Here is a 72,089-nt window from a genome sequence, read left to right as displayed (position 1 = left end):
CAGCCATACCTCGATGTAACGAATTTCATGGAACCATAAAAATTAAATTGTTGTACCAGGCTTATTGTTATAATGAGGTTTTGTTATCGTGGCTCGGATTAAAATAGAAATGTAAATATTAAAAGAAACAATCTTTTTAATCTTTTAAGAAAAAAGAAACACAGGAAAATCAGTCAACTTCTCTGTACATGAAAGTAAGATATTCTACAGGTTCAGTATTAATAAATGAAGTGAACAAAATGAGTTTCATTATTTGTCTTTAAATGTTATATTTCATCAGAAAGTACTACAATAATGTACTTCTCAACCACGAAACCCTGGCTCCTTGCTCCGAGGTAAGGTAAAATAAAATGTATGTAGCCTCTTACCTGGTAAGCCTCTTACATTTTTGACACAGTGGTGTCAATTTATGTGTCCTGGCGCGTTGCTGCAGAGAAAGAAAGTTTGGCGTACTTTAGACGGCTTCCCTTCTTCACACTTCTCTCCTTTAAAGGGCATCGTCTTCTCTGACATCATTTGATAATATAATCCCGTCAGAAGACTGTATATTCTTAGCAGTTTACATATGGCGTTATTCCTCCAAAATTCTGCATCACCTCAAGGTGCTGATTTTTCTTCTCCTGTAATCACTTTAAAAATGATCCCATGCGTGTCCTTAAATATTTTCAACCACCCGTTGCTTGCCTTAAAATTAGAATCGCCAAGCAACTTAATGAAATCTAAGGATTTTTGACATAACCACGGACCATTAATTGATACATACTGCCCACACATCTCATTAAACCACCGCAGTGAAGTACTGTCCACATCGTCAGCAGCAACCGTCTTTATCCTTTTTCCTTGAAGGGTTAAATTTGCCACCTGAAAAACTTTGTTCAATTTATTTTCGTTTCTTAAGGAATGTGGCTAACGTTGGTTGTGCAAGTCCATACTTCGTCGCCACATCTACTTGTTTCATTCCGTTATCAGTGTCTTTGAAAACCTCCGTTTTCGTCTCCAACCTTATATGTTTCCGAGTTCCAGCAATTTTCCAAACCTTAGCGAAGTCCAAAGTGTTTACATGAACTAAAAACATTAACAGATTGCAAAAATCGCGGAGATAAGCTGCGTATGAGCCCAGAAAACACTTCTGTGTGCTACTGAAGTTCAACAATGGACAAAATGAACACTCGTTCAAACGAAGGAGCTCTTCGACGTTTGCCGCTCAGCACAGCTCTCTCGCGGCTGTACGCTATTCTCTTTACTGCTAGGATAAATACAGTACTGTAGAATGCAGCGAAGCTTCTGGAAGTAAAGCGCCGAAAGTCTGGTAGCTTAATAAACAATACCTACCGCTATTGTGAGCTTCTTAGAAGTAGGAAATAGTAAATTCCTCGAAATTTTGTCTTCGTTATAACAGGGTGTTGCTTAATTTATTTAATCGTTGTAATGAGGGGTAATTAACATAGTACATATAGGAAATGTACTCTAGATGACCTACGAAAAGCAAAGAACAGGCAAGCAAACATCCAGGAGATGCGCAAATAACTACTGGCTGAATTTATGTGCAAGTATACAGAAAGCGGCCGATTCTGTGGATGCTAAGCCAATGTACGATGATATTAAGAAAGCAGTTGAACCAACTGTCAGAAAAACAGCTCCTCTGAAGTCCAAGACGGGTGAAGTCATTACTGATGAAGGTAAACAAGTGGAACGCTGGGTTGAACACTGCCTCGGGTTGTATGCAGCCGAGAATGAAGTTAAGGATGCATGTGACGCCATCAAACAAATGCCAGTTATGGAAGATTCACTTGCTAACGGAAAGGCTCCAGGTGAAGATGGGATCCCTGCAGAGGTTATTAAGTATAACAAGTCTGTTCTCAAACATTTATATTCACTTATCACAACCAGCTGGGAAGAAGGCTATGTCCCAATGAGTATGCGGAATTCGAGGATAGTTACTCTATATAAACAGAAAGGGAACAGAAGTGACTGTAACAATTACCGAGGCATTTAATTACTAAGTCTAGCCGGGAAAGCTTACGCAAGACTCATCCTAATGCGATTACAGATCTCAGCTTCCAGAATCTACCCAGAATCTCAGTGTGGCCTCAGGCCTGGCCGATCAACCGTAGATATGATCTTCTCCTTAAGACAGCTACAAGAGAAATGTCGTGAACAGCAGAGGCCACTTTATATTGCTTTCATTGACCTTGTTAAAACTTCTGATTTAGTGAGCAGAAGTGGGCTTTTCAAACTGTTGCAGAAGACTGAATGCCCACCTAAACTACTACAAATAATTGTTGCTTTCCATGAGAAAACACAAGCAACAATCTGCTTCATCGGTAAAACATCAGAAGCAGTCCCTGTTAATAGCGGTGTGAAACAGGGGTGTGTGTTAGCTCCTACATGATTTGGGATTTTCTTTTCCCTTCTGCTCAGATTTGTCTTTGAAGACTGTGAGGAGGGAGTGTATCTACATACGAGTTCTGATGGAAATATTTTCAACATTGCTCGCCTCAAGGCCAAAACCAAAGTAAATACAATTGTTATCCGTGAGTTGTTATATGCGGACGATGCAGCTCTAGTAGCGAACACAGAAGATGAGCTGCAGTATATAATCAACAAATTATCTCATGCCTGTGAAAAACTTGCTCTACTCATCAGCCTTCAAAAGACTAAGATTATGGCGCAGAGCACTACCAACCTTCCATCCATCAGCATTGATGGCAATCATCTCCAGGTAGGTGATGACTTCACCTACTTGGGATCCACAATATGTAGCAACATGTTCATGGACACTGAAATTACTAACAGAATCACAAAGGCGTCATCTCTCATGGCTAGACTGAAAAACAGAGTATGGAACAACGGATTGCTTACCAGAAAAACTAAATTAAAAGTCTACAACGCTTGTGTTATAAGCACCCTTCTCTATAGCTGTGAGACATGGACAACTCTAAGCACGAATCTCGACTCAACAGCTTTCATCTCCGCTGTCTCCGGAAGATCCTTCAGATCTCTTGGAGAGATAGAGTACCCAACACCGAAGTCTTTCATCGTGCAGGCACAACCAGCATCTTTGCACTCCTGAGTCATCGACGTCTAAGATGGTTGTGACATGTCAGGCGCATGGATCCTGAACGGATACCGAAACAACTGCTGTACGGAGAAATTCAAGAGGGCGTGAGGCCAGTGGGACGATCGCATCTTCGTTTCAAGGATGTCTGCAAGAGAGACCTGACCAAGACCAGAATCAGTCCAAGTCGCTGGGAAAGCATTGCAGTTGACCGTGTCAAGTGGCGAGTAACTGTGCGCAACGGCGTCAAGCTCTCAGAGGACGAACGCACACAGGAACAAATCAGGAAGAGGACAAAGCGAAGAGAGAGAGCGGCTTCTGTTCGAAGTCCCTCAAATTTCACATGTCCAAACTGCAGTAGGGACTGCCACTCTCGAATGGGACTTTGTAGCCATAGCAGACGCTGCAGACTCTGAACCAAGCATGTTACACCATCATCCCTCAAGGATGGACAGATGCAATTACATAGGAAATCAGCCGGGGCCATATAAAATTATCGCTGCACCCAAGTTTATCGTTGTATTGGCAATCGTTATAAGGAGGTTTGACCGTATAGTTATTCCTCTCGTGATTTTTGAACAGTGTATTTGATATTACCAACTGAAATTTATTGCAAAACTCAGTTCGTATCTTTCCTGCCATTCCACTTCTTCCTTAATTACAAGAACATGAAAGCAAAACCTACACTGTTCGACAAATTTTTCCTCTTTGTCTTTCACAGAAACGAATTTCACATTAAGATGGGACCCTGATAACATTTTTAAGACTGTGCAGGGATGAAGCAGCATTTCTCTACTTGTGTAACTTTCCACCTCTCAGCACAGAGATCACAAAGAGAATTTTCATTGGTTCACAAGTAGGTCACCTATGGGAGCCACACAATTGGAATCCACTGTAACCCCTGATCAGCTGCAGCCATGTCATTGTTTTCGAAACATGATAACATTGTGCTTGGGAAACAGGAGAACTGTCAATTGTCAGGACCTGTCGATGGATTGATTGTTGCTAGTAAGATCATTTTCTGCAACAAGAACCTGAAGATGCACTTTCGTTTCTCCCAGCTCTATTGTATCCAAACAACTGTGGTGCATTCAGTGATGAGCACAGCCATCTCTCAAGGAACAGCAGTCTACTTCAATGTGGGCTGACTTCTTCTGAATATTATATAAATATGCTTTGGGCACCACTCACAAGAGGAAGGCAAAGTAATGTATATATCCTATTGACTACCGTAGCAAAATACGATAGTAACATACTTATAACCCTTAGTTAGGAGACAATTTTAATTGTGATATTCGTGTTCAGGGCGTAGAAATCTATGAAGACCGTTTACTTTGGTTTCTCCAAAAAATTCACTGCGGACCAGTGCTATTAGTTAGATATGGTATGTAGATGACGTGCCTGTTCTATTCAACGTTAGCGAAAGAGATATTCAAAATTATATGTAATCATTTAATAACATGCATCCCAACATCAAATTGTCACTGGAAACGTAAGAAAATAATTCACTTAATTTCCTAGAACGGACCATCACAAAACAGAACGGTATATGCAATTTCGGTATTTATAGAAAACCAGCTGGCATGATATTATCAAAGCCATCTCGTATCTTGCAGCGATATATACACTCCTGGAAATGGAAGAAAGAACACATTGACACCGGTGTGTCAGACCCACCATACTTGCTCCGGACACTGCGAGAGGGCTGTACAAGCAATGATCACACGCACGGCACAGCGGACACACCAGGAACCGCGGTGTTCGCCGTCGAATTGCGCTAGCTGCGCAGCATTTGTGCACCGCCGCCGTCAGTGTCAGCCAGTTTGCCGTGGCATACGGAGCTCCATCGCAGTCTTTAACACTGGTAGCATGCCGCGACAGCGTGGATGTGAACCGTATGTGCAGTTGACGGACTTTGAGCGAGGGCGTATAGTGGGCATGCAGGAGGCCGGGTGGACGTACCGCCGAATTGCTCAACACGTGGGGCGTGAGGTCTCCACAGTACATCGATGTTGTCGCCAGTGGTCGGCGGAAGGTGCACGTGCCCGTCGACCTGGGACCGGACCGCAGCGACGCACGGATGCACGCCAAGACCGTAGGATCCTACGCAGTGCCGTAGGGGACCGCACCGCCACTTCCCAGCAAATTAGGGACACTGTTGCTCCTGGGGTATCGGCGAGGACCATTCGCAACCGTCTCCATGAAGCTGGGCTACGGTCCCGCACACCGTTAGGCCGTCGTCCGCTCACGCCCCAACATCGTGCAGCCCGCCTCCAGTGGTGTCGCGACAGGCGTGAATGGAGGGACGAATGGAGACGTGTCGTCTTCAGCGATGAGAGTCGCTTCTGCCTTGGTGCCAATGATGGTCGTATGCGTGTTTGGCGCCGTGCAGGTGAGCGCCACAATCAGGACTGCATACGACCGAGGCACACAGGGCCAACACCCGGCATCATGGTGTGGGGAGCGATCTCCTACACTGGCCGTACACCACTGCTGATCGTCGAGGGGACACTGAATAGTGCACGGTGCATCCAAACCGTCATCGAACCCATCGTTCTACCATTCCTAGACCGGCAAGGGAACTTACTGTTCCAACAGGACAATGCACGTCCGCATGTATCCCGTGCCACCCAACGTGCTCTAGAAGGTGTAAGTCAACTACCCTGGCCAGCAAGATCTCCGGATCTGTCCCCCATTGAGCATGTTTGGGACTGGATGAAGCGTCGTCTCACGCGGTCTGCACGTCCAGCACGAACGCTGGTCCAACTGAGGCGCCAGGTGGAAATGGCATGGCAAGCCGTTCCACAGGACTACATCCAGCATCTCTACGATCGTCTCCATGGGAGAATAGCAGCCTGCATTGCTGCGAAAGGTGGATATACACTGTACTAGTGCCGACATTGTGCATGCTCTGTTGCCTGCGTCTATGTGCCTGTGGTTCTGTCAGTGTGATCATGTGATGTATCTGACCCCAGGAATGTGTCAATAAAGTTTCCCCTTCCTGGGACAATGAATTCACGGTGTTCTTATTTCAATTTCCAGGAGTGTATATACAATGACACAGACACTCCACACATCCAGCTGAACAATGCAATGTAGAGAAAGAACTAGCAATTCCTAAACAAATAGCCTTCGGAAATGAGTAATGTGATAATACAGAAATTAAAATAGACATCAAAATAGGGAAAACCACAGACGAATGATACAGCACGCGCACAGAATAAAAATAAAACTAGAAATAAATTTCTTACAATATTCAACAAAGGAATGTTTCAGATAAAACCGAATACGATTCCCGCAACTCTGATGTCCAACTAACTTTCAGAAAAACCAATACACTGACATCGAGACCGCGCCATCACATGGGCGACGGAAAAGAGTGTAAGAACAGCGGGTCCGGTGTATATAAATTGAACTTCGGTAACTGCGAGATACATTATACTGCAAAGACCGAATGTTCTATTTTTTGAACATTTTGTGAAAATACTCAGATCAACGTAGACACTGCTACTTTGTAGTAAGAGTATATAACCACGTTGCTATGCAATGTTTTCTTTTATGTGTACTCCAGCTGAAAATTGGTCTATAACCTATTTCTTAAATATTTTTCGCATTTGGAGTTGAAGATTTAATGCAAAAAAATTCGTTGTTGGCTGACAATGTGTTTTCACAAGACAACAGTACTGAATCCTACTTCCGTAACACCATTTGCTGCTGCTGTTGCATTACAGTACATATCTGAAATTCTCATTTACTTTTCATTTCACTAATCTGACGCCCTTATTTCTAGCTTGAGTCTCTCCATTTTCATTTTCTGCATTTGTAGCTTTCCTACACTTCTCATATTCCATTCGTCCACTCGTAGAATGTTGTTCTTTCGTTAGTTAGTCTATCTGTTTCTCATGGTTGCCTCCTCCATTGGCTGTCCCCTCCCGGGGATCCGAATGAAAGGCAAATTCAGAAACTTTTTCCAATGGAGATACCACCACAATACATTCAGTTGCGGGACGCTTGTACTGTGGATACAAATTATGTCACTTTAATGCAGTGGTTCCATTTCCGCCTGCATCCCGTTCCCTTTGACCGTTGCAGATTTTTCCGCCTCCTAGGGGCAGTTTCCAACCCCAATAGGCAAGACATTTCCCTAAAGCTCTGTATGATCCTCCAGCGTCTTTGACAAGACAGTCGGCAGAATGAGGGTGACTCCTTAGACTGGAAATGTTAGATCATCATTGCTGATAATTTTTATTCAACAGCTAAGCAATGTCTGTGTTAGAGTTCGGCTCGCAGGCCTTTTTCTTACTACTGGAACACGCTACACCCTTTGCTGTTCATATTTTTGTCTGTCTGTCTGCTTCTTCATCGTTTCTCGTCAGTAGTCCTATGCGGTTTTCGCACAACTCTATACATGAAAATTTCTTTATTTCTTCCAGAGTGTGATCGGTTCCCTGACCAAATACACTGAGCTACCGTGCTACCACCCCTTGCACAACAGTAACTAACAGAGCAAATGAGGTGACTGGGTATGGATTACGACATGGAACGATAATTTCCGTCGTACAAAAGGGAGCCGTGGAGGACGAACAACGTTGGGGCATAGACAGAACAGAGCACATCAACTAGTAAGTCTGCAGAAGTTCTATACTACCTTGAAATAAAGAGACTGTCATTGAACCGGAATACCTATGCTAACACATAACTCGGCTTGGTGCCATCGATTCACACACGTCAGTGGCAGCAGATGATCTTTGTTTTCTGGAGATGACCACTGTCTCTCTCCATAGTGGGACTGGCATCAAAAGCCAGTGGAAAGAAATGCCCTTTAATCACCGCAAGAGTCCATTTCTTTCCTGCAATTGCTCTCTTAGAGCATATATAGTTACCTGGACATAATTTATACGTGACAAGTGTTTATTTTCACGGCCATTTGAACTTGCTCTCATACAAAGAGAAAGCAGCAGCAGAACGGGGAATTTAGATCGATGCCTTTTGCTGTCCGGATGCAAAACCATCACTGCAGATAGCCATATTTTCCATCCTGGTTGTTATCTTGCAAAAGTGCTCTATCAAATGTTGCGATAGAGTTACTGTTCAGTAGTTGTGGCTAGTGTTATTAAAGTGGAAACACTTTCCTTTTTTTAACTAGATATTATTCTACATTGCTGAAAGAAACGCTGTTCATGTCAAACCATGTTGTGAAGGCTCCAAAACCATATGGCAAAGAGCATTTGCCCTTTGCGTTATTAGCTGATTTCTTGCTGCTACTTAAAATCATAGGATACTACAAAAATTTTTGTGTTTTGGCGATATGCTGTCTCTTTTCAATCCTTGTGGTAACACAACGCTGCAGAAATAAATGACAGATGCAATATAGATGTAATTCCTACGATAATAACGAATCACATCTAAATACGTTTTGTCATCTGAAGTCATCAGACGATGTTATAAACAATATTTTACTTTGGAACGCAAATTAAATGTTTGTATGACAAGATGCACCTATCAATGTTTATACTCTTCGAGATGTATATTTTGTTCTGGTTCCATTTTGAAGTATTGTTAGGATTCTAAAGTATTTATAATTTGGTACCAGGAAACTGGCATGTCGACTTCATAGCACGATTGTCCTTTAGATAGACAGAGAATAACATCTGGCACACGCTACTCTGAAGCAAGTCACGTGCTACACGGTAACTCGCAGAACACGAAGGGGCGACTACGAAACTTCATCGCTGCGGTGAGGAATCTCGCCTCTGCCGGTAATTGTTTAGCAAGGTCTCCGCCCGAAGTAGTTCGTGGTGTTCCTCTGCATACTGGAGTAGCACAGTTGATTCAGAGACGTGCCATAGCGACAAATTCAAGTGTTGCTACCCTAATGTACTGCTCTAATTTGTTTCAGAATAAAAAGTAGCATATGTCGTCAAAAGGGGAAAATACACCACAAATCATGATAAAATAAACGAAAATTACCCTGCTCTCAACCGACTCCTTCCCTTTCCCACTTCGTAGTATGTTTTGTTCTTGTTCGTATGTCTTTCTACTCTCTACTCTGTTTGACGTATCTCACTACATATAACTTCTCGCTCCACCATACTTGGCCGACTGAAAGGTCTGCTACACTGACAGCCCCGTATCAGTATCCGGTATTTCCACGTTTTCCTTGTGGTGACGAGGTGCACAATTAAGGACTTGGATGCCACTTAAAGAAGTAGCGTACATAACTTGCAAACTGGCGCTAAGTGTTGACAAATGACAGCGCAAACCAGATGATTCTTAAAAATGGCATCTAGTGACGTCATTCGTTGCGGGCAGTAGTTCGGTAGCATCTAGACCCTTCACCTGCTGGCTTACAGACGTTGTAAAAAGACAATACCTGGAAAACTTTAAGAGGTTGTAGAATATGTCTTGAGGAGCAAAATGGGGGTAGGAAACCACGTCCGGAAACGTCATTCAACGACGCGAGAGTGTGTTGAAGTTGCAGTGCTCGATGTTTATTGAGCCACGCCTACAGCAGTAAACGTATGTCCATTGACATGCCGCAAGTGGAACTTATCGCAATGGGACTAGCAAAATTAACTGCATTAGTTGGAATAAGACGTGTCCGCGTCTATCAGAATATCATTTTACAGTTCGTCATCGAAAAAATTCACCTTTACAGGTAGAGATAAGAAAGGATGACCTAAAGTTAGTCGTTGACCGTTATAACTGCTACGGTCCTTTGTGTCGATGAATGTTGTTTCTGGACATGAGTTCCTATGATCAGTCTGTTCCTCAAGACACCATTTACAAGGCGTATTCGCAGGAAACAGCACAAAAACACGTCGCTAATATGTATTTAGCATTACCCTCGGGTGGCAATAAACTGTCTACAGCAACTTATTTCTTGTAGCAAAGTGCTGAAAAGTGATATACTCAATAGAGTGGTACATACTGCTATACACTATCAGGTCGAAAGTTTCCGGACACCTACTAGTAGGCATTAACATCTATGACGGCTTGAACTCAGTCGGGATCATTCTCAGTCAGGTGTGAGATTGTCTGCAGAGGAATTGCAGTCCAGTCTTCCTCTAGATCCGAAATCAGAGTATTGACATTTGACTCTGCGATCTGGAGCAAGTCGACGGTCTAAACGATCCGAAAGGTGTTCCATAGGTTTCAGTTCAGGTATCTGGGAAGATCAGTTGTGGCACGGTTCCCCGTTGCGGTGTGGGTGACTCTTGCAAGCGATTCTACAAACAGACGTCGTAAGGAGGGTATCACAAGACCCCTCAATAACCAGGTAGCCTTGGCACGCTGAAATTGCAGAAATGGCCATCCGGGTCTTCTGAAAAGGAAAGCTGCAACGCCATTACAGTACGCGTGGTCCGTGGAGTTGCTGAAAAGGCGGGGAAACTGGAGCAATGATGTTATATTTACTCAACGGTCAGACCTTGCACCTCGACTTGTAGGACAAACCACCAGCGTTTCAGAAACGATAGTGGTCAAGGCTTACATAAATAACGCCAAATTCACAAACTCTGGTTTTACCAGCTTACAGCCACGAGGAGGAGTCCACACTAAACCTCGAGCCGAGGTGATTTAGCAAGCTGCCACTGTGAAACTCCGTTTTCATTAGCTGAGGACACCGCCTGTGTGAGGTCTAGACGCTGCCGATTTGGCAACTTGCCACTGGTGGACCATCCACTGGATGATTGTCAGCAGCTACTGTTTGCCTTACCGGTGGACCAGGGTTTGAGCCTACACTGCCCAAGCGCGCAAATACTGTCGCTGATAGACATCGCCCTGTGTGGGCCCACGCCACTGCTACAAACCACGCTGAGAGCTCTGGTTCGATCCCACCTGATCCCATAAACTTGGCGCTGAGAGACGGAGCATCCCAGCAGTCCACTGTTTCTGATTAGCGCTGGTCACAGTGCTGACGGCATAAATGAGCCAACAGCAGCCATTGACTGCCCGATTGCCGCACCCGTTTTTAATAAACTTTTATTGTTATCTTATGAATTTAAATAGTTCATCGTAAATTAGAAATTACGGGAGGGACGTACAGTAGGTAATGCAATACATTTTCTTTCTGAAAGCAGGTTGATTTTATTCAGGATTCCAATACAACATATTATCCCCCACTCTTTTGGCTACAAATCCCAATTTTTTAACATAAGCCCCGATCAATGCGACCGTCTTACGCTATCTTACTTGGAGGGCGTGTATGTCCGCCTAGTAGCACTCTACTGGTCGACGTCGGTTCCACCACCTTGCTGCATCAGTAACCTCCCCATAATCCACGTATTAATTCTCGCGGTGTGCACTCGTCATTGGGTCAAACAATAGAACTCTGAATGTGCGAGATCCCGGCTGTAGGGCGACTTAGGAATAATAAGAAATTTTGTTAGCTCCTCTTGGGTGCGCAGACTCGTGAGGCCCTTGCATTTATTGTCGTGGAGAAGAAGCAGTTTGCGTTTTTGTGCCGTTTCTTCAATTTCTTGACAGTAGCCAATAAACATCGGAGCTGATCGTTGCACTGCTAGGGAGGACATCAGACACAGTAACCTCTCCAGAAACCCAGAACACCATAAGTCTATCGGCTCAGGGTGTAGTTTTGAACTTTTTCTTGGTATGTGTTGTGACACCACTCCAAGGATTCCTTATTTCGTTTCAGAAGTGATCAACCCACGTTTCATCGCTTGTGACTGTTTTCGACGAAGTGTTGTCACTATCAGCCCTAAAACATGGAAGCAATTCTGCACCGATGGTCTTTCGTTGCTCTTTATGATCTTCTATTGGCAGTGAGTAACCCAGTGGGCATTTACCTTTGAGTACTCCAGCTGGCCGGTGTGGCCGAGCGGTTCTAAGCGCTTGAGTCTGGAACCGTGCGATCCCTACGGTCTCAGGTTCGAATCCTGCCTCGGGTATGGATGTGTGTGATGCCCTTAGGTTAGTTAGGTTTAAGTAGTTCTAAGTTCTAGGGGACTGATGACCTCAGATGTTGAGCCCCGTATTGCTAAGAGCCATTTGAACAATTTTTTTTGAATACTCCAACTGGTGGACAAGTGTGTCAGCGCTACCAACACAGGCTTCCAGTTGAGTAACGAGGAGTTTAACCGCGATCTGGCAATCAACTCGAATATGTGTCTGTACGTTCCAACATTGCTGGAGTAACAGCTGCGTGCGGCCGGTCGGTTGGTTGGTTGTTTCGGGGAAGGAGACCAGACAGCGAGGTCATCGGTCTCATCGGATTAGGGAAGGACGGGGAAGAAAGTCGGCCGTGCTCTTTGAAAGGAACCATCCCGGCATTTGCTTGGAGCGATTTTGGGAAATCACGGAAAACCTAAATCAGGATGGCCGGACGCGGGATTGAACCGTCGTCCTCCCGAATGCGGCCGGTCGGCACACGGGAGATGGGACAAGTTTCCTTGACTTTAATGCTATGATAATAGACGCCTAGCCCACCGAATCATCGAGCTTTTCATTACTGTCAGGTCTCCGTAGACATTCTCAAGCAACTATTCTCTGGATTTCCTCTAAAAAAATCTCAGTGACGGCTCTCTTCATGGAATGCGCCTCAGTTACAGACGCCATGTTGAAGGCTACGTGCCGGCCGCAGTGGCCGTGCGGTTAAAGGCGCTGCAGTCTGGAACCGCAAGACCGCTACGGTCGCAGATTCGAATCCTGCCTCGGGCATGGATGTTTGTGATGTCCTTAGGTTAGTTAGGTTTAACTAGTTCTAAGTTCTATGGGACTAATGACCTCAGCAGTTGAGTCCCATAGTGCTCAGAGCCATTTGAACCATTTTTGAAGGCTACGTATAGCGCCGCCATCTGTCGGAACTGCATGCAACTAGGGGCTGAAGCGGGAATATTCCACGATGTCCCACAACAAATTCCGCATTTTTTCATCCGAAATTGGCAAAGGAAAAATGTGTTGCATCACTTACTGAACGAACGCCCGTCGTATTTGATAGTTGGTACAAATCATTGTGGCCGTGTTTTACTGGGAGGCGGATTCCGTGCAGAAGAATGTCTTCTGCAGACTTGTTGCTTCTCGTTATTTGACGCGCTGTGTTCCTGTGTCTTCTTGTTGTTAAACCATTCGACGTGCTCCTGCTTACAGAATTTGCTGCCTTCTCATTACCATCTTCGCTGATACAGTGTGTTATGAAATGAAAGGATTATTCCAACCAGTATTGTTTCCATGGCGGATTGCCACCTGCCACCGCATCGCTGGAGCCACGCCCGAGTCGGTGATTTGCAGACTCTATAACCTAACACACCCAGCGTCAACACCCAGCGGAGCAGTCACTCAACCTGGCCACTAAACGGGAATTTTATTGTCGACAAACCACTGCCTCACACACTCTGCTTTTCGCCGGTGAATTGTCGTGGTGACACAAACAGCCTCATTGTCTCCGAACTACTACTGTGCTGTATGTAGTGCACACTGCTGTAAAATGTGTTTTTGTTATCCCACACATCACATCATCACTTTCTTGAGTTTCACTGTTGGCTCTACACGTAAGTGGCATTCGCCAAATGCAGACGCTTGCATCTGATTGTCATAGGGTATGACGTGACTCATCACTCTAAATCACTCGTTTAGTCATCTGCTCTATAGTGGCGTAGCTCTTCATTCCACTTAGTGTCACTTAGCATTGTCTAAAGAAAAGTCTGATTTATGAGGAGCTGCTCGGCCACTTTATCCCATTCCTTTTAAGTCTGGCACACGGGGAAGCCGCGCGGTGTTGGGCGCCTTGCCACGGCCCGCGCGGCTGCCACCGCCGGAGGTTCGAGTCCTTCCTCGGGCATGGGTGTGCGTGTGTTGTCCATAGCGTAAGATAGTTTAGGTTAGATGAAGCAGTGTGTAGGCTTATGGACCGATGACCCTCGCAGTTTGGTCCCGTACCACAAATTTCCAAAAAATTTCTTTTAAGTCTCTAAGAACAGTCTTTGTGCTAGGTAGCAATCTGGTAGCACATTGGAACTCTCAAGGTATTCATTTAGCTGATTACATACGACTTTTTACAACCAATATCTGCAGTCATCATGACCCGTCAGTACTTCAGGTGTGCCTCATCTTGGTTTATCTGTGGTTATTATTTCGATTTTCCACTTTAGTCGCATCAACAACAGTCGACGTGGTCGCCTTATGAGTTTAAATGTCCCTATGGGATTTGTTGCTCATATGACATGCAGTGACTAGTCCACATTCGAGGTCACTGATGTCTGCCTGACCGAATGATTCTGGTGTTATTGCGTCTCTACTGACAACGCAATACTTCCTTCATTCATTTATACTGGCCTATGCGTCTGTCGCGATATACAGTAGTCAATTCCGCATCACTTAGGTGTATCCGGAAAGTTTTGATCATATGCTGGAATGCATCCTTCAGTCCATTGAGAAGCAAAAGTTCAGCTTAGTCGGTAGGTCCCAGTTTACGAATTTCTACATTGTGTGAGTTCGTTACTAAAGTGTCTGTAGCCAGAGTGAACTGCAAGATACCTAGAGTCGCAGACAGCAGTCACGTCTAGAGTGACGCATCACAGGGAAAATGGTTCAAATGGCTCTGAGCACTATGGGACTTAACTTCTAAGGTCCTCAGTCCCCTTACAACTAATTAAACCTAACTAACCTAAGGACATCACACACATCCATGCCCGAGGCAGGATTCGAACCTGCGACCGTAGTGGTCACTCGGTACCAGACTGTAGCGCCTAGAACCGCTTGGCTATCAGAAAATCAAGATATCGATCCTCAAGATCTGGGATAAACAAATTAACAAGCAGGGATTGCCGTACGAAATATAGCAGACAGACTGGTAGGAGTTTTCAAACAAGGTTCAAAGGGCATGTGGACGGTATAGACAGCACAAAATCTGCATTTGGACAACATCTGACGAGTACTAACCATTCAGAATGTGACATAGAACACGATATGTAAATCCTACGTACGGTTCGAAAGGGCTTCCTGTTAGATACCTTGGAAGAACTTGAGATTTTTGTCCACCATAGAAATGATCCATCCCTTCTCCTTAACGAACACATAGATTTTCAGGAGCAAGCATATTTTGAACCCTTTCAGACATCTCAACCCGAGTACGCTGCTTTTCCTCTTTTAATTTTCGACTCATGCAATGTCTCCTGCTTTATCTTGGTTTTACGGAAATTAATTATTATAAATCTCTTAATCATGTCTCCCTTGTATGACAAAACCACTTTGTTATCAACAAGCTTCTTATTTCTCATACTATTCATTTTATTGTTCACTTTAGGTCCTTCCAAGTTAAAATATACTGGCGCATGTCCATCTGTGTAATGTTTTGTATTTCGAGTCCTGTTCAAAAATGGCTCTAAGCACAATGGGACTTAACATCTGAGGTCATCAGTTCCCTAGACTTACAACTACTTAAACCTAACTAACCTAAGGACATCACACGCACCCATGCCCGAGTCAGGGTTCGAACCTGCGACCGCAGCTTCAACTCGGTTCTGGTCTGAGGCGCCTAGAACCGCTCGGTCACAGCCGCCGGCTCCATTCCTGTAAATTAATGGAATAACATTACTGTATCCTAATGTTATTAAGACCTGTATAGCCTTTTATCATATTACTAACGACGCAATGTCATATTTGTATTCAAGTTTCTAGAAGCCCATGCCATGAAAACGTCCACACAGACCTGCCAGTCTGTCACTATGGCACCTTGATAACAGCAGCTGCTCTCCACATTTGATCTCAATGACACAGGAAAATGCCAAGTAACTCATCGACAGCGTTTATTTATGACTCGTCGGCACAAACATCTTTGATGTTATCGACCCCAATCTGTGCCTTGATCGTAGTCGTCGTCCCCAGGCGTAGTTCTTTCGTTGCTCGACTGCCACTTCGGCCTTTACCCCCGTTACCGTGACAACGTCGTACTTTAACAGCACACATTTCTACGATATCACGGCGCTGTCTAGGCAACGGCGTCGTTTCCAATTCCTACCAGGGGGCACAACCTAGTAAACATAAACGGCGTTTATATGCTTTAATGGCTGTATCTTTTAATATACTTTTACCTCTTACCTCTCTATACAATATCTATGTGCAAATAAATACCACTCTCTTGTTTATTCATTCATCGACAAAACATTGTAAGAACGATGTGTTTGTCATTCACACCAGTGTTAATAGACTACACTGCTTCTGCTGCTGTTTTGTAAGTTTGTTTATTGTATTTTAAAATAAATACTTCCCTTATGCTTGACAATATTTTAATATCGTATGTACTAATACGTGGGGTACGCGAACTTACTGTGAAAATTGCATACAACTATTGTGAAGCGTTTGCCATTGACTGATGATGACGTAAGCCATAGTCGGCGTGCGAATTGCACACTTTGTCACCCGTGGCTCCACGGTCATCAGTCAGTGTACGATCGAGGTATCACGTGAAAAGCGAGGAGCCGCCAACACCAACCATAGGGGTAAACGCTAAAACCTTTCTCTATATTTTTTAACGCCACATACGGTAGTGCTGTCTGTAATTTTTACTACAGCTTCTCTGTATCATATTTTAAGATCATATCTAATAGTACAGTTTGTAACTTTGCTGTTACTGTCCTTGCAGGGCCAAAAGATCCTGAAGATGGCTTGTATATAAGCCGAAACCGCTTAATAAAGAAATGTTATTGCGATATCGACTGTTCGTTTTAACTTAAAGGTAAAACAATGGTCCAGGGAAAGGTGACTGGCTGTGGCTGACTACTTTCAAAAATCATTGTTGACCAAGTCACCGTGTTAACACATAAAGAACACATCTATAGAAGCTTTGGAGACAAACTGGAAAGATCACCAAATGAAGGACACTCAGAAAATCCGAACAGACAAGGAATTCAGCTCCAGCGCCTGCAACATCGTGTATAATTTTGCGTCGAAGACACTAAAGTCTCGAGACAGTCAGTTCTGGAGAACACGATCAGGGGGAACAGTGCAACCAATGGAGTCCCTCTGTTCCGAACTATCCATAAAGATAGCTGTGGAGTTGTGGTACTCAGTTAAAATGTCGTAAAATAACGTATTAAAATATAGGCAGGATTGAAATCTCCCTCGTCCTGCACCACATACAAAGTTGCTCTGGGCCTCTGCAGCAACCAGGCTGGCAGGCAGTTAAAACCCTGGATTTGGGATTATACATGCTCGACAGCAAGTGACTCCGGCACCCGCTGCACGTGGATCCCAAGCAGAATAGGCGTCCCAGTGGGGGACGAGCAATAGTTTGGTGCGCAGTTAAAGTCCGATATGCGAGGAATTTATATGCCTGACTCACCTTGAGGAGCTTCCACTGAATGTTGAGTGGCAGTTCCCATCCTCAGCACAGAGGCTGGGTATCGGACTGGTCTTGTATCGACCAATGGCCAGCCTAATCTCCTCACTGGGTATAGACAGAAACCTCACAGAATCTTCAAAATGTAAAATGGCATTCGTAATAAGCAAGTCCGGTGAATTATAAACACGACAATGCGACGAGAACGATTAAAATGAACACATAAACACAGACAGACACACACACACACACACACACACACACACACACATCTGCAGAAAACTGACAGCCATTCTTTGCAGCCCACTCCTATAATCTTCGCACTACACGTTGAAAATGACAAACCATTGTTGCATCACTGGAGGAGGTACAGAAAACAGTAAAATCGTCCACAAGTAAGCCGAATTGTACGGGACTATGCGCCGCAGGCGTGATACTGTTTATGGCTATGGCAAAGAGGGTAACGCTTAAAAACACTGCCCTGACGGACACCACTCACCTGCTCATAACCATCTGATAGCTTGTCACCAACGTGTAACCTAAGAAAACCACGCAGACGGGAAGCACCGTACGAAGATGTGGAGGTGACCATACATAAAGCTGCTCTAGAATAATGTCTCTACGTACTCTCGTACGCATTGACTGATGAGAATGAGACGGTGATGTTCACGCAGGAAAGCTTGCTGAATAGCTACCTCTAGCAGAGTCACGTTTCCCTCAGTGGACCGCAATCTACCGAATTTGTGCGGTAGCTCTCTCACTATCTGACCGGATTGTCTTTGGGATTGTATGGAACTCACTTTACCGAAATTCCTGGGGAATCACATTCTACGAACAAACTTGAACAGTCATTTGGTTATTTCTTACCCCTTGATTTTAGGACTTCCGAAGAATGTTACCTATCCCTTGATCCTTATTTTACAGCAAGTCTACCAATGCTCCGTCTAGCTCTGACTCTAATACGTTGTTTCCTATGTCTTCCGCATTGACTCCTTTCTCTTCTTCTATCACGTCTTCAGACATGTCCTCTTCGGTCTATTTTTTCCAGCTATTCACTCTCTTTTCTGAGTTTGACAATAAGATTCTAGTTCAACTCTTAATGGTGACGCACCCTGTCTTTAATTTCGTCGAAGGTTATTTTGACCTATCTATACAGTAAATTAGTCATTCCAACAACCATTTCTTTTTCGATTTCTTCACTTTTTTCCGGCGGGTTTTCCCTTTGACTTCCATACAATTCCAATTTATTTCATTTCTAAATGATCAACAATGTTGCATTCTTCTCTTCCCCTGAGTGTTTTCGTATGTCCTTTTTTCCTTGATCAGCTGGAGTATTTCTTTTGTTGCCCAAGGCTCCTTCACAAGTACCTATGCTTGCCGATTGAACCTCGCGATTGCCCGTTTTAAAGATGTCGTTCCCATTGCAAATAAACTGCCTACTGAGGTATTCGTTATCACGATGTCTACAACCTTGGCGGACTTGATACTCATCTCATTAATCCTCAGTAGCTCACTGCTGTCCACTCACGCTCATATTCCTTCACTTCAAAATTAAGCTTCGTCTCTTATCTCGGCATGGGTGGGACGTTCAGCCCGATTCTTCCTTCCATCTACGCTCACTTATAGCGGTCGAAGGTATCATGATGATGTTGAGACTTTGAGCTACATTATTCCTGTGGTACCTGTCGTATTTGCACTGATATCTTTATGTAACTACCACCTAGCCATTTGGATGACTTAATTCAAATTGCCTGTGTTGTCCTGTTTGCCTCTCATTTCTCTGTACAGCAACTTTACTTGCTTTACTACTTAGAAACTAGTTGTTATTTAATTCTATTGTATTGTATTGTACTTTGTAATTTTTGCTTTTCCTTAGATAATTGTACATTCAAGAAAACTAGTTGTTGTTGTTGTTGTGTTCTTCAGTCCTGAGACTGGTTTGATGCAGCTCTCCATGCTACTCTATCCTGTGCAAGCTTTTTCATCTCCCAGTAACTACTGCAACCTACATCCTTCTGAATCTGCTTAGTGTATTCATCTCTTGGTCTCCCTCTACGATTTTTACCCTCCACGCTGCCCTCCAATACTAAATTGGTGATCCCTTGATGCCTCAGAACATGTCCTACCAACCGATCCCTTCTTCTGGTCAAGTTGTGCCACAAACTCCTCTTCTCTCCAATCCTATTCAGTACTTCCTCATTAGTTATGTGATCTACCCATCTAATCTTCAGCATTCTACTGTAGCACCACATTTCGAAAGCTTCTATTCTCGTCTTGTCCAAACTATTTATCGTCCATGTTTCACTTCCATACATGGCTACACTCCATACGAATACATTCAGAAATGACTTCCTGGCACTTAAATCAATACTGGATGTTAACAAATTTCTCTTCTTCAGAAACGCTTTCCTTGCCATTGCCTGCCTACATTTTATATCCTCTCTACTTCGACCATCATCAGTTATTTTGCTTCCCAAATAGCAAATCTCCTTTACTACTTTAAGTGCCTCATTTCCTAATCTAATTCCCTCAGCATCACCCGACTTAATTAGACTACATTCCATTATCCTTGTTTTGCTTTTGTTGATGTTCATCTTATACCCTCCTTTCAAGACACTGTCCATTCCATTCAACTACTCTTCCAAGTCGTTTGCTGTCTCTGACAGAATTACAATGTCATCGGCGAACCTCAAAGTTTTTATTTCTTCTCCATGAATTTTAATACCTACTCCGAATTTTTCTTTTGTTTCCTTTACTGCTTGCTCAATATACAGATTGAACAACATCGGGGAGAGGCTACAACCCTGTCTTACTCCCTTCCCAACCACTGCTTCCCTTTCATGTCCCTCGACTCTTACAACTGCCATCTGGTTTCTGTACTAATTGTAAATAGCCTTTCGCTCCCTGTATTTTACCCCTGCCACCTTTAGAATTTGAAAGAGAGTATTCCAGTCAATATTGTCAAAAGCTTTCTCTAAGTCTACAAATGCTAGAAACGTAGGTTTGCCTTTCCTTAATCTTTCTTCTAAGATAAGTCGTAAGGTCAGTATTGCCTCACGTGTTCCAGTGTTTCTACGGAATCCAAACTGATCTTCCCCGAGGTTGGCTTCTACTAGTTTTTCCATTCGTCTGTAAAGAATTCGTGTTAGTATTTTGGAGCTGTGACTTATTAAACTGATAGTTCGGTAATTTTCACATCTGTCAACACCTGCTTTCTTTGGGATTGGAATTTTTATATTCTTCTTGAAGTCTGAGGGTATTTCGCCTGTTTCATACATCTTGCTCACCAGATGGTAGAGTTTTGTCAGGACTGGCTCTCCCACGGCCGTCAGTAGTTCCAATGGAATATTATCTACTCCGGGGGCCTTGTTTCGACTCAGGTCTTTCAGTGCTCTTTCAAACTCTTCACGCAGTATCTTATCTCCCATTTCTTCTTCATCTGCATCCTCTTCCATTTCCATAATATTGTCCTCAAGTACATCGCCCTTGTATAGACCCTCTATATACTCCTTCCACCTTTCTGCTTTACCTTCTTTGCTTAGAACTGGGTTTCCATCTGACCTCTTGATATTCATACAAGTCGTTCTCTTATCTCCAAAGGTCTCTTTAATTTTCCTGTAGGCGGTATCTATCTTACCCCTAGTGAGATAGGCCTCTACATCCTTACATTTGTCCTCTAGCCATCCCTGCTTAGCCATTTTGCACTTCCTGTCCATCTCATTTTTGAGACGTTTGTATTCCTTTTTGCCTGCTTCATTTACTGCATTTTTATATTTTCTCCTTTCATCAATTAAATTCAATATTTCTTCTGTTACCCAAGGATTTCTACTAGCCCTCGTCTTTTTACCTACTTGATCCTCTGCTGCCTTCGCTACTTCATCCCTCAAAGCCACCCATTCTTCTTCTACTGTATTTCTTTCCCCCATTCCTGTCAATTGTTCCCTTATACTCTCCCTGAAACTCTGTACAACCTCTGGTTCTTTCAGTTTATCCAGGTCCCATCTCCTTAAATTCCCACCTTTTTGCAGTTTCTTCAGTTTTAATCTACAGGTCATAACCAATAGATTGTGGTCAGAGTCCACATCTGCCCCTGGAAATGTCTTACAATTTAAAACCTGGTTCCTAAATCTCTGTCTTACCATTATATAATCTATCTGATACTTTTTAATATCTCCAGGGTTCTCTCATGTATGCAACCTTCTTTCATGATTCTTAAACCAAGTGTTAGCTATGATTATGTTGTGCTCTGTGCAAAATTCTACCAGGCGGCTTCCTCTTTCATTTCTTAGTCCCAATCCATATTTACCTACTATGTTTCCTTCTCTCCCTTTTCCTACACTCGAATTCCAGTCACCCATGACTATTAAATTTTCGTCTCCCTTCACAATCTGAATAATTTCTTTTATTTCATCATACATTTCTTCAATTTCTTCGTCATCTGAAGAGCTAGTTGGCATATAAACTTGTACTACTGTGGTAGGTGTGGGCTTCGTATCTATCTTGGCCACAATAATGCGTTCACTATGCTGTTTGTAGTAGCTTACCCGCATTCCTTTTTTCCTATTCATTATTAAACCTACTCCTGCATTACCCCTATTTGATTTTGTGTTTATAACCCTGTAGTCACCTGACCAGAAGTCTTGCTCCTCCTGCCACCGAACTTCACTAACTCCCACTATATCTAACTTCAACCTATCCATTTCCCTTTTTAAATTTTCTAACCTACCTGCCCGATTAAGGGATCTGACATTCCACGCTCCGATCCGTAGAACGCCAGTTTTCTTTCTCCTGATAACGACAACCTCTTGAGTAGTCCCCGCCCGGAGATCCGAATGGGGGACTATTTTACCTCCGGAATATTTTACCCAAGAGGACGCCATCATCATGTAATCATACAGTAAAGCTGCATGCCCTCGGAAAAATTACGGCTGTAGTTTCCCCTTGCTTTCAGCCGTTCGCAGTACCAGCACAGCAAGGCCGTTTTGGTTATTGTTACAAGTCCATATCAGTCAATCATCCAGACTGTTGCCCTTGCAACTACTGAAAAGGCTGCTGCCCCTCTTCAGGAACCACACGTTTGTCTGGCCTCTCAACAGATACCCCTCCGTTGTGGTTGCACCTACGGTACGACTATCTGTATTGCTGATGCACGCAAGCCTCCCCACCAACGGCAAGGTCCATGGTTCATGGTGGGGGGGGGGGGGGGGAACTAGTTATCTATTCTAAAATCGAAGTTTCATGAGGTTGCATGTAGGTTTACTAAATTTACAACCACCTTTACCATTTCCGGTAGCGGAAAATGCTTCTTCACAGACTTCAATTGACTGCTTTTTGCTACCGTGATCCACTTGGCATACCATTGCCCTTTCATAACGCAGTTTCCAATACTTGTCTCGGAATCAACACGAGAGGTGATGTTACAGACGGTACACCTCACCATTAAATCACATCATTCGCCCTCTCTCGTATGTACCCAATCAACGTAATTTGAGAATGAGGCTTTACACTCACAAAAAATCCTTTGTCTGCTACGGAACATCTACATAGTTGTCTCCACTTTTCACTGGAGCGATGCGCTCGAGCGCTGGAGGACCATTAAATTTTGCTGAGATCGAAAGCGATCGAGCAAATTAACGAAAGGATGAACGAACGAAATCCTACAAAATGTGGCTGGGGGACTCGACCCCATTAGTCGCGCCGCGTTCTGAGCACTCGCCAGAGACTAATTACTGACCGTGGTGTAATCCGGTTTGAAAGGAAAATCTCCCGTAACTAATTCCTCTCGTCCCATCCATCTTGAAGTTTAAATTGGATTACAGGTATCAAACGCGGGTAAAGGGATGAGTGAGCGAAAGGGGGAGCGAGGTTGCAGCGACCAGAAGTGGCGGCGGGGCCGAGACAACCACCACCTGCCCTCTTTCCGCCAGTGGAGCAGCAGCCAGCACAGCGCAGCGCCCTCCGTCCATGTTTTCCCTCGCTGTGGGGAAAACGTAGACCTCTGTCCCTGGGAAATTCCACCACTAACAACAACATTTCTGGAGCCATCTCCAACAGTCGGGCCTACACCTCCAACGAGAGATCACGTGGGATCGTTTTCTTCTTGCATAAATATTCAGGAATGAAGCTTGCGTAGATATATTTGCTTGCAGATTCCGGAAACAAATATAGAGTCCTCCATAAAAATGTATACACTCTTTGTCAGGCTCTATTGAGATATCGACACTGTCGTTACATTTAAGTAACGAGTGTGTTGTAGTATTGTCTTCGGCTCAACAGATCTTAGTACTTTCATCTCGGTATTGAGAAAACAAGATGGCTGGAGCACTCTTTGCATTTGAACAACGAAAATGTATTGTGAAGTGGTTTTTCAAGATTGATAATGCCGTTGAAGTGCAACGTCAGTGGAGGCGGGAGTTTGAAACAGAAGCGCCAACCCGCCTAACAATTAAACGCATCAATGAAGTGTTTGAATTTGCATGGAATGATTTGTGATATTCACAAAGGAAGATCAGGATGACAGCGTACAACTACAAGTCCTGTTTCGTCGGCTCTCGTGCTGGAAACATTTGTTAATTCTCCACAGAAGTCTGCTACGCAGTGTTTACGTGAAGTGGGGGTTAGCAGGACAAATGTACGAAGAATTCTGAAAGGTGCAAAGCAGAAAGTTTACAGTCCAAGATTAATGCAGGCGATTAATGACGACGTTCCTGATGGCCGAATGTAATTTTGCGAATGGTATCAGCAGAATGGTAACTGATGACCAACAATTTGCGGCGAAGGTAGTGTGGAGTGACGAAACACAATTTAAACTTAATGGAGCCGTGAGTCACCATAACAGCGTGTATTGGGCAACGGAAAATCCGCATGTTTTCTTGGATAAAGCGGTCAGTCTACCGGGGGTTCACGTGTGATGTGGACTATCATCTAGGCCCTAGGGGCTTAGTAGGACCCTTTTCCTTTGATGCTATTGTTAGCGGAGAAGTGTACCTGGAAATGTTACGCACATCCGTTTTGGCAAGTATGCGTGCGCTTTATTTAGCTGATGTAAAGGTCTTCTACCAGCAGGCCGGCCGTTGTGACCGAGAGGCTCTAGGCGCTTCAATCCCAAACCGCGCTGCTGCTACGATAGCAGCCGGCCGGGGTGGCCGAGCGGTTCTAGGCGCTGCAGTCTGGAACAGCGCAACCGCTACGGTCGCAGGTTCGAATCCTGCCTCGGGCATGGACGTGTGTGGTGTCCTTAGGTTAGTTAGGTTTAAGTACTAAGTTCTAGGGGACTGATGACCTCAGAAGTTAAGTCCCATAGAGCTTAGACCCATTTGCTTTTTCTTCTACCAACAGGATGGGGCACCAACACACTACCACATAGCCGTACTAGCTTTCCTGGATGACAATTTTCCGGGGCATTGGATTGGACGAAAAGGGCCCATTGACTTCCCTCAAAGGTCGCCAGATCTAACACCAATGGATTTTTACTTGTGGGGAATTGTGGAAGATAACCTCTATCGACGTAAGCACACACGCTGTATGAACTTCGCCAGGAGATAACAGCGACATGTGCAGCGATCTCAACTGCAGCATTGACTGACGTAATTGCGGCAACCACTCGTCATTCTGTTATGTGTATAGGCGCCAACGGTGAACATTTTGAACATTAACCATGTACAAAACTGAAGGTTGTACAATGTGTATGATCAATTATTAAATGTAAAATAAACACAGAAGTAATACTTTTCTTTCCGTAAAGCGTGTATACATTTTTCTGGCGGACTCTGTATAATAAATTTATCCGTCTCCAGTACCCAGTCGTTGTCAGGAACTGAGGGTGAGAAGGGAGTAAATCTCTACGTGGTTCAAACATTATGGCGATATATACAGGGGTGAAATTTGTACCTTGAGAATGGTGTACCTAGGAACACTTGATGTTTACTGGCCAGTGTTTCAGTCTAGCGACTGATTTTAAATAATAAGCAGTTTTCTGAATTCTCTGCTGTGGTTGTAGTTTCGAGACATGAGGTCGCGTTTTGTGCAGCATTTGTAAATATTTTAAGCTCTATGTATTGAAATGCTGGATGATATATTGTAGCTACTAGAAGATACCGTTAATTCTTCAGGTTCAGAATTTTATGTTAAGTAAAAGTCTATATCGCGTGGACGGTTCAGCCATACTTCGTCGATCGTGCAGTATCTTGTACTTTGGAATGAAAGAAGGTCTTCTGCCAAGGAAAAGGTGATATTTGCAGCTGAACTGCTTCTCTTTGTGTTCTTACCAGTTTTACCTATCTTGAAAATGGAATTTGTGTTGGTTTTCAGAACTCTCTACTTCAAAACATACATTAAGTTGAAATTAGTTTTCGCTAATACTCTTATATACTTTGTTTTCTCTTACTGATTATTTGAGTCCAGGTACAGACAGACTAGTAAATGAAATATTGACATGTTTCTCTCGATTGCAACACTTCTAAATTCCGATAGTACATGGGTTCCTAGATAAATGATCATTTTGTACATTGGATTATTTTGTCAACAGTCCAAAATACAGCACTTTTCTATGGCATTTTTTCTTATTTCAGAAAAAAGACTGCAGCACATCGGAATGAATACCATGACTTAAAAATGGAGTAAGAAAATATACTGCACTTCTGCTGCAGGCCTAGCTACGGGTAAATGTCTGAAATAAAAGAGGCTTCCTTGCAATTTCCATTAATACAGTGAGGTAACTGAGACATACCATCCGAAATATACCCACAACGACAAATCTACCGGGTTGGTGTTGTCACTAAGTTACAGTGGAAAATGTGGTCAAGTTCCTAAAGTACTCTAATAGTTTTCAGTTTATAGAGTAGCCGAATTGTGTGTAAATTCATATATTTCATTTCTACATGATAGTGAATTCTTTTCTTTTATTCCAGCGAAAAAGCCGTCGATTATCACAACAACGACATAGTTTGGATGAAATACACACGATATGAAAGCACTGCAAAGCAGTGAGCACCGTACAGGAGAAGAGATTTCATAAATTTTTGCCCTGCTGTATCCAGTCTAATCATACAAGTTACATGTGTGATTAGTGGGTTTACCAATACGACACATGCTCATCACTCTAAACTCCGCTGTTTAAACCAACAGACAACATGATCGTGATGCGTGTCAGACTTAAACAACGTACACGAAATGCAAAACGTTGATGTGATTTTCATTTATGCTAACGAGGAAACCACGGTAAGTGTCTTAATTCGATTTCCCAGAAACTTCCCTCAGGAAAAGAGGAGTCTGAATAAGCGAATAGGTGTCTCAGCTTATCCGTATGCACTTGAGTGTTTCTCAGAAAACGACGGTCAAAGACTTCGAGGTATTTTATGAGCCGTTTAGCGAGTAAATAATTTAACTTAAATGGTGAGACAGTGGCTAACGTCAAAGTGTCCCTCTTTGGTGGCCGACGTTCAAAACCCAGTTATTATTTTTAATTACGTTTTCCATTTATTTATCCACTCCGGAGAAGATAATTACATAATGTATTCCAATGTGTATTGAAATGCTACGGTCCTTAGACGTCAACTAATTGTATGTTTGGTGAATGAATTAAAAAAGAGAGAGAAAAACAGTTAATGAATGTGACGATTATTTCAAATTGTTTCTGGTGAAGTTCCTGTAGTATGATTCACAAACTAGATAAGGATGGTTCTCTTTATTAGGAATGGTAATACAAAGTAATATCTCCATGTACAACAATGTATTTAGTTAACACACCAGACATTTTGCACAAAACATTTAACGTATCATCTGCATTAATCCTCCTGCGATTCCTTGTGTACAATGAAAATGGCTTGTCTGTTGTAACCACACATGTTCCATAATCCCTGTTCGGTACAACTCCAACTGCAAAAGTGCGATAAGAGATAAAATCTCATTGTAAGCCTCCAATCCTTGAAGAGGTTTATCAGTACCTCTTAAAATAGCAATTGTTAACCATGAATTGCCACTAACTACTTCTGTTGTAGTACAAGAAAATTGAATCTTGCAACCAACAAAAGTAATAGGTCCTTGTAGTAGCTCCTGTTGACCAGTTTCATTTGGTGTAATTGAAAACGTGTCCACTGTCTTGTACACTGGCAATCTGCTCCTTCTTCTATACATTCTCCTCCTGTACGGCATGGCTGTGTGTATCGTGCGGCTGCCTTGACTCGAATGAGCATGCAGCTGCCTGTGCTCTCTCTTATCAAGCAACATGGGCGTGGCAGGAAGTGAGCGCGCTCCGCAGCGCAATGGCGGCGCCTGTTGCGCAACCGGAAGTGAATTATTCTGCAACATGGGCCTAGTAATACTAGGGCCGGGCCTAGTAATACTAGGGCCCATGTTGCGCCCGGCCTCGTCCAGTGGCTAAGTCCCGCTCAAGGTCACCCGCCTTACACAGCGCCATACGGTGCTCTCCTTAGAAGTGACGCCATATCGCACCTGGTATCTCGAGCTCAGGCGTATGGGATAGCAGGGTGGGATCTTTCCTCACGCGGAGTTCGACAGTGCGGAGCACGACGGAATTACTGGCCACGTTGGGTAGTTTGTTTTTGAACAGTGCCGGCGAGACGTGTGGTTATCGAGTTAATTATCGAGTGATAGCCTTACGATCATTCCGTTGGTAGCAGGAGAGCGATGTGGTATACCATCTGGTACGTTGCAAAAAGGCTGGTGTACTTAAGAGCGTTTCGTCACAGAGATCTGATGATAATCCTGCCATAGTTTCCTGTGAAGTCGGCCGTATGGCCAACGTTGCGTGGTTTTGTGGGCTACCGAGCTATTCATATCACGAACTAGGATATCAGATTTTGCCTCTAGGTGAGTGTCCCCGCATTAACGTGTTGGCGCTAAATGGCAGTCGTTTGTCTGCTATGCATGCGTAACTGTTGATCCTCGAGCTACATCTGCTGGTCTAATAACCGCTCTGACACTTGTCTAAGATTAGTGTGAAACGTCCCCTTAGAAAAATTAATTCATGACTGTGCTGGTAAACCCCTTACGTTACTTGCTTTTCAAACAGCTGAGCAAAACTGAACGTACTCAGGGATTACTCTCTTTATTTACTCTGATCAACACTAAACTGACGCACAATATTTTTAGCGCTACGAAATCTGACTTTTAAAAATCCCTATAAAAGAATGGCCCTGACTAACAATAACCTATACCTTTCATGAGTCACTTACCTCACAAAAATCTTCGTTACTCAAACTACTGCAATACAGCGAGCGCCAATACTACCAGCTAAATAAAAGATTCTAACTACTGAAGTCACTAACTACTGATAGGCATAGTTAGCAAATGAAAGATTTTGATAAAAAAAACAATGTATTTACAATAATAGTGTTCAAAAGTCATTATATATATATATATATATATATATATATATATATATATATATATCAGTTCATGACATACAGTCTTACAAATTTACTGTCTCTGATGGACACACGTCCAGATCATCCGCTCTCAAAACTCCGCCATCTCTCTCCCCACATCCACCACTGCAGGCGGCTCACCTCCAACTGCGCAACGCTACGCGCTGTTCACATCAAGCTGCCCAACACTACAATAGCAAACAACAATGCAAATCAGCCACATACTGCACACAGCACAGCAAGTGATTTTCATACAGAGTGCTACGTGGCGTTACCAATAAAAATAACATAAACAGCCTACATATATAGCCCCTACGCTCCCCACAAAAAATTTTACAAATTGTTTTGGGCAGTGGCCAATGCAGATTTGAAAAATTTTTTCATAATTACAATAACAAAGATATCAAATGCACTGTTGGTCAAAAGCAAAGATTTTCTCACAGTCCATAGAGACAGTCCTGATCCCTCATCACAGTAAAGTTGCAGTGTTTTTGTCAAAGTCTGAGCAGTAAAAGAAAATGCACACAGAAGTAGTGGATTTCCATGCAGTTTTGAAGAAGCAGTGTTGTCCTTCCAACGGAAAGACGGTGCTGTCTCTTGACATGAAGACAGATAATGGGCCACAACAGGGCAATCCCACAACATAGTCAGTCGAAGTTTTGAAGAATATTCGTAGGTAGGTCATCACAGAGCACACCCACTGTAGTCCTGGTAGAGATTATTGTATTGGTGGGCCACCAGAGGTGCAGACCCACTGCAGTCCTTGTAGAGACGACCAGCAGGCATCTGTTACGACTGTGCAGGAGCACAATCACCATCGAAGAGTCTTGCAGACAATATCGCAAGTCCATAAACCACCACTTGTGCACTCACAAAGTTTTTGGTATTGGCCTTAGACCCGGCAATGCTGTTAACCAGCCCCTTGCTGAATTATCAACACACGTATGAGCACTAACGGTCCTCTTTTTTTTTCACATATTGTGCATATACTATGACCAACAGAAACATGTTCAGTGAAATGTAACTTAATTTGAAGAACTGGTGTCTATACAATTACAAATTTACAACATAAGAATACAATTACAAAGGTACAAAATACATCATTAAAGAATATAACAGTACAGATAACATTTGTAGTAATACAGGCGTTACAAACGAATCGAAATAACAAATACATCAGTGTTACAGGAATGATGACATAAGTAAATACATAAAAGATCAGAATATCTTTCGAAACATCAACTTCACACATGAGCATTAAAACAAAACATCTTTACAAAGTAAATAACTTATTATAAATGCAAATTATGTTTGAGGATAACTGTATTCGTCATCATAGTGAATGTAGCTGAGTATTAGAAAAATTCTACACCATAAGTCTCATCAGATAAACACATAAAGACAGGAAGAACACAAATACACAACATACACAAACGCATAGCGGAATAACACAAAAGGAAAGGACAGGGTTAGTTTTCAGTGTAACATTTGGTATTGCAGTCCAACCCAAAACTTCATTCCATAGATCATTCTTCTTATTTCAATATTTGCGCCTGCAAAAAAAAAAAAAAAAAAAAAAAAAAAATATATATATATATATATATATACACTCCTGGAAATGGAAAAAAGAACACATTGACACCGGTGTGTCAGACCCACCATACTTGCTCCGGACACTGCGAGAGGGCTGTACAAGCAATGATCACGCGCACGGCACAGCGGACACACCAGGAACAGCGGTGTTGGCCGTCGAATAGCGCTAGCTGCGCAGCATTTGTGCACCGCCACCGTCAGTGTCAGCCAGTTTGCCGTGGCATACGGAGCTCCATCGCAGTCTTTAACACTGGTAGCATGCCGCGACAGCGTGGACGTGAACCGTATGTGCAGTTGACGGACTTTGAGCGAGGGCGTATAGTGGGCATGCGGGAGGCCGGGTGGACGTACCGCCGAATTGCTCAACACGTGGGGCGTGAGGTCTCCACAGTACATCGATGTTGTCGCCAGTGGTCGGCGGAAGGTGCACGTGCCCGTCGACCTGGGACCGGACCGCAGCCACGCACGGATGCACGCCAAGATCGTAGGATCCTACGCAGTGCCGTAGGGGACCGCACCGCCACTTCCCAGCAAATTAGGGACACTGTTGCTCCTGGGGTATCGGCGAGGACCATTCGCAACCGTCTCCATGAAGCTGGGCTACGGTCCCGCACACCGTTAGGCCGTCTTCCGCTCACGCCCCAACATCGTGCAGCCCGCCTCCAGTGGTGTCGCGACAGGCGTGAATGGAGGGACGAATGGAGACGTGTCGTCTTCAGCGATGAGAGTCGCTTCTGCCTTGGTGCCAATGATGGTCGTATGCGTGTTTGGCGCCGTGCAGGTGAGCGCCACAATCAGGACTGCATACGACTGAGGCACACGGGGCCAACACCCGGCATCATGGTGTGGGGAGCGATCTCCTACACTGGCCGTACACCACTGGTGATCGTCGAGGGGACACTGAATAGTGCACGGTACATCCAAACCGTCATCGAACCCATCGTTCTACCATTCCTAGACCGGCAAGGGAACTTGCTGTTCCAACAGGACAATGCACGTCCGCATGTATCCCGTGCCACCCAACGTGCTCTAGAAGGTGTAAGTCAACTACCCTGGCCAGCAAGATCTCCGGATCTGTCCCCCATTGAGCATGTTTGGGACTGGATGAAGCGTCGTCTCACGCAGTCTGCACGTCCAGCACGAACGCTGGTCCAACTGAGGCGCCAGGTGGAAATGGCATGGCAAGCCGTTCCACAGGACTACATCCAGCATCTCTACGATCGTCTGCATGGGAGAATAGCAGCCTGCATTGCTGCGAAAGGTGGATATACACTGTACTAGTGCCGACATTGTGCATGCTCTGTTGCCTGTGTCTATGTGCCTGTGGTTCTGTCAGTGTGATCATGTGATGTATCTGTCCCCAGGAATGTGTCAATAAAGTTTCCCCTTCCTGGGACAATGAATTCACGGTGTTCTTATTTCAATTTCCAGGAGTGTATATATATATATATATATATATATATATATATATATATATATATAAAATTTTAAAAAATTCTCTCTAACCCTGTTGTCCGTAAACCCTACTGTTTTGCTCGTATCCTGTGTCAAAATAAATATTCATCATTGTACAATACTCATTTTTGCCCAAATCTTTTCAATGCATTCTTTCCCTATTCTTCATTGTTAGTTTCTTATATAGTCTACCCCCTCCCCCCCTTAAGCTAACTTAAATCTACCGAGCTCGGATATATATACTAAGGGATGAGGCAATCCAGCAACACACACAACAAATTAACACAAACAGCAATGACCAAAAATGTAAATTGGCAAAGCAAGCAGCAGTATATCTAAATTCGCAAAGCACATGCAACATTACAACCAATATGAGCCGGTGTGGCGCAACAAGATAATAAATCAGTAGTGAAACTGGCTTAACAGAGAAATACAAAGTGACATTCAGTAGCACTATGCCTGGCAAACAGCAGAAGCAAATGCAATAACTTATACCTAAATAACACATAGCTCAAGCAGAAAAAATATTACAGTAAAGATAGGAAATGTCTAATAGCTATGCCACATCTTAACACTAGAGTGATGCATCACCTTGACTTACTCTATGAAACAAATTACCCAGTCATTGACAAAAATTATGTATGCAATTCCTGTGAAGGGAAATATCTTTTTATGTTCCCTCGTTTTTTGGAAGTAGATCATAAAATTATTATTTACTAGATCTGTAGGCATAAAATATCTATATTAGTACATCTATTAAATTTTATTTTAACCAATCCTGAAGAGCAACTAGAAACTAGATATTAAACGTAATGAGCATACGAAGCATGAAACATCATTTAATAGGCAAATGGCGTCTCCAAAGGCAGTAAAAAATTCTCTGAACTAGAAAGACAATTGATGTAAAATGTTTCTCATCATTCATCAGGCATTTTACTAAATATCATAAATTAAGAGCTCCACAGTGTAATCATATGTTTTCAAGTTTGAGTGTGTCATCTATGCGAAGCTTTCTACAAAGAAATGTCAATAACTATAATAGCTATAATAGATAATGGCCACCTTTTTTTCTCCATCTGCGCCTCTGAAAGGCATACAGTAATGGTTTTTTTTCAGGTGACTGTCGCTCAGTTGGGCGCCAACGATGCATTACATGAAGGTCACTTAACTTTCTTACCATAATATTTACGACAGCAGTTTCCACTACAGTGACAGTCCCATATAAAAAATTTCAGAGTTCGAGAATTTGCTTTACAAATGTGTAGAAACAAAATCCTACAAATATAACAGTGTCCAAAAAATTTTCGCTGGCATTGTGATACATTCACTCATGTACATACATTTCATAACTGTTAAAGTACGATTCTTGGTTTCCAACATCCTTTTTCACAAGTCAGAGTCCCTAACCACTACTCATTATTCCTTACCTTATTACACATACACATATTCGTCGACACTTCTTCAATATTTCATCATAACAGATACATAGCATAATAAGATTCCTCATATAGCATCAGCTTATTGATCATAAACATATCCCAGCAGCATAATACACATCGTCCTTGTAATAATGACATCATAAGACCTCAGTGAAATCTCAAAATCGTTGTAGCTTCCTCCAATAATTTCAAAACCTAAAAAAATTCTCTGCTCATTTAAATAGTTTCATCTATCTCAAATGTACTTCTAAAATCATGATCCCATACCAAATACATCATTCAAAGCTCTCATAAAATCACAATGGTTCTGAAAAAATATGAACAGTTCACAAAGTACAGACAAAATACAATTTCGTAAGTGTGAAGTTATCCAACGGTGTAATTACTTAAACATCTGTCACTGATGTAGTAAAATAAATGTTTGTCTCTCTCGGTTAAATAATCAGATAGCTGTGTAATTCTGTGTTAGAGGAATATGGTACCGATGTGCAAAGTTGTATAAGCAAATACCATATTAGCTACGGCTCCTTGTGCTTACCAAACACATGGTACACAAAGTAATCGTGTACCCCCCTGAGGATTAATGGAATTATAACCTCAGGTGCTACAGATTACAGTAATGGAATGAAATGTATCACGGAAAACCTTTCTATCTTTGTAATTCAAAAATCTTTATAAATAAATGTTTTAGGTACAAAATTAATCACTCAAATACATGTACTGACGCGCTAAATTGTGCGTCTTGTTGTAACATAATCTCTGTCATTACTTAAGGGTAAAAAATGTGCCAAGTGTCGTAATTATCGTCGTCCGTAAGCAAAGTTCTGTGGAAGTCAATGTACTTACCTCGTAATAAACAAAAGCGAAGTGCTATGCATATAGATATCGAAGTTATAACGTACAGTACCGTGATCAAAAAAGTACTATACGGTAATGTATCATTGTGCTACGAAAAAGGCTGTAGCTATACCACAAACGTTCCTACTAAAACATGTTTTCCTTTCCAGAATAATTCAGAAAAACTGTCCAGATGTAAAACAGATACACCACAAAAGCAACAATGTAAATTGTGTCACTCATTAGTAGTGTCGTGATATAATCGTGTAGCTGTCAAACAAACTAACCAGTGTGTCATCTGGTATCTCTCAGAATGCACTTTAAATCCAAAATATATTTTCAAGTAAACCAAAATGCTGCAATACAGTATCATTAGTAGTACAGGTATATCTTCGAAGTATGTAAGCCTTATAGTCGTTACGTAATAGTGCAACCAACAAGCAAGAATGTACACACACAGTAACACTGTGTTGTCTGTTCACTATAACAATGCATTTGTAATTACTGTCTAAATAAGTTCCCTAGGTTCTTGACTTGATAGTTAACTTCATACATTGTTGCATGTTAACAGTTTCTAAGTCTGACAAAGCGTACAAGTAACGTGAAGTGAAAAATTTTATAGCAAAGTCTAAGTTAAAAAGCAGATTACCTCTCAATAAACGGTTTTACACGTGAAATATGGTGTAACACTTTACCCTTCCTAGTACAAAGAGTTTCACCTTCAACGCAATTATCACGAGGTATACATCAGTAAAGACTGCTCAAATCTTTCTCAAGGTTAGCGTCTATGTTATTTATCTCTGGGCCAGCTGGCGCACGTGGCTGCCTGCGGTGTGAGTCATTGTCTGTCTCTTTGTTGGCGCGCGTCGTTATTAGGATTAGGAGACCTAACTTCTACAATTTCACCTTGTCGAGAGGGCCCTGCCCTGTTTGAATCCCGCCGGTTCTGATGCAATTCAGGTCTGTCGTTACGATTATATCGCCAGTCATCATGTCAGTAGTTTACACAGTTTCTTTTTTGTAGGTCATGTGGTGGAGAATTTCTCCCGGAATCGTAACTGCACGGTGGACCGTTGCGTCTGAAGTTATTCTGTCTCCCTTGATAAATGTTTTGGTTCCCATATTGTCTTGTTTCTCTGATTGTCTCTGTGATAGTCATTACCGCGGAGAGGTGATCTTTACCTGTAATTAATACTACTCTGCCAACGGTTGTCATATGGGTGGTGTCTGTTTTGGTCACGATTTACGTTGTAAGAATAGCCTTGTCGTGTCCACTTATTATTTCTGTCGCGGAATTGTGATGGATGTGACCAGTAATTGTTGTGCTCCTGTTTTCGCGTTCTGCGATTGTCAGTGTCAATTTCCAAATCTTGCAACAGTCCCTGAAAAGCTTCAATGTCATCTTTGCAATGTCCTGCCAAAATAATATGTCGTAAATGTTCAGGCAATTTGATTAAGCACATACAGATGAGTTCTGAGGGGCTGTACGGGTTTGAAAGATACTGATTCTTATGTAACATGTCTTCGAAATATTTGACAAGACTGAAAAATTCAGATTGTTCGAATTGTTTCATCTTTATGATGCTATGTTTTACTCGGTCTTGAGTAGCTTGAGACCAATATGCTGAGAGGAAGGCATGATAAAATTCTCCTTCACTGTGACAATCGTGAATGGCCGATCGCATTCTTACAGCTGGTTCATTCTCTAAGTAGCCACACATAAATTCTAACCTGTGCTCCAATGACCAGTTGGGAGGAAAACAATGAGAGAATTGATGGTGCCATGCTTGTGGATGAATGCCGTTGCCAGAATTCTTAAATGTTTTGAATTTACGTCTAGTAATGAACAGCTTATAGTCAAAATCATTATGTCGGTGATTCGCATATCGGTCATTGTTACTTCTTTTCGGCGGTTCCATCTCTAAATTCGGTGTACCTTGCCAATTTCTTTCATAATTCCCGAAGTGCCCTGTGTTATTATTTTGTGGCTGTTCCATATTTCTACGTCCCTCTTCCCGTATTGGAGCGCGAGTGTCCTCTGAAATATGTAAATCTTGTATTACCTGTGTCAACTGATCTTGTACTTCCCGTATTTCTGTTTTGTACTGTGTATTGAGTTGACTTTGATTTTGTTTGAATTTTCTAATTTGTTCATACCCTTCTGTGTCAGTGAAGGCTATGGGTCTTGTGTCATTCAGATCATCATTTACCTTTGTAGATAAGTTAGTGAACTGATCTGAAAGTTTGGCTACTTTCTCCGATAGTCGACTGATTTCCTAAGTATGATTTTCAGAACCAAGTTTCAGAGTGTCCATTTGTGTTGACATCGTATCTACTGTGTCCTTTAAGTTTTCCTGATTTTTTGCAAGTTGCGTAACCGAATCGGTAGATGCAACTGAGTCAATTTTAGCTTGCAAGGTGTCGTGATTTTCATGAACAATAGTTTGCAGTTCTTTTATGGTTGCTTCGTGATTCTGTAATGCATTTTCATGACGCGAAAGAATAGGTAGAAAATGCTCACAGATTTGTGTTTTTACGTCATTACAGACATTTTGACATTTCGATTCGATTTTAAGTAACTCAGCCTTTAAACCTTCACGTGTCTGTTCAATCGTTTGTTCCATTGACTCCAACGTTTGAAGCTGTTGCTATGTTTGTCTCTGATTTTGTTCCATTGTGTCTACATTTTGCTATGTTTGTCTCTGATTTTATTCCATTTGTTGCTTTAATTGCAATAATAATGTATTAGTGTCTGGAATCTGTTTCTCTATGCTTTTTGGCAGTGCATTTTCATCGACAACATTCATATTTTGACAAGCAGAAAATGTGTCTTGACTTATTTGAGAAAACGGTGAGGACCCAAAACCTGAATCTGCAGTATTTGCAAGATTGTGTCCTGTCATTCCCGATTCCTGAGGCGAGCTGTAGCCGACCGATCGATCGATAATGCTTCCCTGTTCTCTAATTGTTTCCCTGTCTACACCATTATTTGCAGCCCGCTCCATTTTCCTATGCACAGTTACCAAATTACTACTTTGAATGTCTCTTAATTCATTACATGGTGGTGCTGATAAGCTACAATCGTCGACACTATCATTTCTCAGTTTACTTTGGAGCCTACTGCTATGTTTTTCACACGCCATAATTATCACGTATTTCACACGATAACAAGAAAAGCAGAATTTGAAGAGCAAAAAGAAGAAAACACATTAACATAGCACTGAAAATAATATCTAGTTAATCGCAAGCGCAGATGCAAAATACTTGGTGCAAATCTACGTGCATGTCACAACTGTTTTACTGTACAACAATGAAAGGCTGCAACTACAAAGGAGATTCCCTCTACATTTATGCGCTAGCAATAAACGAAAACTACACTAATTACACAAACAAGTGAGATATCCTCGGCTAAGGGTCGATGTATGAAACGTCCCCTTAGGTAAATTAATTAATGACTGTGCTGGTAAACCCCTTACGTTATTTGCTTTTCAAACAGCTGAGCAAAACTGAACGTACTCAGACATTACTCTCTTTATTTATTCTGATCAACACTAAACTGACACACAATATTTTTAGCGCAACGCAATCTGACTTTTAAAAATCCCTAAAAAAGAATGGCCCTGACTAACAATAACCTATACCTTTCATGAATCACTTACCTCACAAAAATCTTCGTTACTCAAACTACTGCAATACAGCAAGCGCCAATACTACCAGCTAAAAAAAGATTCTAACTACAGAAGTCACTAACTACTGATAGGCGTAGTTAGCAAATGAAAGATTTTGATAAAAACCAAACAATGTATTTACCTTAATAGTGTTCAAAAGTGATAATATATATATCAGTTCATGACATACAGTCTTACAAATTTACTGTCTCTGATGGACACACGTCCAGATCATCCGCCATATCTCTCCCCACATCCACCACTGCTGGCGGCACACCTCCAACTGCGCAACGCTACGCGCTGTTCACATCAAGTTGCCCAACACTACAATAGCAAACAACAATGCAAACCAGCCACATACTGCACACAGCACAGCCAGTGATTTTCATACCGAGCGCTACGTGGCGTTACCAATAGAAAAAAATATAAACAGCCTACTTACAAGCGTCCGTGGAATTCATGAAGGACCTACACTGACTTCGTCATGAGAGAGGCGCACAATTCGTGGTGGCGGTCGAGTTACGTCCAGCAAAGACGGTACGCAATTGAGAGGACATGATTCGTAAATTTTTATGTGTTTTATTGTTTTAAGTATTGGTTCATCGCTGTTGTGAGCGGTTCGATGAGTCAAATTCGGTGGCGCCATTAACGTTCTATCCTCACCTGGTCAAGCTCTCTTGTTTTTAAGGGCTGTGTCGCAACAGAAAATCTGTGAACTTTGAATTGTACTGTAGTCCTTTATTATTATGCTGGAGGGATTTGTATCCCTTTAATGGTCCTGAAAGCACCCGGTTTCATTATATCACATTTGAGTTGCCTGGTTGATCACCGCGTTGGCGCCGTTGGTTCATAGGTAATGAATATGGGGAACTCTCATTAGTGTCCGTAATTGGATTTAGTACAGATATTGGTGCCTGTATACTTAGCTATAACAATGAATAGAACACTGTGGTTTGTGTGTAGTAGCAGTGGTAGTAGTACCAATAACAGTAGTAGTGGTAGTACTTCTTGTCGTTGAGTTCTGATATTGCATGATGGCGGGGTCACCGCCTTGACGGGAGTGTGTGTCTTGAGTACTAAGATCAGGCTTATTGTTCTGTCCGTAGACAAGCTACCACTGTATGCCGGAGCTACCTTCTGTTAACTGGGCAATTGGCTGTCTGATGATAAGGGGCTAACCACCACCGTGAATCAAGACTTAATGAAACTTCGGCTAGTGCCGGTAGAATAAAAGCGTTAGCAACCGTTAGTTATAAATCATAAGGTCTTATAGGGGCTAATGCCTTAATTTAATTGACATTATAGTCATTAAAACAAAGATTCAAGAAGCACTCTGTACGGAGAGTGGCTTAGGTATAGTAGAACAAGTGACACTAGACTGTCCTTCCCAGAGATTACCGATGGGTGTTTGGTAGTACGCTTCACGTGTGCAACTAATCTTTGTGTGGTTTGTGTCCCAACGCTGAGAGCCATGGTGCCCTTCACAATTAAAGTTGGTGACCTAGAGTTCATCTATTAAGGAGATTAATTATGCAACACATGGGTATATACTGCTAATCCAAGAATTATTGGCTGTAAATGTGTCTTCATATGGCCTCATCTAAAAGTAAATTCTAAACTTACTGTTTCGTTACGATTATGAAAAAGCTTTTATTGACTTTAATAACTTTAAGTACCATTCTGTAACAAACCTCAAGAGAGTGTTATAGTTCTGATGTAATGTAGGGAATTTATGAGCCTGTTGAATTTATTATTTTACTGATAGAATTTATAAAGTTCCAATCTGCCAGCTAGCTATGCTGGAAGAGGCAGAAAGTGTTTCGAACCTCATTAGGTTTCTGTTACAGATCGAGGTTTTTTGTTTACATTCTGTCTGCCCCAAACGCTGTGACAGTGCCGCTGTCCCCACTACTAATGTGACGTTGTCCGAACGGCGACGACGTCTGGTGCCTGGTGTCTGGCCTACTTCCAGGTACCACGTGGGGTTTACATCCGAGATTTGAAGTCCTTATTGAGTTAGAATTTTTAAGGTACAAACTGAAGAAGATAAGAAACTAACAAACAAATCTTGGTTCAAGACAACCGATTCTCTTTAGAAAACTCCCAAATCTCATTACACTGGCTTGCGGGATACTTCATCTATTAAAAAATAAAACCAACAGAATAATTTTGTATTTTACTGATCCATAACAACTGAAACAATCGTAGAGAAGACCTAAAGTCGGCCACACTCACAGAAGCAGCGGTCAGATACACGCTCTATAGATTGAAAGCGGTACCCCTAAGCATAGATAGCTACCTAATAGGATTAGGCATCATTATGCAAATAGCAACAAACAGAATGTGTGATAGTTATCTAGTTATGAAATGAAACAAAAAAATTAAAAAAGGACAAATACCATCAAGAAAAGCAATACACGTACAGTCAGAATCAACTACACACGAATCTATAGACAAACGCACACAAAAACATAACGACAATGACGCAAAGGATACAAGACAAAAAGACAGAGAGAATTCATTTTGGCACACAAGGACATTCAAACACAAACACGAACACGAACACGTACGTAAAGTAAGAAACATTTTCCAAAGACAAGGTATGAAGACAGATTTCAAAACAGACAGTTCATCCCAACAATAACAGATGTTTCAGATGGGACTTAACTTCTGAGATCATCAGTCCCCTGGAACTTAGAACTACTTAAACGTAACTCACCTAAGGACATCACACACATCCATGCACCAGGCAGGATTCGAACCTGCGACCGTAGCGGTCGCACTGTTCCGGACTGTAGTGCCTAGAACCGGTCGCCTACCCCAGCCGGCCAACAATAACAAAAAGGCACAAACTTCTGCAAGAAAGAGTATACCGATTGCTAAGCGTAACATATGATGGAAGTGATGTAGGACAAAACGGCAAAACATTCGGTACCCGGTACAACGAACACATCAGAGCCTGTACAAATGGGACAAGACATTTAACTTTTGTGGAACACTTAACAGAAATTTATCCCAATCCAAATTGACGAGAGAAAGATATGAAAATAGAATAAATAATGAAAGACACGGGGTAAATTTACAAGAATCTTGTCTCATTGTGTTGCAAGAGACGATGAGAGAGGAATGTGGCTTGGGGCTGCCTGGGAATAAATCCGTATTAGCCAGCTCAACATCCAAGCGCATGCAGCAGAAGAAACATAAGTAAAATAGCTTGAGCTCAAATTACAAAAAGCAGACCCAGTACCTAGTACAAAATATCATACAACAAAACCTTCTGCCTCTCAGTTTACCTTTCATTTTACAATAAGGAGCACGAAAAACAATGTACCGTAAACAATAACTAGTAACGCTGACACAGTATCCAAATCATACCCCAGCAAAGCACGACACAGTGATCTAACGCTGTACATTCAGTTAACAGGAAAAGAATACACAGAAAAATATTGACTCGTATAACTGCTGACCAGAGGTCACAATAAATTATATTTGATGCGCCAATACCGGCTGTACAACAGAACAGATCAAAAAATTCTTTGAGCAGAGTTTACAATAAAACACAGGTTCTTGGGATCACAGCGATCTCGCAGTTATGAAAATATAGTCCCTTACACAATTTAACCGAAAACCAGCCAGACACAGTTGCCTGCTCAACAAAAGTTTGCACCTCTTCTATCCGTCGGGGCCAAACACATACCACGGGTAATTACAGTTTGTATCTTTTCAGCGCCGCCTTGCTTAAATCAGCGAAACCGGACAATGTCCGGTCACCTAGACATGAACCGATGGTCCGTGCTTACAGCTAACCGTCGCAATCCAAGACTCCAGGCTGCACCAGGCTACCCCCACTGCGCTGATACATGACGTTCCTTCTCCAAATCATCGAGTCGGCTGTTGTCTCTGATAGTCACTAATTGTGGGTCTTCTTGCTAGCCGTCTGCGTAGTGACAATGCTCCCCGCTAAAGCTCTCACCCACGTGACGAATGGTCGATCTGCCCTCACATTACATGTGGCCGCTATCACCAACCAACTTCTTGAGTCATCCAGAGGTGATGGGGCCTGCGCAGTACACTAAGCCTTGTTCTGATGCTACCCAAGGCCCGGGCGCTGGGTCTGACCTGCTGCCACCACTTCCTTGCCGTAAGCCAGACCACACGCCGCTGTGACTTGCGGCCACATCGCACCTCGGTGTGACACTGCACTAACAATGGAAATAAACGACCTATTAAAAGCGATGCTGGTATTTTTGGGTATTTGTTTGGTCTCGGATATTATAGCAATTTTAAATTAGTTGCTAAATACTGGGATAAAATACGGGTACATCAGTTTCCCACATGAGTAATGTTAAAAATTTTGGTTTCTAAATGAAACATTTTAGAAAAATTAATATTGATTATTCGAAAAATGTAATGATTGAAAAATACAGGATTACCGTAGAAATTGCGATAAACGATCAGCAGAGCGTTCATAACAACATCTTCAGCTGGAAACTAACAACTGACATGACACAAGACCCGATACAGCAATTTGGAGACAATAATGTACACCCCAACGACCCCCTTAAAGTTAATTAAGGCAGAATATCTTAATATGAAGTAGGGAAGAGTTATCTCGGTAAGTACGACATCTTTACCAATAAGCTAACACCAAGAAGCTTAGATAACAACAACATTATACATCACTGAGAGTTTTTGTTATGAAAAGAGGAGGAAGAAACCGCAGATTTAAGTAATGGACAAATATCCAAGTGATAATTGCATTTAATATCTTGAAAGCTAACCCCAAGGTGATGTTAGAGATAACTTTTATGTGGAAGAGAGTTGCTAGCGCAACAAGAAATTCAATGCGCCTACAGTACTCCTTCACAGAAGAAGTCGCTTGCTGGCTCTCGTCCTGTAAAGACGTCCGAAAACAATTCTTGCCTTAGTTGTTGAGAGTACGGAACGCGGCGCGAGTTTTTTGTGTTCAGAAGTGTTTCTTGCGTGACGTGATTCACGAACTTCGGAAACTGATTTTCTAAGCAGGGACAGGAACTGATAGACGCGTTTAACCGTTCATAACGGGTTAATTGAACTTTATTGACGAAACTAGTGAATATCGGACTTGGCTTTCAAATAGTTGGAACTAAAAGAAGAGTGGGTAATATATCAAGGGACTACACTCAATTAGTCTCGAGTACGACACAATTACACGACTTCACGAAGATAATACAATTACGCTGAAGAGTCAAGTTGTCGTAATTGTCAAGAAACGTAATTGTAATAGAACTGACTTTACCAACCAACTGCGTGTGAGTGTGGTGCGAAGGTTATGAAGCATTTAGTGGCCAAGGAACAATAAACTGTTCGTTCCAAGTGAAATATCAAGCGTGGACTACATTGTTAAGTGATTTAATCAATGATAGTCAACCAACGACTGTTCAGCAGGGACAATTTAATCTGAATATCAAAATACTTACTTCATTAATTGAAAAGAGAACTTTTTAACTTTTTTTTAACATTACGGCGTAGGTTCACTCAGACGTGATGAAATAGTATCTGTGGATCTTGCTTCATACAGGTTCAACAACTCCATAGCAACGAGCCAACGACGTACGAGAAGACTGATAATTATAATGTCTCCCCGCAATTGGTGGTCTGTACGATGCGGATGAGATAAGATTTAACAACTAATGCATATCCGGGCAATGAATCAATCAATCTTAAATCAGAAGAAGCATCCATCGTACGAGTTCGCATTTCTGTCTCCCGTTCACCAAGGGGGACGTACGCCATCGCGCATCGCGTCTCAACTCCACTGCGAGAGCTGTGGCAGTAGCAGCTCTACGGCGTCGACAATATCAGCACGCGGTTGGAGTGCGGGGACACCACAATGGTCCGTCAGACGGCAAGTGTGTATGTGCAGTGTACCAGACTTACCCCCATTTGGTCCGTAATGTGGTTAGTTCCTGCTATCGTCTTTGGACATCAGTTACATTGCAGAATCCATCTGTAGTTTGGAAATATTTTACGAAATGAAGCACTATGCTCCAGTTGCTTTAAAAGATTAAAAATGGGAGGGGCACTACAAACTTGCGACATCATATAGGAGAAAAGAGAGCCACAGTGTTCCTAGGAAGAGAAGCTAAATTTGATTGATATACCTATTACTTTATTGATGTGCTATATATTTGTGGTACTAACTGAATCCTTTGTGGTATACAAGCTCCAGGGTGAAAACGTATACTATCCAAATGTTACGATGCAGAGAAGTCATTAGCTTCCTTTGCCCTAGCTGTGTCCACGCCCGTCTCCTTCACCTTTGCAATCTGTGCTGGGGGCAACAAAACCAACTTTTGCCGCAACCAGTGTTCCTAGGAAGAGAAGCTAAATTTGATTGATATACCCATTACTTTATTGACGTGCTATATATTTGTGGTACTAACTGAATCCTTTGTGGTGTACAAGCTCCAGGGTAAAAACGTATACTATCCAAATGTTACGATGCAGAGAAGTCATTAGCTTCCTTTGCCCTAGCTGTGTCCACGCCCGTCTCCTTCACCTTTGCAATCTGTGCTGGGGGCAACAAAACCAACTTTTGCCGCAGCCTCGACCCTATATCGATCGCGGTCTCCTAATCTTTCACATTTATTCGAATATTTCAATTTTTATTCGAAGTCTGCGTTTATTACTGGAAGTAACAGTATTAAAGAAACGAAAAGTCGCTTGTTATAGAAACCGGTTACTTTTAGCGGTTTGAATAGACATTTTAAACTATAGACGACAGGAATTGATGTAAGCGACAACCGGTCGTTTCAGCGATAGCCACCATCCCTACACTGCGATCAGCGAGTTTGCGGTTTTGCGCGAACTCTGCTGTGGCAGCGACGCGTGACCAATACTGGCACCAACAGCCAAGCGGGGTGGTAATTCAGCAGTGCCATGAACAGCTTATTCACAGTACAACATACAGAAAACAAAGGCAGAAAAGAAACTACTACTAAGTGACTAAATAAAATGACAAATAACTCACTATTTACGCTCACTGATTACTTAAGAGACAAATATCCCAGTAGGTGATCACAAATTCCATTCCTCTTCTAAATTTTACAATAAAAATCTCATAATAAAAACAAATTTTCTTATATGTGGACACACAGAGACACACACACATACACACGTGCACGCACACAAGTACCCATAAACTCCCAAAAAGAGCGACAGACACCACTAGGAACAAAAAAGTCAGGGAAGTTGGCAACGCATAGAAAAAAATGACACGCTAGATATTAGACACCGAAAATGGCTGTTGAAATGTTGTGTCACGAAACTACACTGTTACACGGAAAAATGGAAACTTTGAACTCATTTTCCACATGAAGGAAAATAGCATGGTTTTCAAATAATGAATTAGATGCTTTACTGTAAGTACCTCGCCATTTCATTATAAAAAACTTGAATTTAAAGCCAATAGATAACAATGAAACAGTCGTGTAATACTGCAGGAAACCAACCAGGATGCCTAGTTAATAAAGCTAAAAGCGTCCAGGAGCCTAAATAATTCATAATCAGCATGCAGAAGAAAGTGAATTTCCGAATTACTGCAAGTTACACACAGCTGCTGCAAGAAATTCCCACCTCAAAAAGCTTGATGTACAGAGTTCCCTGTTCACCTTCAACAGAAAAGAAACATAGTCGACGTAGAACCCACACAGAAGAAGTCGTCGAAGCTACTATTCTCGATTACTTTCAGCCAGGATGGCTATGTTTATGGACCGTGACTGTGTGCGATAATTATTTATTTCAAGTTTCTGCTACCAGTCTAAGAAATGGTTCAAATGGCTCTGAGCACTATGGGACTTAACTGCTAAGGTCTTCAGTCCCCTAGAACGTAGAACTACTTAAACCTAACTAACCTAAGGACATCACACACATCCATGCCCGAGTCAATATTCGAACCTGTAACCGTAGTGGTCGCGCGGTTCCAGACTGTAGCGCCTAGAACCGCTCGGCCACCACGGACGGCGCTACCAGTCACTTTTTATTGTATTTTATGCTTAATCTAACATAATGCAAGGCGTTTCGAACATGTTCTGTTCATTTTCAAACGTTAATACATACATACATACATAGAGAAATGTTACTCAAAAATAAACAGCCTTAAACTAGATTAGCCTACAATACTTTGTTCATTGTTTTTTAATTTTTTTAATGTAGCTGCTGGTGTGGCATTTGGGGGGAAGGAAGGAGGGGGGCAGTGTATAACTAGAAATCGAAATCAATGATGTCTTCTGTGGGTTTTCTTCTTTGTTGTTGACTATGTAATTTACAGCCTGTATCGGATGTAGATAGATTTGCTTCAGTTATGTGTTACGAAAATAGTGTGAAAGGTTTTTTATATGACAGTTGATCACTTACAATTTCAACATTTCATGATGAAATTGTAAGTGATCCACTGTCATAGAAAAACCTTTCATGATGAAATTGTAAGTGATCAACTGCCATATAAAAACCTTTCACACTATTTTCGTAATACATAACTGAAGCAAATCTATCTACATCCGATACAGGCTGTAATACACATAGTCAACAACTAAGAAGAAAACCTACAGAAGACATCACTGATTTCGATTTCTAGATATACACTGCCCACCTCCTTCCACCCAAATGCCACACCAGCAGCTACATTAAAAAGTTATGTTCTAGACTAATCTAGTTTAAGATTGTTTATTTTTAAGCAACATTTCTCTATGTATGTATGTATTAACGCTTGAAAATAAACAGAACATGTTCGAAACGCGTTGTATTATGTTAGATTAAACATAAAATAAAATAAAAGTGACTGGTAGCATAAACTTGAAATAAATGATTATTAATCTCGATTTTGTGGCAACGAATCCGCTTGTTAGCACAAGAATTTTTGATCAATACAGTGTACATAGTATTCGAAGACGTCACTAATTCCTTCCTTATTGAACTCTCCGTAAATGAGCAGCATTTGTACCTTCTCATCATTGCTGTACATTGTGCTTACATTAACCTTCAATTGGAGACAGTTCACTGACATCTTGGTATGCATTTCTTTTGTTTCTGTCAACTCCAGCAACTGGGCGATGTATGTAATCCCCTCCCCCCCGCCCCCCCCCCCCTCCTACCAGCACTGTGTGCTTGTACGGGAGGTTCAAAACTAGCTCCGTGTTACATAATTTAATAACAGCATGTTCATGTGAGTCGCACTCTGTGACACTTTATTCGAGATTTCTTGAAGAGAGGAACCGGATTGGCGAATAAAAAAATATCGGATGATACTTAATAATGTCGCATTGCTGTTCATTTCTTAGTAACGAAGAAATTTACAAGAAATCCAGTAATCTTTGGTTATATCCCCCTGAAGTTAACAAGAAAACCAGTCATCTTGGTTAATGTCTCCCTGATAACGAAACGTCATTTGCTTGGCACTTTTATTTTCATTGTAGACTGTGAGCGATTCCAGCACATTCTGGATTTGGCACTCTGCCGATCGTTTCTGGGAAATCCATAACGTGCCACCTACTGTAATAGTGGGTTCCCTGAGCCGTATATGGGTGCGGCGCACTCATGCTAGACTGAGTCGAGTGGGTCTCGGTAGCGGCGCGCACGGTGAGAGTTGTTACGGCTTGTGAAGAAGAGACAGTAGCTTTTGGAAGCCACTAGCTGACACCTTTGGACGGTGGAAATTGATGCAATCTGCCGTTGTGGTGAGTTTTACGCGAGAGAGTTCAAGACGCACAGTACGGGTGGTGGGGTTGTTTAACACGTGTGGGGAACGTTTTCTGTTAAGGAGCAGCGAAATATGAGGTGCCGTATTGTCACGGACTGTTTTCCTTTGATGTAAACGGTGATTATATCGGTCTCCACTGTCATCTGTAAATCGGAGTTTACTTTCTACTGTCGGAGTGAACTGCTGGTGTGTTATTTCAGTTCAATTAACTCATTCTCTTGAACGAACTGTGACATGAACATGTTATTTGATGGCACTGATTGGTCTCCAGGGGCAGTTTTAGAAACCACTATATGATATACTAAATTGTTAACTTATATGATTTAATGAATGAGTCGTTGATGTGTAGGTCATATCAGCTGGGTGCATCACAAGTTGCTTCCTTTAAGCGTTTGGAGTTTACTTTCTACTGTCGGAGTGAACTGCTGGTGTGTTATTTCAGTTCAATTAATTCATTCTCTTGAACGAACTGTGACATGAACATGTTATTTGGTTGCACTGATTGGTCTCCAGGGGCAGTTTTAGAAACCACTATATGATATACTAAATTGTTAACTTATATGATTTAATGAATGAGTCGTTGATGTGTAGGTCATATCAGCTGGGTGCATCACAAGTTGCTTCCTTTAAGCGTTATTATAATTAATGTGTTACTGCAACACGAGTTAATTAAGAGAGTTCATCTGTTGTTATTCAGCCTTGTTAAGGGGTGGAGTACGTTGGGCCACATCCAAGCCAATGATTTGAATTCGTTCAAATGTGTTAACGTTGAGCCCCCGTTTGAGATGAAGATGCATGTTACTATGTATCTACACGTATAAGTTTTGACGTTAATCCCTACATCAGAATTATTTATGCTTTGAAAAGTCCGTAGCCTAAACCATAAATTATGAAATTTAAAAGTTATGTGGTCAAGACTTAGCTTTACAAATAAAGTGCCATAACATGATCGTAGTCTTATTTATAGATTTTATGTCTTCAATTGAAAGGCATTTCGAGAGCCATCCTGGTTCTGAGATTCTGGAACTGTTGAGGTTTAGTAAATCCACCTTCCAATAAATGTTTTAAATTTTTCTTAGGAGGAAAAATGTAATATTTTTTAATGAAATCACTTATGTTGCCATTGGTTAACATTCGGCTAGGCGCACCCCTAACAGGTACAGGTATGGATCTGAGATATCCAAATGAGGAAATTTGTAAAAAAAGGTAATGAATATTTCAATCAGATGGCGCAACGTGAGAAACGACTGTCATTCTTCATATATTTTTTGGTGAATAGTGGAACATAAATAAAAAATAAGTAATCTTTTGATTGGAAGTGTTTTATCAATTGTTTCATTTGCATGAATCTGGGAGTCAGGTACTGAAAATAGGCGTAGTCTACAAACTTTTCGATAATAAGTACATGAAAATAAATCCTCTGATAACATCTTAGGAACCCGAATGTCACGATGTATATACAATAAAGCTAGGAATAATGGAAATGAAGTTGGTATAAAAGCTGAGAACTCAATAAAATTCAAATATTATAAAAGTAAGAATAAGGACAGCTTTCACTGAAACGTCATTTAGTTAATCTACAGTTTTTCTCTTCAGCACAATGCTGAAAGGACAAGTACCAGCCACGCTGTTTGCAAGTGTATTTTGTCATTCCGTTTTCTTAGTTTCGATGCAGGGGTAGCAACGGTTTTGAGTACTCGCTTCAGAGGAGTTAGGTTCAGCAGAATAGGAGTACGAAGGCGGATCGGCAGTTCTAGGTGGAATTTCTACGATCCTCATCCCATGATAAATTGGGCACCAGCTTTTGCATCACCAACTGTGCTTCAGCTAGTTCCGTCTCAAGCTGCTTGAGAAAATGTACACAAAGTATGTTTTGGTTTCGTTCGATAAATGAATTATTTGCTAACGTTGAGAACTCAGTAAAATACAGCCATACTCTACCTCCTTGTTATTCTTTGAACGTTGTACATTGGGTACATCCCATCGATAATGTCCATTCCAAATTTTGTGATGATTGTTGTATGCAGTATGCGTTGTAGCATGTGACTATCTCTGGCTTTTACCTTTTCTTTTCTTTGTGACTAGTTGATTCGTTAACTGCGTCACCTGGGTGCATCTCAATCAAATATTATTTTTCTGTTTTTATCCTGTCACACGTAGGAAAAAATTGTCCTTCCTACCTGAATCCAAAAATACTGGAAAAGTTTTACCTATAATTTATTTCTTTCAGTTCTCTAGGGATTTACCATTTTCCCCCTTTAGTGTACCTACAACGGACAGGTGATCTTTGCTGACAATTCTGGGAGTGGGGACACATCTGAAAACCAACTGTCTACAGAATTGCGTCCAGAATTGCGAATAGGCGTTATCAACTGTTTCAGTGCCTCTATGCTTCTATTACTGGCCTGAAATAGCCCTTCTGGCTGTCTGCCCAAGTAATTTTCAAGGTATGAGTCAACGACGGCACTTATTTTTATTCACTAACTGGCAGGGTTGAACGGAATATACTGTATGAAACAATACCTTCCTCTCAGTGCCTCCAGTTCTCATGAATAGTGACATCTGCTACAAATGTCTAAGAAATCTTCCAATTTTCCACCAATTCTTCGAGAAAATCTCTAATTACAGCCAACTGACCAAATTCTCCTCGTTGTCAGCGAGTTTTTCAAATGGTTCTAAGCGCTATAGGACTTAACATCTCAGGTCATCAGTCCTCTAGACTTAGAACTACTTACACCTAACTAACTAAGGACATCACACACATCCATGCCCGAGGCAGGATTCGAACGTGTGACCGTAGCAGCAGCGCGGTTCCGGACTAAAGCGCCTAGAACCGTTAGGCCGCAACGGCCGGCAGGCGACTTTGTCGATCATTAATTCGCAGACAACCAAGCAGAAATCGGAATCTTTTTACCTTCATAGTAAGACGAAACATTTTCGCTTCAAATACACTTCAGTCCCATAAGTAGTCGAAATTTAACTTTCTCCCCTTGTACATCTCAGCGAAACATAAAAGCCAAATCAACGCTTGTACTTTCGTCTTGCCCGTTGCTATTGCATCCCTTTCGCGAGTAAATCTGTCACGAAGCGAGTCGGTGTATTGATTTGTTACTGTGACAATGGTTGTCAGCAACACATCGTTGAACAAACGTTGCCAGCTGCTGAAGATGCCCTTTATCTTCTCTAATTTCTACGTAACACGTGGAAGTCTCACTGGAAAACTGTGTGACCTTTTTTTTGTACCGATTTATTTGCAGAATTTACTTCCATGAAAAGGTTTCGACAATCTTCGTAACTTTTTTCTGACTGCAAATGTGGAAGTCAGCGTCTTTCTGTTGGTCAGAATCATCTTGGTCAAAATTAGTGCCTGAGTCAGTGTCGTCTTGCTTTGTTCAAATGGTTCAAATGGCTCTAAGCACTATGGGACTTAAAATCTGAGGTCATCAGTCCCCAAGACTTAGAACTACTGAAATCTAACTAACCTAAGGACATCACACACATCCATGCCCGAGTCAGGATTCGAACCTGCGACCGTAGCAGCTGTCTTGCTATGTGTTTGAATACTTCTTATATTTGCTCTGACACATCCGTATCGTCATCCTCGTCATGCGAGTCATACTAAGGTTGCCGTATGTAATTTGCTGCGGTCCCCAGCGCGGGAGCATCGAACTCCAGCATGGATGAATCTTCACCAACCAGAAGTTTGTGGGATTCTGTAATATATTTTGGATCATGTACATCAAACAGTTTCGCCGAAATGTTGAAACCACAGTATCGCAATCAAATCTTGGAAAAAGTCAATGATGATAAGAATATATAAAATGTATGTTTTGAAAAAAAAAAACCAACAAGTGCAGGCGTTGGAGGGTAAAATAAGGACAGTAACTGCAGATGTATGAGATCCAGTTTATAAATTTCCTACAGAAATAATACTATTGCAAAACTTGTGCAAGAAGTGAATACGCTGATGGAGATGACAAAAATCAAATCAGTCAGAGATCTCACAGACTCATCAGTTACCCACAGCACTATATGACACCACTCGGAAAGTCGAACTAATAGTGGAGTGTGACCCTTGACTAGTTAGAAGAATGCTGGGGTGGGTAGCTCACCACTACAAAACAATAGCACTGTAGGACCACTAGTACACCCTGTGGATCTCGGAGATTCAGATCGACTGTAATTTAAGTCATTGTCTCATAATGCACATTCGGTCCAAAATAAATTTTGGACTTAGCGAATAATTTTAATGTATTATGAGTGCGGAAAATCTAAATTAAGGTGATGTGTTGTTCCTGGGAATAAATGTGTAATATAAATGAAAGCTGTGTGTGAAGTAGCCCAACCTGCCAAGCAATTCCTCCTGATTATATTGGCATATTGTTTGAGGATGAGTTAATTTTGTGCCGTGGTATCAGGAAAAAGAATTACTTGGGGTGGTCAAGACAAATGGGACACCCTCTATAACTTGCCGCTGCCTCGTTCCGACGTGACTTTTTGATGTTGTTGTTGTGGTCTTCAGTCCTGAGACTGGTTTGATGCAGCTCTCCATGATACTCTCTCCTGTGCAAGCTTCTTCATCTCCCAGTACTTACTGCAATCCACATCCTTCGGAATCTGATTAGTGTATTCATCTCTTGGTCTCCCTCTACGAATTTTACCCCAATGCAAAATTTGTGATCCCTTGATACCTCAGATCATGTCCTACCAACCGGTTCCTTCTACATGTCAAGTTGTGTCACAAACTCCTCTTCTCCCCAATTCTGTTCAGTACCTCGTCATTAGTTATGTGATCTACCCATCTAACCTTCAGCATTCTTCTGTAGCACCACATTTCGAAAGCTTCTATTCTCTTCTTGTCCAAATTATTTGTCGTCCATGTTTCACTTCCATACATGGCTACACTCCATACAAATACTTTCAGAAACGACTTCCTGACACTTAAATCTATACTCGATGTTAACAAATTTCTCTTCTTCAGAAACGCTTTCCTGGCCATTGCCAGTCTGCACTTTATAATCTCTCTACTTCGACCATCATCAATTATTTTGCTCCCCAAATAGCAGAACTCCTTTACTACTTTAAGTATCTCATTTCCTAATCTAATTCCCTCAGCATCACCCGACTTAATTCGACTACATTCCTATATCCTCGTTTTGTTTTTGTTGATGTTCATCTTATATCCTCCTGTCATGACACTGTCCATTCCGTTCAACTGCTCTTCCAAGTCCTTGCTGTCTCTCACAGAATTTCAATGTCATCGGCGAACCTCAAAGTTTTTATTTCTTCTCCATGGATTTTAATACCTACTCCGAATTTATCTTTTGTTTCCTTTACTGCTTGCTCAATATACAGATAGAATAACATCGGGGAGAGGTTACAACCCTGTCTCACTCCGTTCCCAACCACTGCTTCCCTTTCATGCCCCTCGACTCACATAACTGCCATATGGTTTCTGTACAAATTGTAAATAGCCTTTCGCTCCCTGTATTTTGCCCGTGCCAGCTTCAAAATTTGAAAGAAAGTATGCCAGTCAACATTGTCAAAAGCTTTCTCTAAGTCTACAAATGTTAGAAACGTAGGTTTGCCTTTCCTTAATCTAGCTTCTAAGATAAGTCGTAGGGTAGGTATTGCCTCAGGTGTCCCTATATTTCTACGGAATCCAAACTGATCTTCCCCGAGGTCGGCTTTTACCAGTTTTTCCATTCGTCTGTAAAGAATTTTCGTTAGTATTTTGTATCCGAGACTTATTAAATTGATTGTTCGGTAATTTTCACATCTGTCAGTACCTGCTTTCTTTGGGATTGGATTTATTATATTCTTCTTGAAGTCTGAGGGTATTTCGCCTGTCTCGTGCATCTTGCTCACCAGGTGGTAGAGTTTTGTCAGGACTGGCTCTCCCAAGGCCGTCAGTAGTTCTAATGCAATGTTGTCTACTCCCGGGGCCTTGTTTCTACTTAGGCCTTTCAGGGCTCTATCAAACTCTTCACGCAGTATCGTATTTCCCAGTTCATCTCCATCTACATCCTCTTCCATTTCCATAATATTGTCCTCAAATACATCACCCTTGTATAGACCCTCTATATACTCCTTCCACCTTTCTGCTTTCCCTTCTTTGCTTATAACTGGGTTTCCATCTGAGCTCTTGATATACTCAGAAGTGGTTCTCTTTTCTCCAAAGGTCTCTTTAATTTTCCTTTAGGCAGTACCTATCTTACCCCTAGTGAGATAAGCCTCTACATCCTTACATTTGTCCTCTAGCCATCTCTGCTTAGCTATTTTGCACTTGCTGTCGATCTCATTTTTGAGACGTTTGTATTCCCTTTGGCTGCTTCATTTACTGCATTTTTATGTTTTCTCCTTGTGTGAGATAAATAAAAGCGGTGTGTGAAGTGGTCCAGACCGCCAAGCAATCCGTCATGATTATATTGGCATATTGTTTGAGGATGTGTTAATTTTGTGCCACGGTATAAGGGAAAAGAATTATTTGGGGTAATCAATACAAATGGGACAACCTCTATAACTTGTCGCTGCCTCATTCCGACGTGACTTAGACCTTCTCATTCCACCGATAGGGGGTTGTTGATGTATGTTATGGCCTTCTAGCGTAGGTCGAACATCCAGAGAAATAGAAATGTTTTGATCCGTCGGGTGCCCTGGCGAGGTTGGCGGCCCAGTCAGCACTGTGCGTCAGTAAACAAGTGAATTATGCAGCGGTGCGCCGGCGAGGCGCCGCGGTCGGCAGCGGGCCACGCCGCGGATGGCGGGCTTAGCGCCGGCGCGGCGTTTCCCGATTCCGCGCACGCCGCAGCCGGGTGTGTCAACACCAATTAGTCGGCTGCGATGCGCGCGCGGACGCGGCCCGGGATCATAAAGGGAAAGCGGAATGTGCCGCGAAAACCGCCGCGGCCTGCGCCGCTGCGCTCAGAAATGAATTTATTCACTCCGAAACGACGCGGCTTTTCCATTTTGCCGCTCAAATATATTTTAATTACATTTAATGTCCCGATCGCGCAGTATTACGAGCTAATTAACTTGGGTGTTACGGGCCCGTGTGGCTGTGGGGCATTTAACTATTCATACGTCGCCAAATATTGTCCGTCTCACCTCTCGATTGTCACAGGCTCGTGTGTGGTGTATAGGACCGACAGTTTTCGAACGAACACGTTTAAACTGAGAATAAACTTGTTTTGTGAGAACAGCTCGACTAGTAATTAACCTTCGATAGGTGAACACGGTATTTGGTACAGTACTATTTTAACTACTGTCAAACATCAAAATTATCCTGGGTGATTCTGGAGGAATGTCACATGATTTGTGAGGTGATTCTGCATGTGAAAACAAACCGAAAAAGTCCCATGAACATGAGTGCGATTTTGAATCGTTACAGAGCTGGAGTGTTTTGAAGACTATACGCCGGCCGCTGTGGCCGTGCGGCTCTAGGCGCTTCAGTTCGGAATCACGCTGCTGCTGCGGTCGCCAGTTCGAGTCCTGCCTCGGGCAGAGATGTGTGTGATGTCATTAGGTTAGTTAAGTTCAAGTTGTACTAAGTCTATGGGACTGATGACCTCAGATGTTAAGAGGAGAACTGAAGCAATGCAATAAGACAACCGGTACCGCCTGTATCAAAATGCATGTAACATACAGGACATTGCATGTATGTTCCGCTAAATATTTTGAACAGTACATTTTATTTGCTACTGACACTTCTCTTAAAGTAGTTGACAACATCTGAGGAGACAGAACACAGTAACATGATGGAAAAGTAGGAATTGAGAGTCTCATTGCCAACAGGTACAGTATATAAGAGCTACCTTAAGCCCATTAGCAAATATTCTGCTTTAGAATGGCCGAATAGTACTTGAAAACTCATAGCATTTCAGACACATGGCACGGCTGGAGGGTGAGAATATTTTATTCAATGATGGAAACACCTTGAATGAGTTGTGTGCAATAGTAAAATCGATTGCAGTGCTGAAAGTAGGAGAACAGCTTCATCAGCACTGAAACAAACACACTTGTAACGTAACACCAATACACCCAATGAAAAATAAAAGACGTACTGAGGCAGAAATATATAGCACTGTTTAGGACATTGAAAATTAGCCTGTGGTTGCATGTGGGTGTCCCTGACTAACATGAAAATTGGAACCAAAGTGAAGCTGTGATGTGTGCTACATTTACGAGGGTGCACGTAAGTTACGCACAAGGAAAGATATTGGATTTATTTGGCCCCCTGCGACAGATAGTGACCCGATTATTCACATAAATTTAATTAAGGCACTGATTATTAATTTCCCTCGAAAATAATTACTGTTAGGAATGGAGGGGAGCTGTGTAGTTCCGCAGAGAAAATTCTGATCTAGAATTTTACAACGACATTTATTGACTCAAAGACAGACATGAGCATATATTCTAATATTAGAAGTAAGAGAATCGTAAGCGCCGTGGGTTACTGACAGATTTGTAAAACAATAAGAGGTAGAGGCACTGGCAAAATGAAATAAGCGGATCTACCTGAGCAAAGTGCTGTGAGACACCTATCTGTGACGGGGCCCGCCATGAGATGCAAATTGACTGTAATCGCAGCTAACGTGCGAGTGCAACCCTACTGGATAATGAAAGAAAAGTGGTGCTAAGTGCATCCGCTGTGAGGACAAGGCTGCGGTATTGGTGCGTGATGCCAACTGACCGATTCCCCGCTAGCCGGAGCAGCGTATATTACTAAAGACAGCAGATTTCGGCGTGTAGTCGACAACTGCCACTCGTGACCAGGCGATGGCATAAGCCTGTAGGCGCCCAAGGTAGAGGGCTCCAAATTCGACCGCAAGGCTTTGTTTGTCCAAGAAAGTTGACAGTCAAGACTCTAACAAACTACTCTCTAACAAAGTAGAGAACAGTAACAGTCGCCTGACTCGTGTGACGATCAGGACGAATCTCTAAGAGTTTCTCTTCGCCACGGCTGCATCACAGCCTCCGATCTGTGACCAGACAATAATAACCCAACAACAATGTTTCTACCAATCAGGGCTATTAAACAAAAACGACAAATCTCTCACTACAAAATTTCGGCACCGTAGCCGCCAGTGCGAACTCTTCCTGCCAATCTCAACAGCGGCAACAATCATGACCTGACTTCGATCGTCAACCTCCTAATCACAGCTTTTTCGAGATGGCTGCACTGGAATCCCGCGGGCGTGGGACACCAACAGAGTACGCTAACTGCACGGTCAAGATGTGACGCCACTGTCGCCCGCTTCCGTCAAATCCCAGCAGACTATTTCATGGGCCGTAGCGCCTGTCCTCCGTCCTCTCAAAACAAGCCACTTTGGACAACGACGTTCACCCTTGCAATATGGTGTCCGCGGCATCTGCTAGTCGCCGACTGCTAATATAAGAAGGTGAGCCGCGCGGCGGCGTCTTAGGCGTCTCTGCTGCGGCAGGTGACCTCGCCCACTCGCACACTATTCAATCGCAGGGCCGCCACGGCTATTGTATAGGTCGGCCGCATTTCTGGGAATCCGTCAGCTTTCTCCCCTCGCCAACCAAGTTCAAAGCTAACATCTGAAAACTCCACAGCGGTCGCAAGGTCGAAGGACAAATGCAGATTATTTCCCTTACGTGTCGTGGTAGTGCGGCGTAATACAAAAAAAATCTGCATTAAAATGTCCTCCATACAAATTCCAGATGTTCACAATGCAAAGAAGGCCATTCTCATCAAGATCGTACCTTCAGCTGAAGGAATTTAACACACTCTTCCTGAGACTTTCGAGACGACCTACACCCAAACATGCACAGAAAAGGTCATAATCAACTCTTACTCTGCACTCACACACATATTAAGGACAAACAATACAGTTATTAATACAAGTATGTTGAAGAGATGACAAGTCAATGTAAAAAATTCTAATCAGTGGTGAACATTTCAAATAAGGTCGACAGTCCCCAATAATGTTAATGGTACCTAGTGTGAGGATCAAGAATGAATGTAATATATTATGCAATGGTATGGGAGGCCACTGTCCTGATATGTGCGAACCTCTTACATTTCAGAAAATATCAGTAAACACTAGAACGACTCAATGAAGACGACAAATAATAATGTCGTAAGTAAGATGTTTGTAAAAAAAATGTGAAACAGAATACAATAATGACACTGTCAAGTTAATGTTGTGGTATTTCATAGACATTAACTTGATTCTGTTTGAAAATGTTATAAGAATTAAGCTTGTAAACAAACTTGACGTGAAGAGAAACCAAAATATAGATACTAACACGAAGCCACAAAAACAATTACGGAGAAAAAATACAGGAAGTTGGGTAGAGAAATATCAATACGGACATTACATACAACATATAATATTTTGCTACAAATGTAACAAGCAAAGTGTTAAGTAATTTATTTGTTACATTTGTAAAAAAATGGTTTACATATAATTTGTCTGACAGTATAAGTATATTTTCTACCAGGATGAGTTGTGTCTGCAACCTTACATTTGTAAAGACGTTAATCTGCACACAGTCCTACCATTACTGAAGTTCATCATACGAAGTGTCTTTCTTTTGCGATGCTACTCAAGTGGTGTGACTCTGGTGTGGCGTGAGATGAGATGGTGTCAGATGGACTCTACCCACAAGAGATCACGGGGGTGTGTTGCAGCTGTCGTGTGTGTGGACTCTCATGTGGCAGCCTTTCGGAAGTGCAGAAGCCAGTTGGCCGACTATTTTTAAATTAGTTGACAACTGTGTAGCAAGTGGGTAGGACTTAGATGTGACACATCAAGGTACGTGGGTGTCCCATGGATTGACATCCTTGTCCACTGGCGCCATATGTGAGAAGTGACCTACAGCAGGTGGAAGCATTGAGAGACACGTTACCTGCCCTTATGTTACCATGCCTACGGGCAGCCCTTGAATCTCAGTCCCTGACCATTGTGCAGCTCGATGGCTTCTCTTGGCTTCTTCCCACCGGTAGGCTTATTCTCCCTGGGTATGGCGTGGCCCATCTGTCACAGTGTGGCGCAATGCTAAACTGTTTTGTGTGGCCTGTGTTGGACAATAGACCACCCGAAAGTAACTTAGCCCCAGCAACAGCATCCACCCGGTTTCCCTCCATTCTTTGCCCGCTCACCTGTTCCCACCTAAGAATGAACCCACTCCATCTCTCCACTCCCTATGCCAGTGCATCCACGTTCAGTGTAATACCCCTTGAGAGCTACTCATAGTACAGGTACATAAACGATTCTGCGTGTCGATCTCAGTTGTCTCCTGAGCAATACTAGGACCCCAATTCGTCAATTCACTGACCGATACCCCTTACAAAATGTTTACCTAAGCTTTTTTCACGATGAACAATCACTAACTGAATCACTTACGAAAATCTTAAATATTAGAAATTGCGCTAATTTTTTTCATTCTTTTGATGTGATCAGAAATGTATATCGAAACGTAATCATTTGATAAAGTTTATAATGATAATGCGTTAACATGTCAGTTTCAAAGTAGTATTCAAACGTAACATGAAACGTAGCAAAGAAAAATCTTATCGTCTCTCTTAAGGATAATTATGCTATACAACTAAAGAGAATTATTTGTGCGTGCGTTGTACGCCTTACTGGCTATTTTAAGCATTTTGATTATTGCTAATGTAAACAGATAAATAAGAGTACCCTCCACCACCTTCTCCTTTACATAATAATTATGAGCTAACATTCAAGATACAGAAATCAATAAAACTAGTATGCAATTTGATAAAACTAGAGAGGAGAGTAGGATGTGTATAATAATGGAATTTGAAAACTATTTACCGTTACCTAGTTTGAGCCCACCCGGCTAGCTGCGCGGTATAACGCACTGCTTCCCGAGCCAGAAGGTCTGCCGGTCCCCGATACGAATCCGCCTGGCGGACTAATGTCCAGATCCAGCGTGCCGGCCAGCCTGTGGATGGTTTGTAAGGTGGTTTTCCATCTACCTTGGTGAATGCAGGCTGGTTCCCCTTATTCCGCTTCAGCTACACTGTGTCAGCGATTGGTGCACATACACCGTTTCCATGTACGTGTGCACCATATTTATTTTCCCACGCTAACATTTGGGGCTACACTCGTCTGATATGAGAGGTTCCTGGGGAGGTCCACTAGGGGCCGAACCACACAATAACCTTGGGTTCGATGTGGGATGGCGGTGTGGTGAGTGGACTGCTGCAGCCTGTTGTGGGGTTGTGTACCACTGAGGGCTACGGCGGAACGAAGCCTCTCCGTCGTTTCTAGGTCCCTGGATTAATATTTGTTTTGTAATTTGATTCTTAATTTCTTTCCGAGTGTTTGTGCGCTTACATATCTAATTACATAAAATCCTTGCTTATTCTCGTATTTGAGAGGAGTAATATTGCTTAATGATAGCTGTAGAGTATAAATTTGCGGTGTCGTTAGATATTAGCAGTACGAGGGATAAGGTGTCTGCGTGTTGTGTGCGGGCGCAGGAGGAACTGGCCGCGGTTCGCGAGCAGCTAGCGTGCTGTTGGCCACGGTCAGCCGCCTTCAGGCTGCTGCCTCGACTTGCAACGACGGCGGAGGGTCTGGCGCGTCGCTTGAGACACCCCAGGTGCCGCTTGATGCGTCCGCTGACTCAGCCGCCGAGGCACCTTCTAGTGTACCCGGCGCGTTGGGGCCGCCCTCACCTCAGGGTGAGTGGCGGACTGCAACGCGTTCGCGTCGCTCGAGGCGGAGGGCCAATGTGGAGGCTGGCCGCCTGGCCTCGCCCGTTCATCCTGTCAGTGGGCAGGTGGCCGCTCCTTCAGCAGGGCTCGAGCAGGCACATGAGGGCAAAGGCTTGCTGGTTATTGGGAGCTCCAACGTTAGGCGGGTGATGGAGCTCCTTAGGGAAATAGCGTACAGGGCTGTAAAGAAATCCAATGTGCACTCGGTTTGTCTGCCAGGGGGCCTCATCCAAGATGTGGAGGCGGCCTTGCCTGCGGCTATCGAGAGTACGGGGTGCAGTGGTATGCAAGTAGTTGCTCACGTCGGCACCAATGATGCCTGTCGCTTGAGTTCTGAGGCGATCCTCAGTGCGTACAGGCGGCTGGCGGATTTGTTGAAGACCGCTGGCCTCGCACGCGGGGTGCAAGCAGAGCTCTCTATTTGCAGCATCGTTCCCAGAGTGGATCGGGGTCCTTTGGTTTGGAGCCGAGTGGAGGGTCTCAACCAGAGGCTTCGTCGACTCTGTGACGGTCTTGGCTGCAGATTTCTAGACTTGCGCTATTGGGTGGGGAATTGTAGGACGCCCCTAGATAGGTCAGGGGTGCAGTACACAAAGTAAGCGGCTACTGGGGTAGCAGAGTACTTGTGGCTTGCACATGGGGGTTTTTAGGCTAGGCAGTAGTGCGAGATGTCCTGAAGAACACTCACCAGTCGACGTGCAGGCAGGGAAATCAGGACGCGCGTAGTATAAAGACATTTCAGCTATCAAGTTATTAGCAGTAAATTTCCAGAGTGTTCGGAATAAAGTTCCTGAATTTACTGCCCTCCAGGAAGCGTGTGGCGCGCAAATTATTCTCGGGACCTGAGACCTGGCTGAAACCTGAGATGGGAAGTTCTGAAATATTTAGTGAAGGTTGGAACGTGTATCGGAAAGACAGATTAGACACCGTAGGAGGTGGTGTCTTCATTGCAGTTGACAAAAATATTGTGTCTACTGAGGTCGAAGTAGAGTGTGATTGTGAATTTATCTGGACACGTTTAACAGGGCTAGGAGAAATAAAGTTAATTGTGGGGTGTTATTACCGGCCACCAGGCTCCACCGTGACAGTTCTAGAATCATTCAAAGGGAGTCTACATTTTGTATCGCAGAAGTACCCGGATCAAGCTATATTAGTCGGAGGCGACTTCAACTTACCTAGTATAGACTGCCATGTCTATAGATTCATTACAGGTGGTACAGACAAGCCGTCGCGTGAATTACTTTTGATCACATTATCCGAAAACTGTCTTGAGCAGCTAAATCGACAGCCAACGCGTAATGGAAACATTTTAGTTCTGGTAGCCACGAACAGACGAGACCTCATCAACGGTGTCAGTGGTGAGACAGGGGTTAGTGATCATGATGTTGTCACTACGACTATGGTTACGAAAGTTAAAAAGTCGGTCAAGAAGACTAGGAGAGTATTCTTACAAGGAAGAGCAGATAAGCAGTTGTTAGCATCCCACTTAATAAATGAATCGGCTTCATTTACTTCCGGAACATGTAAGGTGTATGCTTCGCCGGCGATGGGCGAGGCATGACAGAATCTCTGACCAGAGAGTAGTTTATCGTTAGTTGTTGCTTGTCACGAGTCTGCGCTTGTCTGTGCGAGACGACAGTAGTAGCCAGTCGGAGTCTGTCTGCAGCAGTAGTCGGTCGGCTTTAGTAGCGAGTGGACGGTAGAAGTCTGCGGGAGTCGGCATGCGTCGGCTGTGTGCTCTGGTCGCGACTCTTGGTCAGGATTCTGGACGATGAGTATTGTTGTAGAAGGTAAAGAAGCAGCCTTACGCATATTTAATAATGTATGTTAATTGTAATTTAATTTGTTCAGAAAAAATGCCCCAATAATAATTTTTTATAAAGTAACTCTTTTAAAGACAAGTATTCATTTCAATTTAAAGAATTTTTCCACTCTTTTGAAGAAAAAGCATTCATTTCAATTTAAAGAATATTTCCTATGCATTCCTTCCAAGAATAAAAAATATATATATATACGCCAACATTGCACGAAGCTGTGTCGATAAATAAGACCAGATGTAGTTGCAGTTTTTATTGAGGTAAAAATTTTGCTTTTGTTATTCAGAATACAGGGCCGAAGGTCAGCGCTGCTGTCCTTATAAAATTTACCAGATATTATTATTTCTTTTCGGATGTTACATTTCGTTCATGGTTCATTATTTAATTAATATCATTATTGGTTTATGATAAATTTTCATTCCTTAATTTTTGTGGGGAGTTTAAGCTTGGTCCATTTCGCATTATTATTAAACATATTTTTGTTGGGAGGTTACATTTGGCTCAATTTCAAATTTTTATTTAATTAATATTACGTGCGGGGAGGTTACAAACGATGGACGTGGAAGAATTATGGGCAAATTTTAAACACATTGTAAATCACACATTGGACAAGTATGTGCCGGAAAAGTGGGTTACGGACGGAAAAGACCCCTCCGTGGTGTAACAGTTCGGAGAATGTGCAGGAAGCAAAGACAGTTGCACTCGCGGTACAAGAAAGATCGGGAGAATGGGGACAAGCAAAAGTTAGTAGAGATTCGTGCTGCTGTAAAAAGAGCGATGCGCGAAGCATGCAACCACTACCACCGTCATATCTTAGCAAAAGGTCTTGCTGAAAACCCAAGGAAATTCTGGTCTTACGTAAAATCGGTAAGCGGGTCGAAGGCTTCCATCCAGTCACTCACTGATCAGTCTGGCCTGGCAACGGAAGACAGCAAAACGAAAACTGAAATTTTAAATTTAGCATTTGAGAAATCTTTCACGCAGGAGGATCGTACAAACATACCGCCGTTTGAGTCTCGTACAGATTCCCGTATGGAGGACATAGTGATAGACATCCCTGGGGTTGTGAAGCAGCTGAATGGGTTGAAAATAAATAAATCGCCAAGTCCTGATGCGATTCCAATTCAGTTTTGCAGAGAGTACTCTACTGCATTGGCTCTTTACTTAGCTTGCATTTATCGCGAATCTCTTGCCCAACGTAAAGTCCCGAGCGACTGGAAAAAAGCGCACGTGACGCCTGTATAAAAGAAGGGTAGAAGTACGGATCCTCAAAATTACAGACCAATATCCTTAACATCGGTTTGTTGCAGGATTCTCGAACATATTCTCAGTTCGAATATAATGAATTTCCTTGAGACACAGAAGTTGCTGTCCATGCATCAGCACGGCTTTAGAAAGCATCGCTCATGTGAAACGCAACTCGCCCTTTTTTCACATGATATCTTGCGAACCATGGATGAAGGGTATCAGACGGATGCCATATTCCTTGACTTCCGGAAAGCATTTGACTCGGTGCCCCTCTGCAGACTCCTAACTAAGGAACGAGCATATGGGAGTGGTTCCCAAGTATGTGAGTGGCTCGAAGACTTCTTAAGTAATAGAACCCAGCACGTTTTCCTTGATGGTGAGTGTTCATCGGAGGTGAGGGTAGCATCTGGAGTGCCCCAGGGAAGTGTGGTAGGTCCGCTGTCGTTTTCTATATACATAAATGATCTTTTGGATAGGGTGGATAGCAATGTGAGGCTGTTTTCTGATGATGCTGTGGTGTACGGGAAGGTGTCGTCGTTAAGTGACTGTAGGAGGATACAAGATACTTGGAGAGGATTTGTGATTGGTTTAAAGAATGGCAGCTAACTCTAAATGTAAATTAATGCAGATGAATAGGAAAAAGAATCCTGTAATGTTTGAATACTCCATTAGTAGTGTAGTGCTTGACACAGTCACGTCGATTAAATATTTGGGCGTAACACTGCAAAGCGATATGAGGTGGGACAAGCATGTAATGGCAGTTGTGGGGGAAGGCGGATAGTCGTCCTCGGTTCATTGGTAGAATTTTGGGAAGATGTGGTTCATCTGTAAAGGAGACCGCTTATAAAACACTAATACCACCTATTCTTGAGTACTGTTCGAGCGTTTGGGATCCCTATCAGGTCGGATTGAGGGAGGACATAGAAGCAGTTCAGAGACGGACTGCTAGATTTGTTACTGGTAGGTTTGATCATCACGAAATGCTTCAGGAAGTCGGGTCTCTAGAGGAAAGGAGGCGTTCTTTTCGTGAATCGCTAGTGAGGAAAGTTAGAAAACCAGCATTTGAGGCTGACTGCAGTAGAATTTAACTGCCGCCAACTTACGTTTCGTGGAAAGACCACAAAAATAAGGTAAGGAAGATTAGGGCTCGTACGCATAGTCATTTCTCCTTCGTTCTGTTTGGGAGTGAAACAGGGAGAGAAGATGCTAGTTGCGGTACGAGGTACCCTCCGCCAAGCACCGTATGGTGGATTGCGGAGTATGTATGTAGATGTAGATGTAATACGTACATACATAGTTAGTCTAAATCTTTGTGCGTGTCTGTGTGTTAGCGCCTTGTTCGGCATATATATCCCGGTTCTCTCTGATGTGTTTTATGAATACAGCTCCTGTGAATGTGTTGAGAACATATCCCCAGCCAAGTAAATAAACTTTTAGGTAACTTAACGAGGATAAATCGTCAGTAGTGACATCAGATAAAAAATATACCTTGTCTTCTGCACTATTACGAATAAATTTATCCTAGTACACTTTGAGAGCTAAAAGAACAAGATGACAGGTAATGTTACATCCCACTCGAGTCTTCACTATCCTGATTGGTAAGGCCACAAAGGTAGCACCATGATGAGGGTAGGGTCTATCAGATTGTGAGCTGTCTTCTTGACCATTCTTTATTACCCACTACGCTCTCTCCTGAAACTTGTCATAGCATATAAGTAATTGCTTCTGACTGATTGCACTGCTCCACAAGACCTGATAGTGAAATTCCACTCGTAAACAACTGCAGCCTGGAAGTCAGACATGCGAAATTATCTGATTACTTACTTACTTCTACTGAGCTCAGTCCAGAGTTTTGTTTTTGACATCGGGTGCTTTTTTTTCCTCAACTCACTCCCCTCTTCATGTCTCAGAAGTCTCCCCACACGCCAAAGGCGTGATGATAAGTATCGTACTAAAATACGTGCGAGTGACCCTACACAGTATTGGCGAGTGTGGGCTCGATGGCCTCCTTACCACCTTATGCAGATAGCAGTGGAACTCAGTGTTCTCAATGCTGACGTGGCCTGTCACCCACAAAAAAGAAATCCCAAGCGAGTGATCCTACACAACAATGGTGATGGTGGACATACTGCCCACGTCAGCAATATATGCAAACAACAATTACCACAGAAATGGTCCCATACACAAATGAGTATCCGTGTTTAGTTGAGAAATGAACTGAGGGGTGCTGCATTATCATGGCGTGCACCAGGATCGATGGGCTACTCCTTCGCTCCCACATCCCATAACCCTACGAGACCAAACCTATCACTCCAAACAAAGGCGACCATACTCACATAGCCGATAGTTGAGAAAAATTACAGAAACACTTAAGCACGTCTGTAGCATATGAGCGGTGCCGGTTCGTATCGATTGATCGATCGGGTCGGCATGGTGTGACCTTTGGGCTCGGCCGTTTGACGTGGCTTTTGGTCGCGACGGGCGTGGGGGCTAGAGAGGGACAGCCGGAGAGCCGCGCGGCGCGTGAGAACCGAAGGCGAGCGTGGTTGAGCAGGACGGGGCATGACGCAGAGATTGTATTGTGTTTGACATGTTTGCAAGACCGAACCTCGCTTGGAGTGTGGGAACTGGACTCGGCCGCATTAGCCGAATCGAGTCGTGCCGCCCTGATTTGGATCTGTAAAGGATTTCATAAAAGATGTGTGTGTTATAGTGTACTGTGTGCGGCACCCTGTCCAGCTCGCCCGTTTGCTGTGGGTTCCGGGTCAAGCCGCCTCTGCTCTGGGTCCAGTGCCTCCCCCGCCCCCCCTTTCTACTACTTGAATTAGCCAGTGCCTATGTTTTGAAAATTTATCACGAAAGAGGCGTATCTGTTTGTATTTTATTTTTTGTTAACAAAAATTGTGATATCCATTATTGGTTAAAGTTTATCTCATTATTGTAGTCTCCTTTTGGGAGCTTTACTCTGTACAGAATTTAATTAACTTTCGAGTCTCTTAATGCTTGTTTAAAGATTAATATTGTTGTTTGAATAGTGCGGTTGCCCGTGCTTGTAAGGATTCTTTGCTAACTTACCTTATCACAAAAATTTTAAAGTTAAAATTTTATTTAGTCAAAAGAAAGTTTAATAAAAGTGTTGTTGTCATAAACTGTGAATGTTGCTTATGTGGCCTGGTCCTCCCGCTCAACAGCAATTGGCTGATTAGGGTGAATTGACCTCCACAGTATAGAACATTGTGACTCAACAAATGTGTTCTTATGTGTCACTCAAGAAGCGCGCACACATAAAAAAGGGAAAGAAACAAAAAAATTCTAAACCATAAAACGTCTGCTTGTTGGAACGTTAAAACGACTTCATGATGCTGCACTCTAACGTGGGACACACATGTCTGCACTTTGCTGTCGGCTCTTTCTACCCCGGGCCACCACCTGAGTCCAATCGAATCGATATTGAAGCCGTTTCTTGTGTGCTTCTCGCGACCATAACAATAATTCTACAATTTTCATAATCAGGTATAAGCTGTTTCGTTCTTGATGCAACTTGTCTTCATTCTGGCGTGAATTGCTCCCTGTTTTGGTACTCCACACTGCAACCCTCAGGGTTACATTGCTGGAGCGTTCGAATAGGTCTGCCCGTGTGCTGTTGAAGAAACTGATAAGTTTCTATTGACCACAGAATTATAGCAGACATTGGTAAATTAGCTCTGAAAGCTGTTTTGACTTGCGTCTCTTCTCTTTTCTCCAGTTGTCCTTCCTGTTACAGTAGAGGAATTGTTACTGAAGTACATACTATTTACATTCACACACTTATTGGAGTTGGTATCACTGGCAATAACAATTTTACTGTCTTTCTCTTAATTCTGCAGACATGCGTCCTCCAAGGATATAAGAAACGTTGCCACTTCCTTCATTTTGACTCTGATCTCTTCTTTTTGGGAGTTTGATGGTCTGTTGAAGAGGTAACACCAGAGATTGCTTCCTCTGCTTTTGCTCCTGTAACTCTGTTTCGATCGTTTATTTTATCATTAAAATTATGTTTTCAGTTTTTCCTGTGTGATCTCCACCTTTCTTCGTGCACACTCTCCACTTAAATATTTTTTTCTATTTTTTTCTTCCATGTATGTATAACGAAATCTTTATCTTTCCGTTTCCCTTAACTTCTGATAGTCCTTCCTTTTGTGAATCACAGGTTCCACGACACAGCTTGGTTATAATTTCTAGGTACTGTTCTCGAGAAGTTAACTGTACTACATACAGAATTGAGATCTGTGGACTCCTTTTTAGCAGAAGATAAAGTTGCACTTTTAGATTTTGTTCCGAAAAAGGTTTCACGGAATTTTTGTTAGTGAATTCCGTAATCTGATGGTATGCTTATTTCTCTGTACGATTTTTTGACAAATTCTCATCGGTGTTCCTCTCTGAGACAGCATCATTATCAATGTTAGCCTCGCAGGCATTTTCCAATGGAGCCGGGTGTACATATCTCGACTTTATAAAACGTGATGCTTGGGGCAGAAAAATAGTCCCTTCGTCTCCCGATATTTTCAAGATCAGTTTTACATCCGTGTTAATCATCTTTTCTTCTTTCTTATCAACATTACCATCTTTACCGACCGATCGATTAGCCCTTTTACCTTGCCCTTGAGTGTGGCAGAGCTTCAGACAGTCGGTCCCTTTGCTTAAGGTGACTACTCCTCTACCCAAGTCGAGTATCGCACGATATTCCCTCAGGAAATTCATGCCAATAACTCGCTTGCTCAATTTCTAGATACCTTAGGCAACACCAGGTGCTCTTTCCGGCAATTGCACTTCTGATCTTCCTCTTTGTCATAGGTAGTATTAGCAACGACGGAATGCCTCTTCAGAAAGGACTATGGCTATCCACAATGCCCCAAAACGTAGCACCCCCCCCCCCCCCCTTACTTTTACAGTAATCAAAATACCTGAAGAAAGTTCTCACTGCCAATTTCTTCTTTTTCTTTTCTTAATGTTTCACGAATGTCCTCCTACCCGATTACATGAATACAGTCCGTTCCGAAATTATTAGCGGACCGCTTACCCTCGCCTCTGGCGTCAGTTACGGCTGGGGTTCCGGTTCCGCGTTCCTTCTTGAGATGAGTTGGGACCTCGGATGCCAGTTTTGTCGCCCTCCAGAGTACTGCTTTTAGGTCCACGCCAATCGCTCGCTTGCTGCTGATTGTGCCCTCGATCTCGCCAATTTCGGTCAAATCTCCGGGTGTTGTCGTTTTCGTTCCGTTGGTTTCCATAGCTCTTATACTCTCGCTGCCCTGCTCTTCTCCTGGCGCACCAGGATGTCCGTTACTCTCATTTCACGCATAGTTCAGTCAAGATTCTGGTTATTCCTCTCGTTAACTCCTTTATTATCTCTGGTGTTCTGTTTTTCATTCATCAGCTCTAACTCACACAGTAAAGTCTTGAATGTTTCTATCCTGTCTCCGCATTTCCCTACTAATGCTTGTTGATACTGTGTCAGAAACACTGAAGAACAGAAGCGAGCTATTCCTGATGCTTACAGGCTTCCGCAATAAAGCCTCAAAGATTCTGATGGGATTCTTGTAGTTTGACGATTCGAAGTCCGGCCTCATCCGGGACTGAGTCTGTAATCTGTTCAAACTTAACCCTAAAGTGCGAAGTCATCGTGTCTACTTCGCACCGTCGGGATCCCATTTTATTCACATTCGTTTTTACCTGAGCCACCATCTCTGAGCGTCTGCTCTGGTCTTCAAATTTTGTTATCGTGTCTGAGTTCAACTCGACCACTTAGTGCCCCTGTCCCTGGCGTGTGATCAAGGCCATAACACTTTTGTTCACTGTGTATTTCGCAAGTTTTGCTCGGCCGTTCGCAGCTTCTATCGTATCTAGATGCGCGTCTCTGTAAGAGAGAACCGACATTTGCTCTCATCCCTCCTATTGCCTATCTCTTTAAGAAGAACAGTCTTCGGTTGTTGTGCCGGTTCGTCACCCACACCGATATACGGTAACGTGACTAGCGTTTCCGGAGAGTTATAGAAATGGCAGCGACAGCGACCTGCTTTCCATAAATCGTGTACCAACTGTCACGTCCAGCACCCCGTTAGCTTTAGGTGTTCGCACTTTCTTTCCATGATCTACCTCCAAAGGGTGTGAATCGCCTACATGCGGTCCTGAGTACTCCATAGTACCGTAAGTCAATTTTTCTGTGTCGACAAAGGCCCCTCCAAGATACAAGATTCCTTGCTGTCTGCCCCTTTTAATAAACGTGCCCTACTCCACGTCACAATTCATGCATCAATGACAGGAAAACGAAAACGCTGTAAACCGAAAACGGACTTAAACATCTACCCATCCTTGCGTACAGAATTTAAACACAGAAAATTACCCGTCCAAAAAAAAAAAAAAAAAAAAAAAAAAAAAAAAAAAAAAAAAAAAAGGAAGACAAACAAAATTTAAATAGTCCATCGCAGCCGGTGACAAAGTCCATATTCCATACTCTGAGCACATGTGAGACAGAACCCACAACCCATCAACTGTCGCTGATGATAGTCCACTAAATGAAGATAAAGAACAAGGACAGTGTTAACGCACCCGCACATAAACGCTACTGCGGAACTAATGTTGAAAAAACAACAAAAAATCATGTGTGAGTGTTGAGGAAAAACAATTCTGTATTTTAATTGGAAGATTCTGGGAGGATCGATGCTAGAGGATGGGTCGCAAGTTCTGGAAACTGGCCTGCGGTTGCATGCGGGTATCCCTTACTGATAAGCAAATTAGATCCGGAGCTATGCTTGAAGCGTATCACACTCATCACGATTCACATTAATTATAAGCAAGGATTTATTTGACCCCAATGCAACCCCTCTTGAGCCAGCTAAACTTCAAATAAATTTAATTGGGATATGGATTACTATCTTCCTCCCAAAATAATGACGGGTAGTAATGCCGGGGGAATTGCGTAGCTCCACAGACGGAATTTTGACCTACAGGATTACACTGTGATTAATTGACTTACAGGCAAACGTGAGCATGAAATTCTAATGTGAGCATTAAGAACATCATAACTTACATAATATATTGACAAATTTACTATCAGAAAGAGATAGAGGCACTGCCAAAATGCAATGAAGGAGCGATGTGAGCAAACTGCTGTGAGGCACTCATATGCGACTACTGAGGCCGCAATGAGATGCAAATTAGTTGTAATCGCAGCTAACATGTGAGTGATTGAGCACTTTGCCACCCTGATGCTAATGAAGAAAATGTGGTGCTAAGTGCATCTGCTGTCAAAACAAGGCCACTGCGTTGGGACGTGAAATCGGTTTTCGAATTCCCTATTAGCCAGAGCGGCGTCTATTATTACAACATCGAATTTCGGGAGATGATTTCAGCGATTCATGGCCCAATTCTCTGAAATGAGACAGATGGAGTCAGAGGTAGAGGGCTCCAAATTCAACAACGAAACTCTATTTTCCGGGGGACTGAGCAGGTGGGACTGTAACAAACTGCTCTCTGACAAAGTACAGAAGAGTAAGTAACGTCCGACGCCCTCTATGTGTTTTTCGTCGCTACGGCTCCGCCAGAGGTTCTGCTCCACTACAATGGTGACAAGCCAGTTGCAGCTTAACAACAATTTTTACATCGGTCTTGGCTGTCAATAAATTCGGCAAATCACTACAAAATTTCGTCACCTTAGCGGCTGATCTCTACAGCGGCCGTAATCATGAGCTGACGTCAAGAGTCAACTTTCCAATCACAGATGTCTGCGCAGGAAGGCCTTGGGCGTGACCTACGGACCATGGTAATTACACAGTCTGAGTGTGACGCCCAGATCCTCATGCACTTGTGGAGACGGACGCCCGCTTCCGCAAATCTCCAGCGGATAATACCGTAAGCCATTGAAATTACAATGAAATGAATACCCCTAGGTGCATACAGGCGTTGATATAAGTCAACGGGGACAGTTGAAAATGTGTGCCCCGACCGGGACTCGAACCCGGGATCTCCTGCTTGCATGGCAGACGCTCTATCCATCTGAGCCACATAGGACACAGAGGATTGACTGCAGGGACTTATCTCTGACATGCCACCCGTGAGACCCACAGATACCATATAAATCCCACCGGCCATTTGACCATCTTCTTCTGTGCGGATGAACAAACAGTGCCCGGATTCTTACGGGAGTCTGCAAAACGCCGCGAGTAATGAGTGTAATGGGCAGGGGCACTATGAATATAGTGCAGGACAATAAGTTGAGACTGTGGGTCTCACGGGAGGCGTGCCAGAGATAAGTCCCTACAGTCGTACTATCCTCTGCGTCCTCGGTGGCTCAGATGGACAGAGCGTCTCTCATGTAAGCAGGAGATCCCGGGTTCGAGTCGCGGTCGGGGCACACATTTTCAACTGTCCCCGTTGAATTATATCAATACCTGTATGCAGCTAGGGGTATTCATTTCATTGTAATTTCATTCTAACGAGCTGCATGTCACCGATGGTACCTGTTCTTTCGGACATGTCCGAAAGAACATACACCGTCTTCATATACATAAGCCATTGCATCTGTCCTCCGCCATCCCTCTCGAAACACGCCACTCTGGACAACAGCCTTTGCCCTCGTAAAACGGTGGTCATGCCATCCGCAAGCCGGCGGTTGCTAACATCTGAAGGCGAGCCGTGGGCGACGTCTTAAGCTCCTTTCGTGCGAACGGTGACCTCGCCCGCCCCCCAGTTTATTCAACCGCTAGACCGGGGCGGCTATTGTACGGGCCGGCAGCATTTCTTGGAATCCGTCAGCTTTCTCCCCTCGCCGACCACATTCAAAGCTGGCAGCTGAAACCTCC

The sequence above is a fragment of the Schistocerca serialis genome, chromosome 6, assembly GCF_023864345.2.
Source record: "Schistocerca serialis cubense isolate TAMUIC-IGC-003099 chromosome 6, iqSchSeri2.2, whole genome shotgun sequence".
Lineage (NCBI taxonomy): Eukaryota > Metazoa > Arthropoda > Insecta > Orthoptera > Acrididae > Schistocerca > Schistocerca serialis.
This window is presented reverse-complemented; position numbering follows the sequence as displayed.